General features: G+C 45.6%; 2 protein-coding genes across 2 annotated transcripts; both read right to left on the bottom strand.

The window, feature by feature from the left end:
- Nucleotides 1-10,838: 10,838 nt before the first annotated feature.
- Asrgl1 (asparaginase and isoaspartyl peptidase 1) lies at nucleotides 10,839-28,428 on the bottom strand. The gene is made up of 8 exons (XM_042675790.1): nucleotides 28,331-28,428; nucleotides 27,694-28,244; nucleotides 26,716-26,913; nucleotides 16,324-16,466; nucleotides 15,587-15,744; nucleotides 14,915-15,033; nucleotides 12,874-12,984; nucleotides 10,839-12,034 (listed from the first exon to the last, which is right to left on the bottom strand). Exons 1-8 carry the CDS (start codon nucleotides 28,426-28,428, stop codon nucleotides 11,826-11,828), a joined length of 1,587 nt encoding a protein of 528 aa, XP_042531724.1. The 3' UTR covers nucleotides 10,839-11,825.
- A 24,514-nt stretch (nucleotides 28,429-52,942) lies between these two features.
- Nucleotides 52,943-57,092, bottom strand: LOC122104843 (secretoglobin family 1D member-like). Its single transcript, XM_042675789.1, has 3 exons — nucleotides 57,013-57,092; nucleotides 53,681-53,868; nucleotides 52,943-52,972 (listed from the first exon to the last, which is right to left on the bottom strand). The coding sequence occupies exons 1-3, from the start codon at nucleotides 57,065-57,067 to the stop codon at nucleotides 52,943-52,945; spliced, it is 273 nt and encodes a 90-aa protein (XP_042531723.1). The 5' UTR covers nucleotides 57,068-57,092.
- Between the last annotated feature and the right edge of the window lie 13,591 nt (nucleotides 57,093-70,683).

Genomic DNA, 70,683 nt, shown 5'->3' with positions numbered 1-70,683 from the left:
CATAAGCAAAAAGAAAAAAGCCGGAAGTGGCACTGTGGCTCAAGTGGTAGAGTGCTAGCCTTGAGCTGAAGAGCTGAGGGACAGCGCCCAGGCCTAGAGTACAGGCCCCACGACTGACCAAAAAAAAAAAAAGTCAGAAGCAGAAGTATGGTTCGAATGATAGAGCACCAGTCTTGAGAGAGTAAAGCTCAAGGACAGCACCTAGGCCTCAGTACTGGCACAAAAACAAACAAATGAACAAACAAAATCCTCTTACTGCCTGGACCAGGAGGGCAACGAAGATCTCTGCAGAGACCAACAGACTTTGCCTTCCTGACTGTAGTAGGAATACTTTTCCTGGGGTGTGTGGGAGGGGGGAGGGTGTCTAGAAGCCAGGCTTTGTCAACAAACAGAGCCTTCCCCCCAAAGCCTGGCTTTTGAACCCCAAAATCTGGGAAGAGATTTCTCCTTCCTTCCTTTTTTTTTTTTTTGCCAGTCCTGGGGCTTAAACTCAGGGGCTAGACACTGTCCCTGAGCTTCTTTTGCTCAAGGCTGGTACTCTACCACTTGAGCCACAGCATCATTTCTGGCTTTTTCTGTGTATGAAGTAGTGAGGAATCGAACCCAGGGTTTCATGCATGCTAGGCAAGCACTCTACTACTAAGCTACCTTCCCAGCCTGTGAGTTTTCTCCTTTCTTGACCTTTTCTCACAGCCCTTTATTTCCCTGGGGGCTCTCCTTGGCTACCTGAAACCCAGGAAGAGCTAAGAGAAGAAAGGAAAACAAGAGGAAAAAAATAATAAAGGTTAATATTTCAAAAATCTCCTGCTGTCCTGGCCCGCCCAGACTGGACTTCACAGCTGCCTTTGACTCTCCCCCAATCTGAACTCTGGGGAACCCCGGAGTCTTTGATCTGGAATGGCGGCAGGAAGGGCGGTGGGGAGCATGTGACTCTCCTTCCCCAAGTGTTCTGGAAAAGGGATGAGTGTTCTGGAAAAGGGATTTGGGGCCTAAACTCTGAGCCTGGGCGCTGTCCCTCAGCTCTTCAGCTCAAGGCTAGCACTCTACCATTTGAGCCACAGCACCACTTCTGGCTTTTTCTGCTTATGTGGTGCTGAGGAATTGAACCCAGAACCTCATGAATGCAAAGCAAGCACTCTACCACTAAGCCACCTTCCCAGCCTATGGAAAAGGGATTTATCAAGAGGTTGCACCAAGAGTTCCATGCAAAGACTGGATTTGAACCTGGGTTTTAGGTTTGTGGTCCTGGAATCTTTCCAGCTAGACTGGAGAGTCTGGCTCTGACCCTGTTTCTTGCCACGAGCAAATCAGCTTAATGCATTTATGCTCAACATTTAATGGAACATTGGGGCTTTAAAAATGCAGCAAAACAGCCAGTACTGGCCTTGATTTACTTTCTTCTGAAAATCCAGGTCTTTTCCCGGATGAATTCAGATGGCCAAGAGATAGAATAACTAGAGAATGCCAATTCTTCAGGCTGGAAATAGAAATACTTTGTTCAGGCAAGGGGCAATTATAAAAGCGGTCTATACCAGATCTGTAACCTGGCTGGGGGTCGGTGCGTGAGAGGGCGGGGCTAGGATTCTCTGGGGAGGGGCTGTGTAGGGCTTATGTCCTTGATCATCTGGCTCAGTTTGCTGGGGGGGGCTCATGTTCAAAGTCAGCATTGCCCTGAATTCTGTTCTCTCCACAGCAGCTAGAGTGAATTTTTAGAATGCATATCTGGTTACAGATGCCAGTGGCTCATGCCTGTAATCCTGGTTCTTCAGGAGGCTAAGAGCTGAGGATCCTCATTTGAAGACAAATAGGGCAGAAAAATGCCCCAAATTCTTTTTTTTTGTTGTTGTTGTTGGACATGGGGCTTGAACTCTGGGCCTGAGTGCTGTCCCTCAGCTCTTCATTTCCAGGCTCTACTACTTGAGCCACAGCACCACTGCTGGTTTTCTGTTGGTTGACTGGAGATAAGAGTCTCATGGACTTTTCTCCCTGGGCTGGCTTTGAACTTTGATCCTCAGATCTCAGCCTCCTGAGTAGCTAGGATTACAGGCATGAGCCGCCGCCGGTACCTGGCTCCCCTGAATTCTTACCTGCAACTAACCAGCAAAAAGCTGGAAATAGAGGCTTGACTCAAGAGGTAGAACATCAACTTTGAGTGAAAAAGCTAAGGGACAGGACTCAGGCTTCTGAGATTATGCCCCAATACTGGTACCAAACCAAAGAAAAAAACCCTAAGAATGTATATCATGTCAGATCACTTCTCTGTGAAATCTTTCTGGCTTCCCACACCACTTGGAACATAACTCAAGACCCTGCAGAGCCTGCCCCAACCTCCTGCCTCATCTTGGGTCCTACTTGGGGCCAGGCTTGGTGCCCTGAAGCTCCACCAAGCATTTGCCCTGTTCCTGCTTTGCCTCTGCCCGGACATTCTCTTGTGGATTAGTTCCTGGTTGCACCTTGTCACCATGGGTGTGCTTCTGTGTCCTGGCTGTAATAAGATGGTCTCTGCTCTCTATGGGGCTGCCCATCCCCTCACTCAGGGTCTGGCTTGCTTTCTTTCAGTGCCTTTGTCACTGTCTGACATGGCCCTGTTTAGATGATTACTCATGGATTATCCAGAATGAAAGCTCCATACTTTCCTTCCATGCTCTAGGGCCCAGAGACACAGTGCATACTTATTATTTATGGAATGAATGAACAGAGCTCTGAGCCTGAGGGGGGGAATGTGTGTAATATACACAGCAGTGCCTGGCATAGATGAAAAACTGTCTATTCTTTTTCTCTCTCTCCCTCCCTCTCTCCCTTCCTCCCTTCCTTCCTCCTTCCCTCCCTCCCTCCCTTTTTCTTTCCATTCTTTCCTAAAGAGCCTTCCCCCCAAAGCCTGGCTTTTGAACCCCAAAAGCCCAGAAGGGATTCTCCCTTCCTTCCTTCCTTCCCCCTTCCTTCCTAATTCTCCCTTCTTTTTTTTTTTTTGCCAGTCCTGGGGCTTGGTGCTGTCCCCCCTAAGCTTCTTTTGTGCTCAAGGCTAGTGCTCTACCACTTAAGCCACAGTGCCACTTTTGGTTTTTGAGTGGTTACTCAGAGATAAGAGTTTCACAGGGACTTTTTTTTTTTTTTTTTGCATGGGCAGGCTTTGAACTGCGATCCTCAGATCTCAGCCTCCTGAATAGCTAGGATTACAGGCATGAGCCACTGGCACCCGGCTCCTTTCTTCTTCCTTTCTTTTCTTTTTGTGCCCCAGTACTGGGCCTTGAACTGGATCTTTTTTTTTTGGTCAGTCATGGGGCCAGAGCGCTGACCCGGAGCTCTTCAGCTCCAGGCTAGCGCTCTACCACTTGAGCCACAGCGCCACTTCTGGTTTTTTCTGCTTATGTGGTGATGAAGAATTGAACCCAGGGCCTCATGCATGCAAGGCAAGCACTCTACCACTGAGCCACCTTCCCAGCCCCTTGAACTGGATCTTATGCTCTAGCTAGCTTGGCTTCCCTGCCCCCCCCAAGGCAGGTACTCTACCATTTGAGCCACACCTCCACTTCTGTTTTGTTTTTTTGGTTTTTTTTTGCTAGTTACTTGGGGATAAGAGCATCAGGGATTTGCCTGCTAGGGCTGGCTTTGAATTGTGATCCCCAGATCTCAGCTTCTTGACACGGTGGAATTAGAGGTGAGCCTTTTTGTATTTCGATTACTTTCCAGGTAGAGTTTTGTACTTTTGCCTGAGTTGGCCTCAGATTAAAAAAAAAAAAAAAAGACAGGATATCACCAGGCAAGAGAACCCTTACTGTTTGTCCTGGATGTAGGGAAATTCCTCTGTAGGCAGATGTGGTCCCTGTTTTCAAGGTAGTTGTGTCCTTTTTTTGCCCAGAGCACAAGGTCTCTGGCCAGGATGGCCTAGAAGTGTAGCCCAACTCACATGCGGTAATCCCAGCTCCACCCCTTGCAAGCTTGGAGGATTCTGTTCTCCAAGCCTGGGGTTTCTCATCTGAAGAACAGCCTCTAGTTACAGGAGACTTAGGGTTAATGGCTGCATGGTTGACCTTGGACACTCCTTGTTCCCATCCCTGGAATTAAACAGCCCTGTGGCCTTGGCCCTGGCTCTGAAAGCCTGGTTTTCCTGGGCCTAGGGGCCCACCCAGGCCTTCCTCCTCAGGAGTTATTTTTGCCAGAAGCTGAGCTCATGGACCCGGCGCCTGTAGGGGCCACACATCAGCCAGCGACCCTCCCTCTCCTGGGAGCTGCTCCAGAGACCAGGTCTGGTTTTCATTGTGTGGCTCTCTCTAATGCCTTTGGCATCTGAGTTTCTTTCAGAAGGAGGAAGATACGCCTAACTGGTTGTGACCCAGCTTAGTTCTGAGGAAAAGGAAAAAGAAGCCAGGCACTGGTGACTTAAGCCTGTAATCCTAGCTACTCAGGAGGCTGAGATGTGAGGATCACGGTTCAAAGCCAGCCCAGGCAGGCAAGTCTGTGAGACTCTTCTCTCCAATGAATTAACAAAAGCTGGGAATGGAGCTGGAGTGCTAGCTTTGAGTACGAAAGCATAGAGGACAGTTCCCAGGTCATCAGTTCAAGCCTCCAAACCAGCACATACAAAAAATAAAAATAAAAAAAACTGCACTTAAGACTCTAGCAACAGCTGGGCGCCGGTGGCTCACGCTTGTAATCCTAGCTACTGAGGAGGCTGAGATCATGGTTCAAAGCCAGCCTGGGCAGAAAAGTCCATGAGACTCTTATCTCCAATTAACCACTAGAAAACCGGAAGTGGTGCTGTGGCTCAAGCGATAGAGCTCTCGCCTTGAGCTGAAGAGCTGAGGGACAGCACCAAGGCCCAGGCCCAGAGTTCAAGCCCCATGACCGACAAAAAAAAAAAAGGCTCTAGCAAGCTGGACTTGAATGAGCTCTGCTACTTCCTAGTTGTGTGAGTATCAAGAGCCTCATTTGTGACCTGTATGATGCAGAAATGATGTGTAAATGTTTTACTGGGGTTCACCTTTGTGTGGGTATCATGCAAGGAATACTGATTTTTTTTTTTTTTACTAGCTGAGTAACTGGTCTACCATTCAAAATGGTCAAGCAACTTTTTCTTTTCCTTCCTTCCTTCCTTCCTCTTCTTTCTGCTAGTGGTGGGACTTGAACTCAGCCTGGGCACTGTCCCTGAGCTTCTTTTGCTCAAGGCTAGCACTCTACCACTTGAGCCACAGCACCACTTCCGGGTTTTTTCTTTTTGCTTATGTGGTGCTGAGGAATCGAACCCAGGGCCTCATGCATGCAAGGCAAGCGCTCTACCACTGAGCCACCTTCCCAGCTCCCCAGGGTGCTCTTGAGTGACTAATTCTTTTTTTTGGGGGGGTGGGGGTGGGGTTTGGTCGTGGGGCCTGAACTCTGGGCCTGGGCGCTGTCCCTCAGCTCTTCAGCTCAAGGCTAGCACTCTACCACTTGAGCCACAGCGCCACTTCCGGCTTTTTTCTTTTTGCTTATGTGGTGCTGAGGAATTGGACCCAGGGCCTCAGGCATGCAAGGCAAGTGCTCTACCACTGAGCCACCTTCCCAGCCCATGACTTCTTGAGAGTGGCCAAGATTGGGTTCCTAAGAGGGGCACTGATGGGCTGGCTGCTGGGCTCAGAGTCCAACTTCCTCATTCCTGTCTTCTTGTTTGGGATGGGGAGGGGGAAGCTGCTACCCAAGCTGCTTCCCCAGGGAAGCTTTGTTACTCAGAAGAAGGGCTTGATGTTCAGAGATGACTTCCAAGCTTGACTGTGTGTGGTGTGGCCTGAGTCACAGCAGCCCCAATGGCTCCAAGGTTTGGTCCTGAGTGTGCTAGGCCTCGTGGCAGGCAGCCTATCTGGGCAGCCTGGACTATTCAGAGTCAGGGCTGGCGAGTGGAGAAGGAAAGTAGAGGGAAGCCATGTTGATTAGAAATAGGAAGCCAAGCCAGGCACCGGTGGCTCGCGCCATGATCCTCAGATCTCAGCCTCCTCAGTAGCTAGGATTACAGGCGTGAGCCACTGGTGCCGGGCAGTTGTGAGGCTCTTATCTTCAATTAACCACCAGAAACCCAGAAGTGGCACTGTGGCTCAAGTGGTAGAGCTCTTGCCTTGAGCTGAAGGGCTGAGGGACAGTGTCCAGGCCCAGAGTTCAAGCCCCACAACCGACCAAAAAAAAAAAAAAAAGCCAGACTGCAATAGTGTCTCTTTTTGTTTTGTCAGTTATGAGGCTTGAATGCAGGGCTTGGGCATTGTCCCTGAGCTCTGATAGCAGGAGAGTTGTACCCGGGGTCCTGGTGGTGGGTAGGGGACTTGGCACTCCAGCTGAGAATGCCCAGATGGGCTCCTAGTGGTGGGTGCCCTGCCTGGTCCCCGATGCGTCCTGATTCTGAGTAGTTGATAAATGTGTTGGGATTTTTACCAAGACCGGGACAGGGCGGGGAAGGGCTTGGGAGAAGTGACAGAATTTTTAATCATGAGACATCCAGGGTGTGATGTGTGTGTGATCTATGGCTAAGATAGCAGCCAGAGATGGACAGGAAGATTGGGGAGGCCCACGAACGACAGCCAGGCCCAGTGAGGTCAGGCGAGAGGCATGTGAGGCCCAGCAGAGCCCCACCTTGGCTGAGCGAGCCCAGGGGAGGGGTGGAGACAGGCCGAGAGAGGAAGGAAAAACTGGCCTGAGTCTTTCTTGCTTTTAAGAATAAATACATTCAGAGTCCAAGAGTTCAAGTCCCCGGGGGTCTGCTTTAGGCTGGAGAAAAGGGGCGGGAGCCTTAGCCCCCAGTAAACAAATATGGCTGGATTTGGTGCCAGTGGCCAGTTTCACCCTTGATTGGAAACACTTCTGAAAAACTGCCTCAGCACTGGGGGGGAGGGGGGGGGGGATCGGAGCTATTGTGTTGGGGCACAGGTCCTGGGAGAGGTTGAAGGGGAGGGGAGCTGGGGCAGGTGACCTGGGGTGCCCAGTCCTTTCCTGGTAGCTGCTTAGGGTGTGCAATCCCACGGACTCTCCCTCCAGCTCACCCTTTGCCAAACTCTGGGTGGAGCCCCATCTGCTTTGGCACAGCCCACATTTCCCTTTCCAAACCTACTTTTTTCTTTCCTTCTTATTTCTGTGCTGGTTCTGGGGTTTAAACTCCAGGGCTTGGAGCCTTCGCTTGGCTTTTTCACTCAAAGCTGGAGTAGTCTGTTCTATTACTTGAGCCACTTCTGTCTTTTGGCTGATTCATTGGAACTAAGAGACTCATGGATTTTCCTGCCCAGGCTGGCTTTGAACTAGGATTCACAGATTTTAGCCTCCTGAGTAGTTAGGATCACAAGGGTGAGACACAGGGTCCCTCCCCCCCCCCCCCCACTTTTTTTTTGTGTGTGCCAGTCCTGGAGCTTGAACTCAGGGCCTGAGCACTGTCCCTGAGCTTCTTTTGCACGAAGCTAGCACTTCAGCCACAGTGCCACTTCTGGCTTTTTCTGTGTATGTGGTTCTGAGGAATGGAACCCAGGGCTTATGCATGCTAGGCAAGCACTCTACCACTGAGCCACATTCCCAACCACTTATTAGTTTTTATAATGAAGCCGCTGATAAGGCCCAGACCACACTGTCTGGACTCCACCCGGGTTTTAAGTCCCTTTCCTGATCCTGTGGCCTGGCCCCCACTTCCTCTCTGGGTCTGGCCTCCCTCCTCGAGAGGGGAGAGACACCGAGCACGTCTCTCTACTGGCGGTGTTAACAGAGAGACCAAAGCCAACTGTAATGAAGATTGTGTGCAAAGATGGAGGCCTCCCACGGAGACGGCGTGGGGTGGAGTCAATGTCTCCGACCACCTTTCCCTCACCTGTCATTTCTCATGACAAGCCTGAAGCAGATCTGCTCCACATCCCTAGATAATATTTTGTGTTGGTACTGGGCCTTGAACTTGGGGACCTTAGCTTTTTGCTCAAGGCTGGTATTCTACCACTTGAGCCAAACCACCACTTCTGGCTTTTTGGTGGTCAATTGAAGATAAGGGTCTCACAGACTTTCCTGTTTGAGATGGCTTCAAACTGTGAACCTCCAGAGTAGCTAGGATTACAGGTGTGAGCTACTGGTATCCGGCTCCCTAGATGAGTTCTATCTAGAAAGGAACGAGTGAGGAAGGACAATCATGGAAAAAGGCTTTTGAGTGACAAGCTGTAATCCTGACTCCTTTCCGTAGGCAGGACTTCCCTCGAGTTCAGCAGAGGGCTGGCTCCATAGTCTCCTGCTTGGTGGGCACTTGCCTTGGGCTCTGGGCTCATTCTCCCTTTTGGGGATGGTGTCCAAGTGGTGATTGACCTATCTTCCTGGCTGGAAGCAGTAGCTGGAGGTGGGGTGTGCACCTTGACCTTGGTCACCTTGGACTCTGCCGTCCTGGAAGTGGTGTTAACTGCTGATTTTGGAGGGGTCAGTGGGCACATTGCTAATTTTTTTTATTTTATTATTTTTTGGACAAGTCTCAAACAGATTGTAGTGTTTTGATGAAAAGGAAGGTTGGGATCGGAATCTTCTGTTGGTTCCAAATGTTCAGGGCAGGCTGTTCTGATCCTGAACAAGATAAATGACCTCCCCTGGGCCTCTGAAACCTGAGGCTGTGCTGTCGTTTGCTGCCCTCTTGTGGCAGAGAGGTGATGGAGCCGATTGTCCTCTGCTCCCGGGCAGGATCTTGTTCATGTATTTGAAATGGAGAAAGCCACTGGACAATGTGGGGGCAAAAATAACAAGAACCACAGGGGCAAACACATGTTTCTTGGCTTTGACTAAGGGGCTGACCATAGGGTACCTCAATACTGCAGTTGCTCAGCCAATGAGGTCAGGTGGCCACAGCTGAGCCTCTCGCTAGCAGTCCTTAGCTGGGGTCACCTCACGTGTGAATCACACAAATGATAAGCCCAAAGTTAGACCGTTCTCGGGTTTCTCTTTCACGGCTTGGGGCCCCCTCACCTCTTCCCTTTCTTCTCAGGTACCTGGTGATAGGTATCGTCTCCAATTCCTAACTTGACTTTGTTTTGCTTCTTGTCACCTCTTAAATTCACCTCTTAATCAAAGTTCCAACCCCCCAGTTCTTCAGGGGACAGGGCCCTTAAATTAAAATGAGGAGGTTGAGTCCTTAGTCCAGTGTCTGTGTAAGAAGAGGTCTGAGCATGCTCTAAGAAAAGGCCATGCGAAGATACTTACGATGAGAAGATAGCCATCTAAGCTGAGCGTGGTGGCACGTGTCTGTAATCTCAGTACTTGGGAGACTGAGGCAGGAGGGTTGTGAGTTCAAGGGCAGCCTGAGGTACCTAGTGAGTTTGAAGAAGGAAAGAAAGAAAAAAGACAGCCATCTGTAGGGGAGAGGTACAGGAGAAAGTAGACCTGTTGACACTTTGATCTTGGACTTTTAGTCTCCAGCACTGAGAAAATATGTTTCTGTTGCTTAAAGCCACTCAGTCTGTGCGATTTTATTGTGGAAGCCTTAGCAGATTAATATAGCATCTAACCAAGTAATTCCAAACAAGTTGCTACTGTATGTTGAGGTTTTTCAATATTTACAAACACATCAGCTCCCTCCTAGGCCTGACCACAGTTTCTAGATTTGTCCATTGGAGCCTTAAGGTACAGTACTGGACAGTTTTCTTTCAGTTTCTTTTCTTCTGTTTGTGCCCAAAATTTTTCTGGGCTTGAACTCAGGGCCTAGATGTTGTCCCTAAGCTTTTTTTTTTTTTTTTGGTCCGGTCATAAGGCCTGAACTCTGGGCCTGGGCACTGTCCCTCAGCTCTTCAGCTCAAGGCTAGCGCTCTACCGCTTGAGCTGCAGCGCCACTTCCAGCTTTTTTCTTTTTGCTTATGTGGTGCTGAGGAATAGAACCCAGGGCCTCAGGCATGCAAGGCAAGCGCTCTACCACTGAGCCACCTTCCCAGCCCCTTTTTTTTTTTTTTAAACTCAAGGCTGGTGCTCTACCAGATGAGCCCTGCTCAACCCCTGGCTTTTTGGTAATTAGTTAGCAGTAAGAGTTTTACAAACTTTCTTGCCTGGGCTGCCTTTGCTGTTATTGAAGCCTGGAACTGATTCTTGCTTTCCCTCATTGGCTGGTGCTCTATGATCTGAGCCATGCCTCCAACCTCTGGGCTAGTTTTGAAGCTTCATCTTTAGATCTTTAAATCATAATCCTCAGATCTCAGCCTCTTGAGTAGCTAGGATTACACGTGTGAGCCACTGGCACCTGGCTTCAGTTATATGGAGCTTGACTTCAGGGCCTGGGTGCTGTCCCTGAGCTTCTTTTATATTCAAGGCTAGTGCTCTACCACTGAACCACAGCTCCACTTCCAGCTTTTTCTGGGTCATTTATTAGAGATAAGAGTCTCACAGACTTTCCTGCCTGGGCTGGCTTTGAACAGTGATCCTCAGATCTCAGCCTCCTGAGTAGCTAGGATTACAGGTGTGCATCACCAGTGTCTGGCTTGTTTAATCTTGAGTAGTACATAACTTTCAAATTCTTCAAAGTGAATGTACCCAGGGTCCCCCAGTGAATGGGATAAGTAGTTTTGGAGCTCAGCCCTGACTTCAGGTCTCAGAGATGGGAAACAGGATCTGTGTGAGTCAGGAGCGACCACTGGCAACCTGCAGGACTACTGAGCCTCAAGCCGTGTTGGTACTGCCAAATGGTGGGTTTGGTTTTTCCATAACCCATGCAAAAACTGAAAAAGTCCTGTTCTGAAAAATTCCTGACTGTCCTGTCTCCATGGCCTCCTCAGCTGGAAGAGACCCCTTATCTCCAACACCTGCCTGAAATGGGGGACCAGGGCGTGAGAGGTTTTGTCTCTTCTGGGTCTTTCTGTCAACAGTGACACCTAACCACGCTGTTATTCTTTCAAAATACATTTTATTTAGTGGCATGTGGAATTGGAAGTTAAGCAATTGCCTTTCAGAGAAAAGGTAAACCCTGATACACTAAAGAAAAAAAAATCTGAAACAAAACTTGAGTAGCTATGTCAAATGTCACAGCAGAAATACCATGTCCAGTGCAGTGAGACATGGACAGGAAGACACCCTGCCAAGGAAATGGCGTTGCCATGACAACCAGGCTAACCTTCCATGAATGAGGGTTCACCCCATAGCGCTGGCTGTTAGCCTGGGCCTTAGTGAGCCCAGTGTCAGTCTCTCCCTGCTTCTGGGAGAAGCCAGAGAGGTCCTCAACTCATCCCGTGGGGGAACACCGGGTGAGGGGGCTCGCCTGACTACCGGGAAGACCCTCGGTCTTCAAATTCCATCCCTTATGACCCCTCATCTCTAGATTGGGGAGCTAAGGGGTCCTCTTCAAGGATCTGGACACACATCTGTATTATTCACTCAGAGAGGAGCTGAGCTTTGTTAAGAGAAAAAGCCTTGTTAGATGAAAAGTGTCTCCCTTAAAGGTGTTGCGTTCTTTTGCCAAGTGGTCAACAACGAAGTCTTTAATCTTTTGCTATCCACCTGGGCCTGGCTCAGCAGCTCTGCCATGGTGGCTCCCGGACGCGGTCCCCGTTCCTAGGCCCTTGCCCTGCCCGCCTTCCCAGGACTGGCCTCTGTGAGCATGGGGGCGTGCCCACCCCTGAAGACCCTCCCTGCCCTGCGCCAGTTCTGTGGGGTTGCCAGTGATCGCGGGCTCTCTTTCTAGCCGTACACAATAGAGATTGCTCAGGAAAGGCCTCTTGCACTCTAGAGGCGCCCACCCCCCCAGATGCTATTGACCCAGGCAACAAAACGAGGGACAGAATACGTGAGGTTTCCATGTCTACTTCTAATTGATCAAGCTACATCTCCACACTGCGCAGCTGAGCTTCACCTCCGAGCTAGCACCTACAACCTGGTCTTCAAGAGCACATGTCTGTGATGGTGGTCTCGTTAAGGTCGATGCCGGCGTACACCTTGCCATCCTGTGCGGCTGCCCAGGGCATGGAGGTGGAGGTCCATCTGGCTGTCCATTCTCCTGTTTTGGTGATCATGATGAGGCCACCTAAGCCTTTCACTCTCGACTTCATGTACTCCAGTGACAGGTCAGCAGCCTGCTCCACTGACTTTCCTGAACAGAAAGGAAGGAGAAATAGAGCTGAGCCCTGGTGGTTCATGCCTGGGATCCTAGCTACTCAGGAGGCTGAGATCTGAGGATCAAGGTTAGAGGCCAGCCCAGGCAGGGAAGTCTGTGAGACTCTAATATCCAATAAACTACCAACAAGGCTCCAGACGTGCAGCTGTGGCTCAAGCTGTAGTGCTCTAACCTTGAGCTTTAAAAAAAGGCTCAGGGAGGGGCTGGGAAGGTGGCTTGGTGGTAGAGTGCTTCCCTAGCATGCATGAAACCCTGGGTTCAGTTCCTCAGTACCATACACACAGAAAAAGCCAGAAGTGGTGATGTGACTCATGGTAGTGGTAGAGTGCTAGCCATGAGCAAAAGAAGCTCAGAGACAGCGTCCAGGACCAGCAAGAAGAAAAAAAAAAAGGAAAGGAAAAATAATACTCAAATCTGATAGAAGCATCCTTTAGAGATGCTGATAGGCTCTATTTCTCTCTCTCCTTCTCTCTCCCTTTCTCCCTTCCTCCCTCCCCCCTCCTCCCTCTCTCTCTCTCACTATCCATCTATCCTGATTCCGAGGCTTAAACTCAGAGCCTGGGTGCTGTCTCTTAGCTTTTCTGCTCAAGGATGTGCTCTACCACTTGAGCCACTGCTCCACTTCTGACTTTTTGGTGACTCATTAGAGATAAGAGTCTCATGGACTTTCCAGTCTGGATGGCTTCAAATTACAATCCTCAGATCTCAGCCTGCTCAGTAGCTAGGATTGCAGGCATCAGACACAGGAGCATGGATGAAATTGCTTTTACAAACTCACGGTCACCATTCATGAACCTGCTCCCTGCTCTATGTACCTTGTTCTACGTGGAAGAGAGCGAGTCTTGCCAGATTCACCTTCAGGATGCTTTCTCCATGCCCCGTAGTTGAAATGGCTCCAATGTTATTGTCAGCGTAACCTCCAGATCCTGCTCAAAAGAAGAGACTGGTTCTAATAGAGCAGTAACAGCTGTTGGCACAAGCCTGAATCCTAGCTACTCAAGGAGGCTGAGATCTGAGGATCGTGGTTTGAAGTCAGCCTGGGCAAGAAAGTCTGTGAGATTCTTATCTCCAATAAGTTACAAAAAACAAAACAGCTGGACACGGAGCCGTGATTCAAATGGTAGAGGGATGATGAGGGAGCACCATGCAAAGGCACCGAACCCCTGAGGATAGCGCCTCGAGACTGAGCCTCAGGGAGGCGGGGGTCCCACCCAGGTATTCACCTCATATTTCTCAGTGGGTCACCCCCTCCTCTTCCTTGTCTGCTCCACATACCCCACACCTGAACAAGAAACCCTCTGACTGAATCATGACCAACAAGCATGCCGGGTGCCGATGTCTCACACCTGTAATCCTAGCTACTCGGGAGGCTGAGATCGGAGGATCATGGTTCAAAGCCAGCGCAGAAGGAAAGTCCATGAGACTCTTTTTTTTTTTTTTTTTTGTCGGTCGTGGGGCTTGAACTCTGGGCCTGGGCACTGTCCTTCAGCTCTTCAGCTCAAGGCGAGCGCTCTACCACTTGAGCTACAGCGCCACTTCCGGTTTTCTGGTGGTTTATTGGAGATAGGAGTCTCACGGTCTCTCCTGCCCGGGCTGGCTTTGAACCGCGATCCTCAGATCTCAGCCTCCTGAGTAGCTAGGATTACAGGCGTGAGCCACCAGCGCCCGGCTGTCCATGAGACTCTTATCTCCAATGAACCATCAGAAAACTGGAAGTGGTACTGTGGCTCAAGTGGTAGAGTGCTCCCCTTGAGCTGAAGAGCTGAGGGACAGCGCCTAGGCCCGATGACCCCCACCCCACCCACACACAGACAAAAGAAACTGGGCACCGGTGGCTCACGCCTGTCATCCTAGCTACTCAGGAGGCTGAGATCTGAGGATCATGGTTCAAAGCCAGCCCTGGCAGGAAAGTCTGTGAGACTCTTATCTCCAATAAACCACTAGAAAATCAGAAGTGGCGCTGTGGCTCAAGCGGTAGAGCGCTTGCCTTGAGCTGAAGAGTGCAGGGACAGCGCCCAGGCCCAGAGCTCAAGCCCCACGACCAACAACAACAACAAAATTCTTCCTTACTTTATTCTTGGACTAAGAAATTTTAAGGCCTTTTTCTCCATCATTTCTGTGTGTGCTCATGCACAGAACACATCAGACTCCTGAAGCCTTTCCCTAGTTGAAATGGAAGCATTGTATTAACATTTGCCTTAATGAATGAATGAATTTTTATGCTAGTCCTAGGGCTTGAACTGAGGGCCTGGGCACTGTCCTTGAGCTTTTCTGTTCAAGGTTATCAGTATGCCACTAGAGTCACAGCTACATTTCTGGCTTTTTGGGGTACGTAATCTGAGACAAGAACCTCATGGACTTTCCTGCCTGTGCTGGCTTTAAACCGTGATCTTCAGATCTCAGCCTCTTGTGTAGCTAGGATGACAGGCGTGAGCCACCGGCGCTCAGCCTCTTACACTGTTACTGTGAGCCCAGGCCTGGGAAGCCGCGTCATGTACGTGACCCTCTGTGCGTGAGTGCACATCCAGAATCCGGAGTAAAAGAGAAGGCAGCAGCCACACGGCAGCCTGGGACAACTTTAGCATTCTCTGCCCCTGAATCCTTCCCCAAGACATGCCCAAATTTAATATAGAAGAAGGGTGACTACTGGATGCGGACACCTTGCTCACAGAGGGGCACCAAGAACCCCTGCCCACCCAAACACCATTCCTCAAAATTCTGAAAGCTGTCACCGAGGAGAAAGGAAATGGGAAATGATGTAAGCACAGCACTGTGTGACGGGGGGGGGGGGGGGGGGGGGGGGGGGGGGGGGGCGGGTTGGTTGATGAAGAGGAGCGGGGCCTCCCTCAGTCCTACCTATACATGGAGAGTCTCCAACTCGGCCAACCATTTTATTAACGATGCCCCCAGTAGAGGTTGCATAGGCCAAGTTTCCTCTGCAGTCCATGGCAACAGCACCCACAGTTCCCAGGTGTCTGTGAGAAATAAACAAAAAGAATGACAGCCAGAAGATGACACTCCACAGGAAACAGCATAGCTTCACACCACCTTTTAGCTTCCTGTAGTGTACTGTAACATGCATGGACGGAAAACACTTTGAGCCAAACATTCTAGGTTCAAAGAAACCTTTACTTATTATTATTCTGCACAGGAAAGTCCACGAGACTCTAATTAACCAGCAAAAGGCCAGAAGTGGAGGTGTCACTTAGTGATAGAGCACCAGCCCTGAGTGGAAAAAGCTAATAAAGAGCACAAGGCCCTAGGTTCAAGCCCTAGTTTCCCCTCCTCAGCCCCAGAGCATCTAGATAAATGACATGGCCACGCCCCTCAATCTTCTCTCAAATCATGTCAACTTACTGGAGTTACGGTCCTACTACTCATGTGAGTCGGGTAAGAAAATGGATGAAATGGAAGAACCAAAAAGAGCAGCTTTTCCATTATTTAGTTTAAAAGACATATGCAATGTAGGAAGGAGGAATCTTCCCAACTTTCCCACATGCCAAGCTGGCAGGATGGTGGGAGACTTACTTTGCACAGTCTGCTTTCTGGGCACCGAGCTCTTCCTTCTCTCTTTCCAGGTGCTTTTTGTTTCTTGTGGTTATAAGTTCTTCTACGGGGATTTGCTGGACTCCCATGTCCTGTGCGAATTTTGCAGCCCCTTGGTCAGTCAGAAAGCAATGAGGTGTCTGTACCAGGAGCAAAAGGGAAAACAGGTTTGTGGAAAAAAAAAGTGTTTTGTACTGGCTTGAACTCAGAGCTGGGTGCTGTCCCTTAGTTGTTTTTTTTTTTACTCAAACTAGCACTCAACCACTTGAACCACAGTTTCACTTCTGGCTTTTTTGGTAGGTTAGTGGAGATAAGGGTCTCACAGAGGGCGAGGAAGGTGGCTCAGTGGTAGAGCATTTGCCTAGCAGGCATGAAGCCCTGATTCCAATCCTCAGTACCACATACACAGAAAAAGCCAAAAGGGGCTTTGTGGTTCAAGTGGTAGTGTGCTAGCCTTGAGCAAAAGAAGCTCAGGGACAGTGCCCAGGCTCTGAGTTCAAGGACCAGCCAAAAAAAAGAAAAGAGCCTCACAGATTTTCCTGCCCAGGCTGGCTTTGAACCACAATCCTCCTGAGTAGTTGAGATTACAGGCGTGAGCCCCTGGTGCCCAGCTTCTTCTATGCAGTTTTCTGACAGTGATCTCAAGGGCAGGCTCCTTTCACCACCAAAGCACAATGGTTAACGGTGAGCCAGGCCAGAGTGGCTTTAGTCCCACATACCTTGTCCATAACCAGCCGTGCGAGCTTCACAGGGTTGGCAATACAGCGCACGGCCGACACTGCTCCTGAAGACAGATCCTTCCCGTCCATGATACTGGCATCCATCTCAATGTCTCCATTTATGTTCAGCACAGACCCACAACCTACAATAGGGATGAAGGGAGAGAACTAAAAAGGGAGGGAAGGACTAAAGGTGCGGCTCAGTGGCAGAACACCAGCCTAGCAAGCACGAGGCCCTGAGTTTAAATCCCAGTACCACCAAAACAAACAAGAAAGCATTAGAAAAAACCACCTGTTTGATCTCACTTCCATCCTTCTTTTATTCTGTTACCAGATCTGACTGGGCACTGGTGTGGGTATGGTTTGTTCCTCAACAGTTCAGGTATGGAAGGAAGCCTGGTGGAGTATTGAAGAGGTAATTAGGTGGAAGAGGATCAATGCTGATCTGGTGGAGTGTGGGAGGGTTTTGTAGGGGTGGATCAGGTCCACAACATGGCAGTAGCTTTTTTGTATGTGTGTGCTGGTCATGGGGCTTGAACTCAGGGCCTGGGTGCTTGTCCCTGACCTTTTTGCTCGAAGCGAGCACTCTACCACTTGAGACCCAGCTGCACTTCTGGCTCTTTTTGTAGTTTAGTGGAGATAAGAGTCTTACAGGCTTTTCTGCTGGTGCTCCTCAGACTTCAAACTGTGATCCTCGTATCTCAGTCTCCTGTGCAGCGAGGATTGTGGGTGTGAGCCCTGGCACCCGGCGTGACAGTGGGAGGGCAGGACCGGCCTCGCCGGTCTCTTACTTCATCGCAGTCACGGATGCGTCTGTCACCAGACGGAGCAGATGGTGGTGCTATGCTCTTGAACCTCCAGAACTGGGAGCTAAATAAACTTCTTTTTAATTGTTTGTGTGTTTGTTTGGTGAGACCCAGGGTCTCACCTATACTAGGTAAGTGCTCCACTACTGAGTTGCACTCAGCTCTTTTTTTCTTTATAAAGTATCCTGGTCAGGATACTTTATTGTTACAGCAAGACTATGAAGACTGAGACAGTACTCTGTGACCTACTGAAGCAAAAGTAGTAGCCCTTCTTGATCTGGTCTCTCTCCAGGTGCCTGCACCTCAAAACACGGGGCTTCTCCAAGCTACTCTGTGCCTTTGCCAGGCTGCCTACCACAAATGCTTTTCTCTAATTTCCTCTGCTTTGATGCTGCTTAAAAGTCTAGCTATCTCTGAGTATCTATTTTCGTCTATAAAATGGGTAAGAATGGGCTGAGAATGTGGCTTAGTGGTAGAGTGTTTGCCTAGCATTCGATTCCTCAGTACCACATACCCAGAAAAAGCCAGATGTGGCACTGTGGCTCAAGTGGTAGAGCACTAGCCTTGAGCAAAAAGAAGCTCAGGGACAGTGCCCAGGCCCTGAGTTCAGGCCCCAGGACTGGAACAAAACGGTAAGAACATCTGCTTAATTCTCATAGCCACCCATGAGGCAGATGGATGGTAAACACCTGGAGCAGTGCCTGGCTCACAAAGACACCAGTAAGTGTTGGTTGCTTTGACTGTGAGCCAGTTGAACAGGTGGTAAACCCCCCCCCCCCCCCCCGCACTCCCAATGATCAACCATCTGTCAGGCCAAGTGTAATGGCCTGTCACTGTCTGTGACAGCCATTTCTCTCTGCAAAGGTAGTCACAGACATTGATGCTTTTGTGAGGTGTCAAGCGAAACCCAATGTTGCAGAAGCAATTATTTTATGGATAGGAGAGAGATCATTCAACTGGGAGATTTTAAGAGACTGATAATATAAACAAGATTAGTTTCTTAAAAATATTTTCATGAATCTGAAGAAGCCTAAAAGCAATGTAAACTGCTACTTGGTAGAGACTGGGCTATTCTGGTACTTGGGCATATCACCAGCTTCGCTAGGGTAGAGCAAGTGACTAAGGAAACTGACCCCCAGAACTTCATTTGGGTTATGGAAATGTTCTTTGTTGCTAAATGATTGTTAAATAAATTATTAGAAAGGAAGCAAGTGAAGCAGAATTATGTTTCCCTCCCTCCCTTCTCCCTTTCCTCTCCAACCCTCCTTTTCTTCCTTTCCTTTTACCTTCAACTCTTCCCTCCTCCCCTCCCCTCCCTCCATCCTACTTTCCTTTCTTTTTTTGCAGTGCTGGGATGGAACACAGGACCTTTGCACATGCTAAGCAAGTGCCCCACAATCACAGAGTCCTAGACTAATCATTGTACACACTGTCTGAGGCATACTAGAAGACATTGGGGGAAGAAGCACTAGGAAGTATTCCATAGGCCATGATAAACTTCATGAGGAAGGATTAAATAAAAAGCTTCTGGGGCTGGGAAGGTGGCTCAGTGGTAGAGTGCTTGCCTTGCATGACTGAGGCCCTGGGTTCGATTCCCCAGCACCACATAAGCAAAAAGAAAAAAGCCGGAAGTGGCGCTGTGGCTCAAGTGGTAGAGCACTAGCTTTGAGCTGAAGAGCTGAGGGACAGCGCCCAGGCCCATAGTTCAGGCCCCACAACCGGACCCCCCCCCAAAAAAAAAAGTAAAATGAAAAGCTTCTGACCTAACATCTAGCAAGATGGGAACCTATTATTGCTCAGATAGTAGTCTGGATGACGATCTTTGTGAAAGGAGAAACAAAAAGCAGTGCTCTGCAAGTGCTTCTGTGTTCAGCTTGGATGTTTCCAGTGGAGCAGGAGCCCAAAGAAAAGCCACATTTCTCCTGAGCTGAGGAGTTGAGGGTAGAGAATCCAGGAAGCCAGAGGGGCTGGAATTTGTGAGGTAGGGTACTTGAGAGGAACATGTCACAGAGAGATGAGAGAGAGAGAGAAAGTCGGGGCGGGGAGCAAATATACTGACCATGCATGTAAGATGTGTTGGCCAGTTTTCTGTGAGAATCGTAGACTGGGTAAAAGTGAAAAGTGGTTTATTTAGATCACAGTTCTGGAGGGTTGGGGCATTACACCAACGTATTGGAGCCAGTAAAGGGCTCGAGGTGGATGGCATCACAAGGCAGGGGGTGTATGAAGAGGGAGTGACTGCCTGGCAAGTCAGAAAACCAGAGAACTACGGGACCAGCAGAAGTGCCATGAGAACCGGGTCAATCCCTTCCAAGGGCACCACAATGACCTCTGCTAGTCCTGCTCAGGGCCTCAGGCTTGCCACTTGAGCCATATCCCCAGAACTCCCAGACCCTCTTCTACTTTCCTTCCTTCTTTCCTTCTCTCTCTTCTCCTCCTACTTCCCCTTCCTTTCTTCCTCCTCTTCCTCCTCCTCCTCTTCCTCCTCCTTCTCTTTGACCTCCTTCTCCTCTTCCATCTCCTCCTCCTCCTCCTTCTTTGTGCTGGTCCTGGGGCTTGAACTCAGGACCTGGGCAATGAGCTTTTTATTTAAGGCTAGTTTGAGCCACACCTCCACTTCTGGCTCTTTGGTGGTTAAATGGAGATAAGTGTTTTACAGACTTTCCTGCCTGGGCTGGCTCCAAACTATGATCCTCAGATTTCAGCCTCCTAAGTATCTACACTTATAGGCATGAGTCACTGGTGCCCAGCAGGGGTCTTGCCTCTTAAAAGTCCTCATGTCTTTTGACATTGCCACACTGAGGGCCAACACTTGAGGCAAGAAGAGGAAGAGCCACATAAAGGATGTTGTGAAACCATTTCTGGAGCCCACATGGCTAGGAATGCCTCCAGTTCCTACAGGCTGAAGTACAAGAACTTCACAACTAAATATAGAACTTCTTAATGTGTTTTCTTATTAGTAGGGAGTGGCAGTGGGGCAAAATCAACCCAAGGCTGTTTTAGTCCCATCTAAGAAAGCTTAGAGGTAAGCTTCAACTAGATCAAACTGTTTTCTACAAATCTTACTGCTTCCCAGAACAAAGCTCAAGAATAAAGGAATACCAAAATATTCAACACTTAACAGGGAAAAACTCACAGTGTCCCATATCCAATAAGAAATGACGATATAAATTGGATGCCGGTGGCTTACATCTGTAATCTTAGGTACTCAGAAGGTTGAGATCGTAGGATTGCAGTTTGAAGCTAGCCTGGGCAGGAAAGTCTATGAAATTTATCTCCAATTAACCACCTAAAAGCCAGTAGAGCTGTGGCTCGAGTGGTAGAACTCTAGTCTTGAGCATAAAACCTCAGGGATAGGTGGCCAGGTCCTGAGTTGAAGTCCCAAGACTGGCAGACACATGAAAGAAAGAAAGAAGGGAAGGAAGGAAGGAAGAAAGGAAGGGGGAAAGGAAGAGGGAAAGAAAAAGAGAGAGAGGAAGGAAGGAAGAAAGGAAGGAAGGGAGGGAGGGAGGGAGGGAGGGAAGAAAAAAAATCAACCACATAAAGAAATAGGAAAAACATGATCTAAAATGAGGAGGAAAAAACAAAAATCAATCAATACTAACAGACTCAGAAATGAGAGAAATGACAGAACAGAAAGATGTTGAGACTTTCATTACTATATTTTATATATACCAAAACATACAGTGAAATATCAAAAGGACCCAACTAGAACTAACTAGAACTACAATTTAAAAAAAAGTCTGCCATGAAAAACCTAGTGGATGGGATTAATATTAGATTAGGTGTTTCAGCACAAAATATTAATGAATTTGAAGAGATACAGGAACAGAACCTACCCTGGCTCAAAACTCCACAAACAAACAAAAAAATACAAAAAAAAAAAAAAAAGGATGAAGACATTAGATTCTCGGGCATGGCGATACAGTCCTATAATCTCAGCATTTGGGAGGGTGAGGATGGAGGATAGTAAGTTTGAGGCTAGTCTAGGCCACACACTGAAATTCTGTCACACAAAAATTTAGAGAATCATTGAGATCAAGGACAATTTCAAGAAGCCAAATATTTATAACTGATCTTTTCAAGAGGAGAGATAAGACAGGAGGATGAAAAAAATAAGGAAATAAATTCAAATAATGAATTTGATAAAAATTATGAACTCACAGATCTGAGAAGCTCCATGAACTTCGAGCTAAACAAACATGAAGAAAACTTCACTGAGGTACAAGATTAAACAACTTACAGAGAAGAGAATCTTAAAATCAGACAGAGGAAAAGGACACAGGAAGAAAAGGAAAATGGTTAGAATGACAGATGTTTTACCAGAGCAATGAAAGGCCAAAGAGAGTGGAACAATGTTTGAAATTTCCCTTAAGGACAAAACCCTGCCATGTTGGAATTTTTCAACAAGTAAAGAAATGAACATCAAGAATTGGGCACTGGTGGCTCACTCCTGTAATCTTAGCTACTCAGGAGGCTGGGAATCATGGTTTGAAGCTAGTCTGGGCAGAAAAGTCTCTGAGACTTTTATCTTTAAAAAACCAGTAAAAAGCTAAAACTGGAGGTGTGCTGAAGTGGTAGAATGCCAGCTTTGAGTGAAAAAGCTGAGTGTCAGAGGCCCTGATTTTAGGTCTCAGTACTAGGCATGCGCGCACACACACACACAATGAAAAATGTACAAAGCAAGAAATGCTAAAAGAAGGCCTTCAGGTAAATCAACCTTAGTAGATAATGAACAGGATTTACTTAAAGGAATAAAGTGCATTGAAATAGAAATTATCTAAATAAACACATTTCTCTTTTTATAGTATATTTAAAACTGAACTTTCAAAAATAAAAAGTGACAGCATATTATATAATTTATAACATACACAGAATGAAATCCATGGCAATAACAGCATAAAGGAAGAACAAGTGGCAGAGAAGTAGCTGCTATAAGGTACTTACGTCATACCTGAGGGCAGACTGTGACCAGTTGGAGGTGTATACTACAAACCCTCAATCAGTGAAAAAAAACCCACACAAGCTAGTTGGCCAGCAAAGAAAATGAGATAGAACCACACACAGTGCTCAGTTATTCCAAAGAAGGCAGAAAAAGACTGAGAAAGGAATAGGCATGGCGCAGGAAGCAGAGTGCCTGTTTGGCAAGCAAGGGGCTCTAAGTTCAAATCACAGTACTGCTAACACACACACACACACACACACAAATACACTGAGAGAGAGAGAGAGAGAACAGGCTATCAGAAAAAAGGAGAGAGCAGACAGAAAATAAATGGCAAGATAATGGATTTATACACAAATTTATCAACATTTACATTCTATGTAAATATTCTAAACACCTGAACTCAAAAGCAGAAATTGTCAATTAGTACACACACTATATTCTGTCCATAAGAAATTTACTTTAAAACACAAATAGGTTAAATATGAAAGAATAGAAAAAAGATATATCAAGATATATCAGTGAAAGTTGAAAGTGTCTATATTAATATTAGATGACAACGCATACTTCAGCACGAGAAATATGGAATAAGAAGGACATTAAATAAAAATAAAGGGTTGATTCACATACAACTATCTATTCATCAGACATCAGAGTCTCAAGTCAAAGGAAGCAGAAACAGAACTGAAATGAGAAATAGACAAATTCACACTTACCTTTTTGTGTTCCAGGCCTGGGGCCTGAATTAAGGGCCTAAGTACTATCCCTGAGCTTTTTTGCTCAAGGCTAGTGCCCTACCACTTGAGCCACAGCACCATTACAGGTAGGAGACACTGGCATGTGGCTTTCACAATTATTTTTAAAGACTTCAATACTTCTCTTTAGAAATAGACAGGCTGGGTCTTGTAGTGAGCCACCAGCACCCAGCAAAAGAATATATACAGCCGGGTGCTGGTGGCTCACGCCTGTAATCCTAGCTACTCAGGAGGCTGAGATCTGAGGATTGAGGTTCAAAGCCAGCCCGGGCAGGAGAGACCGTGAGACTCCGATCTCCAATAAACCACCAGAAAACCAGAAGTGGCGCTGTAGCTCAAGTGGTAGAGTGCTCGCCTTGAGCTGAAGAGCTGAGGGACAGCGCCCAGGCTCAGAGTTCAAGCCCCACGACCGACAAAAAAAAAAAAAAAAAAGAATATATACATATTTTTTTGTTAGTCATAGGGCTTGAACTCTAGGCCTGGGCGCTGTCCTTAAGCTCTTCAGCTCAAGCCTAGCGCTCTACCACTGAGCCACAATGCCACTTCTGGCTTTTTCTGTTTACATGGGCCTCATGCATGTGGGGCAAGCACTGTCCCGCTGAGCCACCTTCCCAGCCCCAAGAATAAAATTTTTAAGAATAAAATTTTGCAAATAACTCTAGGCTTATTAATTAAACCAATTACATGAAACGGCAACACTGCTGGAACATACAACTGGACAACGCTCACTCAAAGGAGAAACAGATGGCCTGAATTGTTCATAACTAACAGAAAAATTAACTTAGTACTTAGAAACTTTCCATCAAACAAACAAATGAATGCCCTTCAAACTCAGATGCCTTCCCTAGCAAATTCTATGTAACACTTTGAAGAAATACGGCAGTTCCACAGAAGCTCATGAAAAACAGCTGAGTACACACTTTCCATGCCTTCACATGGAGGAAATTCTCTATAAATATGGCTTAGCTCCAGTGAATGCAAAGGGCTATTATTTGGTTGCCAATCTGAGAAAGTCTTTAAAGACTACTTCTAGGCTGGGCACAGTATCAGACCCCGGTACTCCCAGAGTCTTAGGAGGCTGAGAGAGGAAAACTACTTGTGCCCACGAGTTTGACACCAGTCTCAAGAATCAAGGAGATAGCATTAAGGGGAAAAAAGAAAGTCTAGTGCTAAAATCTGAAAGTTCTATTTTTGTCTACCAAGCTAGTTTTTAATTAACTAAGTATTATGCAACAAACAGCAGAAATCAAACGTTAATCCACATTAAAACATGACTAGAAACAGGGACACTGCTTTCTGGAACACTCAGATCAGGTGTCATAAATACTAATTACTAATTGCCCTGGAATTTGGTAACTACTTGGAGTCAGCATTTGGTATAGAGTTCCTACATAGCTTTTCTAGAGATTACAGCAGAGGCCCCTGGGAATAATACTGTTTGCTCATACTGACTTTAGCTGGAAAAAGCCAAGGAAAAAACAGAGCCAAGGTAGAGAGTATGCTGTGGTTGAGTTCTGGCCATTTCTGTCTCTAAATCCTCCTTTTCAGTGTTACTTCATCTCCCTTAGACAGCTGCAAACCAGAGGGCACACACTCAGAAAGCAGGCTTTGAGGAACAGAGCAAAAGAAATGAGAACTGGCGAGTGGTGAAATTCCCCAACCTGTACCTGTTCAGTTCCTATGGAGGAGGGACCTGTTAAGTCTATGGAATGAGAGCCCAGGCAAAGTGGGGCTGTTAGTCAAGAGATTCCACAGACACAGCAGGCTGCTCCCCCTGCTGGCTACTTGGGTTCTCATCTGGGAAATTTGGTCTCCCGCGCAATAGCCACCTTAGGGCACTGTTAGGTCTCATCCTGTGGCCAGGCAGCCTGTGTGACTTAGGAAGCTTTTCTGAGTGCTGAGAGGAGTCAAGGAGACAGAACCAAATCTTCAGGAAAGATCTGATGCTTCATTGGTTAAAATTTCCTGAAATTCTTTTCCCTGACAGATGTTGAGTGGGAGGTTATAATTCCAAGAAGTCTTTTAATCCTGAGATCTTATCTTTTCTATTTGAAAATAAAGAGGAAATCAATGTCTTTCAGCAGGTTGGGTGGTCTTTTGGTTCCTTAGTGTTTTCATCTGAGAAATAAGCATGATAAGTGCACTTAATTCACAGATTATAGTACAGATGTTCAATGCATTAATCAGGCATAATTCTTAAATCACTGCCTGGTATACAGTAAGTAGCCATATGATGATGATTCTAAAAAGAATGGGTGGATTGAAACACAAAGAATACACACCATGACTTCATTAGTAGGAAATTCTAGAGTGCAAACTAATTGATTGTGCCAGGTGAACATCAGCAGATGCCTTGTGCTGAGAGAGAAGGAACTTTGGTGAATTCCTCATACTCCAAACTGTTTTTACTTCTGATCCAATGTGTGTAGGTTCTCTCTCCAATCCCCACCAGCAGATCCCAACAGAGTGCCCATCATCCACCGAGCGTTAGATACTGGAAATTAGGGGTTCGTCCCCCAAAATTGCCCCTGCAGAGCCAGGCGCCAGAGGTTGTAATCCTAGTTACTCAGGAGGCTGAGATCTGAGGATGGCAGTTCAAAGCCACCCAGGATAGGAAGGTCTATAAAACTTTTATCTCCAATAAACTACTCAGAGAAAGCTGGAAGTGGAGCTGTGGTTCGAAAAGTAGAACACTTGTCTTCAGGAAAAGCAGCTCAGCCCAGGGTTTCAAGCCCCAGGACAGGGGGAAAAAAAGCAAAGAAAGAAAAGCCTCTCTTGCTTTCTAGGCCAATCACAAGCTTCTGCTACACACTGGAGGTTTCCTAGCCTCCTCCTTGGCTTAATTTTTTTTTTTTTTGTCACTCCTGGGTCTTGAACTCAGCCTGGATGCTGTCCCTGAGCTCTTCAGCTCAAGAAAAGTGCTCTACCACTTGAGCCACAGCACCACTTATGGTTTTCTGGTGGTTAATTGGAGATAAGAGTCTCACACACTGGCTTTAAATGGTCATCCTCAGAGCTCAGCCTCCTGAGTAGCTAGGATTATAGGTGTCAGTCACTGGAACCGGGCTACTTAGATTAATTTCTTAGATCACCTCAGGGAAACAAGTTGATCTGTCTATTATGCAAAGGATAGGCTAAATGATGCAGATGAATAGCCTGCAAGATATATAGGGTAGTCAGGGGACAATGGCTCATGCCTGTAATCTCAGGTACTCAGGAGGATCTCAGCCAGTTTGAAGCCAACCCTGGCAGAGAAGTCTGTGAGACTCCATCTCCAATCAGCCCGCAAAATATGGGACTGGAGGTAAGGCTCAAGTGGTAAAGTACCACTTGAGAGAGTACCATCCATGAACAAGAAATGGAATTGAGTGCAGGAGGCCCTGAACTGCAGCCCCAGTATTTGAGCATGTGCGTGTGTGTATGTGCGCACGTGCACACACACACACACACACACACACACTCATTTTTTCTCTCTCTCTTCTCTCTCTCAAAACAATTTGAGTTGGGTGCTGGTGGCTCACAACTATAATTCTAACTAACTGGGAGGCTGAGATCTGAAAATCATGGTGAAAAACCAACAGGGGCAGGAAAGTCTGAGGCTCTGATCTCCCATTAAGCACTACAAAACCGGAAGTGGAGCTGTGGCTCCAAGTGGTAGAGCTCAGGTGGGTTCAAGACCCATGACCAACAAAAACAAGAGCAACAACAAACAAACAAACACAGAACCTGATCAGCTTAGAAAGAGAAACAAAACTCGCGTCCACCCCCATTCCTCCCCCCCTCCCGCCCCCAGCATATTTAGTTTGACATCAAAGCCAGACTTGGAGGCACCGTCCGGCCAGGAGTCCCTCCGGGAGCGCTGGGCGCCCGGCGGCGGCAGGAGCCTTACCTGCGTTGAACTCGGGGTCGTTTTCCAGGATGGCCACGGCGCATTCCACGGCGTCCACGGCGCTGCCCCCGTCCCTGAGGATCTTGTAGCCCATCTTGGCGGCGCGGATGATGCCCTGGCGCACGCGCTCCTTGCGCTCCGAGGAGAAGTTGCTGGCTCCGCCACCGTGGACCACGACCACAGGTTTCCTGACCGTGCCTGGGCATGGAGGGGAGGCGTCAAGACCCTTCAGCCCTGACCGGGAGGCGGGAGCGGGAGGGCCCAGGGGGTCCCCGAGGGTCACGGGTCACGGGATGGGGGTACAGGGTGCGGGGCCGGGGGGGGAAGGGGTCAGGGGGATAGGAGGTGCAGGGGGCCGGGTTAGGGGGTGCAGGGGGCCGGGGTTAGGAGGACAGGGTTCAGGGGGTGCAGGAGTTGCAGGGGTGCAGGCCTCAGCGAGCTGGCTCGGCGTGCACGACTGGATTTAGTTTCAGGCCTTTTCTGGAGGCCGGTGGGGAGGGACCGGCGGGGTTCCAGCTCTGTGCACGCACGCGATCCGGGGCCTCCAGCTCCCCTCCAGGCTCCCCGCCGCCCTCCCTCTCTCCCGTCCCCTAGCCTGGGCGCCTGCCAGCCCTCGTGCACACACACGAGTGTGTGTGTGTGTGTGTGTGTGTGTCTTTGGGGGGGGAGGTTGTGGGACTCGGCATCCTCGATCCCCCTCGCAAGGCTGCACGGCCGCCTCAGTTTCCCCGGAGAAGCGCGGGCCTGGTGGGGGATGGCGCCCCCGGCTCCAAGTCGAGCCTCAGTTTCTCCAAAGAGGAGGCGTGCTTCCCGATCGCCGAGGGCCGGACGTCCCCGCGGCTCCTCCCCCCTCTCCCCGCCTCGACCCCCGCGGCCCCGAGGCCGTGGCTCCCACCCTCGGTCAGAAGGTCCTAGCTCTGTCCTTGCTCATTTCGTTCACGCCCCGGGCACCGCGGACGGCTGCTGCTCAGGACTTACGGGGGACCCCGGCGGGAGGTGAGCACCGGGCGTCTGTGGCCAAGGCGGGAGGTGAGCACCGGGCGTCTGTGGCCAAGGCGGGAGGTGAGCACCGGGTGTCTGTGGCCAAGGCGGGAGGTGAGCACCGGGTGTCTGTGGCCACGGCGGGAGGTGAACAGCGGATGTCAGTGGCCCCGGACCGAAGTGAAAACCGGGTGTCCACGGCGCCGAATGGAGGTGAATACCGGACGTCAGTGGCCCCGGCGGGAACTGAGTACCGGGTGTCCGTGGCGCCGGCGGGAGGTGAATACCGGGTGTCCGTGGCGCCGGACCGAAGTGAGCACCGGGTATCCGTGGTGCCGGCGGGAGATGAACACCGGGTGTCCGTGGCGGCGGCGGGAGATGAACACCGGGTGTCCGTGGTGCCGGTGGGAGATGAACAGCGGGTGTCAGTGGCCCCGGCGGGAGGGGCACACCGGGTGTCCGTGCTGCCAAGCCGACCAGCCAGCTTGGAAGCCGCCGCGTCCAGCCTGCAGCGAGGCCGGCTCCACAAACCGCTGGGCCAGCGACCGCTGGGGGCACAACGGTTCCGCGCCTGCGCACGAGGGCGGGGCTGCGCCGCCGCTGAGGTCCGCACAAACCCCGTCCCCGGGCCCACCCGCCTGCTCCCCCGCCCGCGCTGACGGCCACGCCCCCTCGCGTCTGGCCTCGCCCCCAGAACGGCCCGGTCTCCTGCTCAGGCTTCCGTCCAGTCATAGGCCCCGCCCACGCTGGGAGCCGGCTCCGCCCCTCGGCCCGGCCCTGCCCCTGCTCGTATCCAACCTGGGCTCCTCCCAGAACCCGGATGACTCTGGCCTTCCACCCAGTCCAGCACCTCAGCAGCAGCGGGGAGGTTTGGAGGATGGTGGGGAAAGCACTCAGTGGTTTTGTAATTGCACCTCGAAATGCAACGCAGCACTCCCTTGGGGATTGCGAGCTACTCTGCATTAAAAAGCTCTCCCCTTTACTCCTCCTCCCTTACCCTTCATCTTTTGCATATAACAGAATGATGAACTGTAAAACCATCTGTAATTGCCACACCTGTAATCCTACAACTCAGGATGTTGAGATCTGAGGATTTCAGTTTGAAGCCAGCCCAGGCAGGAAGCCCTTTGAGATTCTTGAAGTGGAGCCGTGCTCAAGTGGTAGAACGCTAGCCTAAAGCTCATGAACATGGCCTTCATGGTGCACACACCAATCTGAAATTGGCCTGATTCTGTGTGTGGGGCTGATAATCCCAGCTTACTTCTACCTCTGAGCTGCAGGATCTAAATCCCTACACTCTTAAGCTTCTGTACTTCAGATGACATTCCCCCCCCTCCCCCCCCCCCCCCCCCCCCCCCGGTGTTCCTTAAAGACTTGACAACAGAGGAACACAGTCTCGGAAACCAATGCATATTATTTGTTCACTGGAGCTGTCTTAGTAGGCAAAGGGAATGGCTCTTTACATTTCTGCTCAGTAAGATAGCTAAGATACTGGGTTAGCAATGTGGACTGAAGGATGCCTTACTCCAAAAAGTACTTTTTTGAGACACAAATTTATTTTTTCATAGCTTTTAGTTTTTTTTTTTTTTTGGTGATTTGTGGGGCTTGAACTCTGGGCCTGGGCGCTGTCCCTCAGCTCTTCAGCTCAAGGCTAGCTCTCTACCACTTGAGCCACAGCACCACTTGTGGTTTTCTGGTGGTTTATTGGAGATCAGAGTCTCTCAATCTCCAGAGCAAGTAGGATTACAGGCATGAGCTACCAGCGACTGGTTCTTCTCTCTCTCTCTCTCTTTTTTTTTTTTTTTAATGTATGGTTATTGCTAAGGTGATGTCTAGAGGGGCTACATGTCAGGTAATGAGTATATTTCTTCTTTTTGATGAGTACATATAATTCAGTCCATGCTCCTAGGCAAGGAGGACATACCAACCATGTCTGGTCAATCATAGCATTCTATATAATTGGCGATAATAATTGGTTAGAAAGCTGGGGATGTGACCCACGCATGGCCTATGTGATAACTCCTTTAGAAATGAAGTTTGGACAATAGAAGAAATAAGTTTTGTCCACTACAACTGAGGCTATTTGGGACTGTTGATGGTCATCTTTTGTACCCTGTGCAGAGAACATTTGAAGAATGAAATTATATGGTTAAAAAAAGTTAACTTTCTCCAAAGTAATATCTGGCCTTTATCCTTGGCTCCTTGAAGATAGTGCCTAAACCCTTGGGAAGTTTATTAAAAAGGACCATGCCAGGGGTTGGGAATGTGGCTTTGTGGTAGACTGCTTGTCTAGCATGCATGAAGCCCTGGGTTCACTTTCTCAGTACCACATAAACAGAAAAATCCAGAAGTGGCGCTGTGGCTCAAGTGGTAGAGTGCCAACCCTGAGCAAAGAAGCTCATGGACAATGCCCCAGGACAGGCAAAAAAAGGGACCATGCCAGATGGTCTAACAACAGGATTGTAAAAAGAAAGACCTTTGAGCAGACACAGAGGTAGGATCTCTGTGACAGTCTCTGGAGGTAGAGATTGAAGAGATTCCTTTACAAGCCAAGAAAGCCAAAATTGCAACACCTAGGGGAAGCTCAATAGAACCAAAGAAGGGTCTTCTGCTAGAGCTGTCGAGAAAGAACAGTCCTAATGATACCCTGATTTGGACTTCCAGCCTCCAGAACTGGGGAGCTGGGGGAAGGGCAGAGGGTGGGTGGGAATCTTTTACTTCTTATGTAACTCTTTGGCCAAATCAAAGAACTCAATTAATACAAGTGCTGATTAGCAATAGAAAACCATAAAGTTTTACTCAATGAGCAAGAGAGTGAAGCTTGAAGGCATGAATAATCAAAGCATGCTGCTTTCATATTTTAGACAAACAGGAGTAAGCCACAGGAAAAATGGATGTCTTATCTGAACCTGTGTACTAAATTCTGGGGAGGTTACTCTGCAGGTGGCTTATTTAGGTTCTTTGCAAGTCCCAATTACCAGTGCCTGATGATCAATACAACTTTCCAGCCTTGGTATTGAAACTAGCTAAAAGCCTGGGCATGTAGCCAGCTCTTAAACTCCTTAATGTTACCGAATAAATGGCAGGCATGGTTTCTGTGCCTACAACTATAGCCATGGACTGAGAACTTAAATCTGAGATGGTATCTGGTAGCTATTTGTGGACCAGGGGTTACGCAGGTACTTTGTGTTCTTGGAAGAACGGTAAACTGAACTTGGCAGCTCAAGCCTGTTGGTGTTCCTGTCAAACAGCCAAGATAAGAAAGTTCCCGGAAGTCTCACTTTACCGTCCAGATCTGACCAATGAATGGTGACCTGAAGTAAAATCTGAATAGTCTGGGCTAAGTTCTTCCTGAGGCTTACATCCCTCATTTGCATAACAGAGCAGAGTGGATGCTGGGAAGAAAAGTATTTACTGTAGAAGCCAGCTTATTGCTTCATTCCTTCTCAGAATACTTTTGTTTTCTACCAAAGGCTGCCTCTCCTGGGTTTGCCAAGTAGTTGTTGAAATAAAGACTCTCTTTTTGTATTGATTTTTTCCTTTTTGTTGTTGTTGACAGATTTAGTGTTCTTCTTTCCAAATTTTTATTATAAAGTGAAAATTACTTACGTTGGACCTTTTTCCTTCTGCTCTCTGGTTATGCTGCTGGTGGCTTAGGAAATTAATCCCAGGACCAGTCTTTCTACTTTTGGCTAGCACCGGTAACAGCTTACCAAACCCTTTATGTATTTATATATTTGTGTGTGCCATTACTGGGGCTTGAATTAGGGCCTGAGCACTGTCCCTGAGCATTGTTTTGCTCAAATCTGGTGCTCTATCATTAGAGCTACAGCTTCACTTCAGGCTTTTTTGGTGGATAATTGGAGGTAAGAGTCTCATGGATTTTCCTGGCTTCTAACCTCTCTCCTTAGATTTCAGCCTCTTGAGGAGCTAAGAGAGTGCCTGTAAGGTCCGCTCCTGGATGGCTAGCAGACTCCACCCTCCTCGCAGCAAAGTCTCCATCCATTACCTGCGTTACCTAGGCAACTGGGACACCTGGAAGAGGTCACATCTGCATCCACTGAGGTCACATCTGAATTTGATGTGGCCACACCTTTCCCGGCCCATACCGTACATAAGGCCTAGCCCAGGCCCAGAAGCTCTCTTGCTGCTCTTTTCTTGCTCTCTCTGTTCTATTCTAGCTCTCTCTCTGTTCATTTTTCTAACTCTCTATCCCTCTTGCTCTTCTTTTCTAGCTCTCTCTGCTCTCTCTCTGCTCTAGCTCTTTCCTCTCTCTTTCCCAGCCACGTGGAGTGCCAACCTTGCCTGTTCCCAGCAGGTCCACTGAATAAACCTACCCCTTACCTGAATACCACGTGAGTGCTGCAGTTCTTACTCAGCTACCTCTTTTTAAAAAACCTAACAGTGCCCAGCTCCAAACCTTTGTATTTGAGACTTTTTTTTTTTTACATTTTGTCTTACCACAGTTAGCATTAGATCTGTCCTAGAAAATGGTGCCTCTCCTCCCCAGCCCTGGCCCTCATCTCTCTGCCATACACAACAGATCTGTGGCCTGATCTAGTGGGTCTCAGACTTTTTGTAGGATCAGAATCAGCTGGAGTTAAAAGTCTAGCTTTGTGGCTCCTAGTCACAGACTTTTCCATTCATCAGGTAGTTGTGAACACATTCAATCTGAGATTGGCACTACCTTCTTCCTGGGAACCAGAGTAGCTGGGTAGGAGGTTGGGAAACTTGTTTACTTTTAGTTCTCTTGCAAGTGTCTGATGAATGATAAAGAGCTTTTTGTTTTGTTTTTTGTTCCTTCAGTGCTGGGTGTTGGCATGCTTAATTCTGCTTCTCTCTGGGGACAAGCTAAGCAGTCTAGGAATGATTAAATTAATCCCCAGAAGTAATTTTGTAGCAGTGAGGGGAGTTCTCAAGGTAGAGGGATCTATCCCAAAGCTGTAAAGCTATCTCAGCTGTACAACTACCACCCATGCTTCTCTTGTTTCATAACATTGCCTGTAATTTTTTTTTTTCTTTCTCAAAGAGATCTCCCCTAGCAAGATGACAGCTGTTTGGGGGCTTGTCAATTTTCAAGTTCTTGGTCATTTTTCTTGGTACCATAAGGCTCAACACAAGGTCTGACTCTCAGAAGAGTTTCATGATGTTAAAAAACCCCAAAAAGCAATTTCCCAGAAGTTCCTGGTCACCATTATTAGGAGGAATGAACAGGAGATAATTTGAATATTTATAAGCTGGCCAGTAAGCATGGCTTCTTGCTATGACAGGAAATCAACAATGGTTTTCAATAGAGGAGCCTGGAACTCATGCTCCTGGCAGTGTTCTGGACAGTTTCTGTTTAGAAGGGGCTATAGAGGTAGTAACAGCTTCATGGGATGCTCTGTGCTGGGCACAGAGGTTAGAGCATACGAGCTACCTAAAGAGTCTGTAGAATCAATAATAAAGCTAAGTTCCTACAGGAAGGCCTCAGCAATTATACAAGGCCTGGACCAAAACAGCGTGCTCTATGTACTAATGGATAGCAATAATGATTTTTTCCTTAACAATATTATGTATTTACTATATTTACTAATGAAACAAATATCAAAATATTAATCAATATTATGAGCAAAACCAAATTATTAATGAAAATAAAAATGAAAGAAATTAATTAAATTATTAATACAATACTATTTATTTATTTTTGCTATTTTATTATCTTGAAGCAGTTGTTCAAAGCAGTTTTTTTTGGGGGGGGGGTCCAGTCACGGAGCCTGACTCTGGGCCTGGGCGCTGTCCCTCAGCTCTTCAGCTCAAGGCTAGCACTCTACCACTTGAGCCACAGCGCCACTCCCGGCTTTTTTTCTTTTTTTTTTTTTTTTTTTTTTTTTTATTGTAAAGCTACTATACAGAGGGTCACAGTTACATGAGTGAGGTTATGAGTACACTTCCTCTTGAACATTGTTACCCCCCTCCATTGTTTTCCCCCTGCCATCCCCTCCCTCCCTCCCTTCCCCGAGGTTCTTTTTTTTTTTGATTGTGATTAAATGATTACATAATTTCAAAGTCACAAGTTCATTCTAACTTCCCTGGAGCAAATTGTCTACCACAGTCTGTAATATATAACAGTGTTCACATGTTATATACCATATTTGTGATCAGCAGCATAAGGATATTTAGTAGTGGTTCAACCAGATGAGCGGGAGTTCTTTGTTTCTTAAGTCCTGTTAGTTTTGTCGTATCACTAACCTTTTGGATTTAGCATCCACTTATGAGGGAGACCATGTACCGTTTGTCTCTTCGTTCTTGGCTTACCTCGCTCAACATGATTCCTTCTAGCTCCATCCATTTCCCTGCAAATGCCATTATTTTGTCATTTCTAATGGCTGCATAATATTCCATTGTGTATAGATACCACAATTTTTGGATCCATTCATCTGTGGTGGGGCACCTAGGTTGTTTCCATATCCTAGCTATTGCGAACAGTGCTGCAATAAACATGGAGGTGCACGTGTCCTTGTATATTGGTTCCTGTTGTTCAGGGTAGATGCCTAGAAGTGGTATGACTGGGTCGTAAGGGAGGTCAATCTTTAGCTTTCTAAGGACCCTCCAGACTGCTTTCCAAAGTGGTTGTATAAGTGTACATTCCCACCAGCAGTGTAATAGGGTTCCTCTTTCTCCACATCCCCTCCAGCATTTGTCGTTGGCTGATTTGTGGATGTGGGACATTCTGACTGGGGTAAGGTGGTATCTCAGGGTTGTCTTTATTTGCATTTCCTTCACCACCAGGGATGATGAACATTTCCTCATGTGTTTCTTTGCCATTTTTATTTCTTCATTTGAGAAGTCCCTCTTTAGTTCCCTTGCCCATTTAGTAATTGGTTTGTTAGGTTTGGGAGGGATTAGTTTCTTGAGTTCCCTGTATATACAGGATGTTAACCCCTTGTCTGATATATTGCTGGTAAATATTTTTTCCCAATTAGTTGGTTGTCTTTCTAGCTTAGTTGCGATAGATTTAGCTGTGCAGAAGCTTTTTATTTTAAGGTAGTCCCATTTGTCGAGTCTCTCTCCAACTTGTTGTGACCCTGGGACTCTGTTCAGGAAGTTCCTTCCTGTGCCTATTAGTTCAAGTGTCTCTCCTACTCTGTCCTGCAGTAGTTTCAGAGATTCAGGTTTAATGTTAAGGTCTTTAATCCATTTTGAGTTGATGTTGGTGCATGGTGATAGGCTGGGGTCCACTTTTAGTTTTCTGCATGTGGCTGCCCAGTTTTCCCAGCACCAGCGGTTGAAGAGGCTGTGTTTCTTCCATTGTATGTCTTTGGCTCCTTTGTCGAATATCAGCTGGCTGTAGGCCTGTGGATTTATATCTGGATCTTCTATTCTGTTCCATTGGTCTTCGGGTCTGTTTTTGTGCCAGTACCATGCTGTCTTTGTGATTATAGCTCTGTAGTAGAGTTTGAAGTTCGGCATGGATAGCCCTCCCATATTGTCTTTATCCCCTAGAATTGTTTTGGCTATTCTAGGTCTTTTGTTGTTCCATATAAATTTTTGGACTGTTTTCTGTATTTCAGTGATGTACGTCATTGGGATTTTAATAGGAATTGCATTGAATTTGTATATTAATTTTGGAAGTATCACCATCTTTACTATATTAAGTCGGCCTATCCAGGAGCATGGGAGGTCTTTCCATTTCCTAGTGTCTTCTGCAATTTCTTTCTTTAACTTTTTATAGTTCTCATTAAATAGTTCTTTTACATCTTTGGTTAGGTTAATTCCTAAATATTTTATTTTTTGGGAGGTTATTGTGAATGGGGTTGCTCCCTTTATTTCCCTCTCTTCCTGTGCGTTATCAGTGTATAGGAAGGCAACTGATTTTTGTGGGTTTATTTTGTATCCTGCTATTTTGCCGAAGTGACTTATGATTTCTAAAAGTTTGGGGATGGAGTTTTTGGGATCGTGGAGGTATAGTATCATGTCGTCTGCAAAAAGGGATAGTTTCACTTCTTCTTTCCCTATGCGGATCCCTTTAATGTCTTTTTCTTGCCTTATTGCCCTGGCTAAGGGTTCTAGGACTATGTTGAAGAGGAGTGGAGACAGTGGACATCCTTGCCTTGTTCCTGTTTTTAGGAGGATTGGTTGTAGCTTTTCCCCATTAAGTATAATATTGGCTATTGGTCTGTCATAAATGGCTTTTATTGTTTTTAGAAATGTTCCTTCTATTCCTATTTTCTCCAGAGCTTTTAGCATGAATGAATGTTGAATTTTATCAAAGGCCTTTTCTGCATCTGTGGCGATAATCATGTGATTCTTGACCTTGGCTCTGTTGATATGCTGGATTACATTTATTGACTTACGTATGTTAAACCATCCCTGTGTCTCTGGGATGAAGCCTACCTGATCATAGTGTATTATTTTTTTTATGTGTTTCTGGATTCTGTTAGCTAGAATCTTGTTAAGGATCTTTGCATCTGTGTTCATCAAGGAGATTGGCCTGTAATTCTCCTTTTTGGTTGGGTCTTTGCCTGGTTTGGGGATGAGTGTGATATTGGCTTCGTAGAATGAGTTTGGGATAGCTCCCTCCTTCTCTGTTTCTCTGAAGAGCTTGAGGAGTATGGGTATTAGTTCTTCTTTAAAGGTCTTATAGAATTCTGCTGTGAATCCATCTGGTCCTGGGCTTTTTTTTGTTGGAAGACTTTTGATAGTTTCCTGTATCTCATTATAGGATATTGGCTTATTTAATTGGTTAACTTCTTCTTTGCTCAGTTTGGGTAACTTGTATTTCTCTAAAAATGCATCCATTTCCGCCAGATTTTCTTCCTTTAGAGAGTATAGCTTTTGAAAGTAGTCTGTTAGAATTGTTTGGATATCTTGGGTACGTGTTGTGATGTTTCCCGTGGCATCCCTAATCCTATTAATATGGGTTTCCTCTCTTCTTTTTTTAATTAATCTTGCCAACGGGCCATCAATTTTGTTTATTTTTTCAAAGAACCAGCTTTTTGTTTGGTTTATTTTGGTTATGGTTTTCTGATTTTCTAATTGGTTAATCTCTGCTCTCAATTTGGTTATCTGGCTTCGTCTAGTAGCTTTAGGTCCCATTTTTTCTTGTTTTTCTAGCTGTTTTAGTTGCAACATGAGATTATTTACTTGGTCTGTCTCCATTCTCTTGATGTGGGCACTGAGGGCAATAAATTTGCCCCTCAGGACTGCTTTTGCTGTGTCCCACAAGTTTCTTTGTGAGGTGTTTTCATTTTCATTGAGTTCTAGGAAATGCTTTATTTCTTCTCTGATCTCTTCTGTTACCCAGGCCTTGTTAAGGAGTGTGCTGTTCAATTTCCATGTATTAGAGAAATTTCTGCGGTATGCTTTGTTATTGAGAGCTAGCTTGATTCCACTGTGGTCAGATAGGATACAGGGGATTATGTCGATCCCTTTGTATTTGCTTAAGTTCCTTGAATGAACTATGATATGGTCTATTTTGGAGAAAGTTCCATGAGCTGCTGAGAAGAATGTGTACTGTGTTGTTTTAGGGTGAAATACTCGGTAGATGTCAGTTAATTCCGCTTGAAGTATGGCCTCACTTAATTCGGTAGCTTCTTTGCCAATCCTCTGGTTGGTAGACCTGTCCTTTGGTGAGAGTGGCGTGTTAAAGTCTCCTAGTATTATCGTATTGGGATCTATTTTATTCTGTAAGTTTGAGAGCATTTGTTTAACATATCTGGGTGCACCGATATTTGGGGCATATAAGTTGATGATGGTTATATCCTCCTCTTGGATTGTTCCCTTTATTAATATGTAATGTCCGTCCTTGTCTTTCTGTACTGATTTTAATGAAAAGTTTATTTTGTCAGATATCAGGATAGCTACACCTGCTTTCTTATTGGGGGAATTTGATTGGTAGATCCTTTTCCACCCCTTCACTCTGAGTTTGTTTGTATGTTTGGCTGAGAGGTGGGTCTCCTGAAGGCAACAGATGGATGGGTCTTGTTTTCTGATCCAGTCCTCAGTTCGTTTTCTTTTAATTGGCGAATTCAGCCCATTTATATTAAGAGAAAGTATAGAGAGATGCATTGTTGTCCCTGCCATTCCGTTTTCCTAAGTTTTTCTTCTTTCCTTTCCTCCTGTGCTTGCTCAGTTAGACTTTGAGTAATGCCTGTTTGGGGCAGGTCCCAGTTCCTGGTTGCTTTCTTCAGGTTGTGTCCCCCCTCTTAGAATTCTTTGTAATGCTGGCTTAATGTTTATGTATTCATTTAGTTTTTCTTTGCTATTAAAAGTTTTCAGTTCTCCATCGAATGTGAATGCTAGCTTTGCCGGGTATATCAGTCTGGGTTGGCAGTTATTGGCTCTCAGGGCTCGTATGGTGCTTTCCCAGGCTTTTCTTGCATTCATTGTTTGTGTGGAGAGATCTGCAGTGATTCTAATTTTTTTCCCGTTGTAGTATAGCTCCTTCTTCATTTTTGCTGCATGCAGGATTGTTTCCTTATTATTCAGATCCATCATTGTTACTATTATGTGCCTAGAAGTGTTTCTCCTGGGATCTTGCTTGTTGGGTGTTCGATAAGCTTTTGTGATGTAGTTAAGATGGTCGTTTTTGAGGTGGGGAAAATTTTCATTGACTATCTTGTTAAATAGGTGTTGCATTCCCTTGCTCTGGAATTCCTCACCTTCGTCCACTCCGATTATGCGAAGGTTAAATTTTTTAGCATTATCTGCTTGCTCTTGAATTTCCCTTTGGTTTAATTTGAGTGATTTTTCCATATCTGTCACTTTTTGGTCCAGTTGGTGTATTCTGTCTTCTGTATCTGACACTCTACCTTCCATTTCATTCACTCTGTTGACCGTGGCTTCTATTGTGGTTTGCATGATGGAAATGGATCCCTTTATGGATTCAATGTTGGTTCTCAGAGTACTGATCTCACCTCTCAATGAGGTGATATCAGTATGCATTACCTCTAATTTGGCGTTTATCTCACTTCTTACTGAGGTTTGTGCAGCTTCTATTTTTGCATCCAATTTTTGTTTGATATCCTGTATATCTTTTGATAGTTCATCCTTGTGCTCTTTCAATTTCTGATCCATTTCTCGCTTTATTTCTTGAGTCATTGCCTCCAGCAACCCTTGGATGTAGTTTTTGTCTTCCATTCCTGCTTTGCTCCCACTGGGGCTCTCCCCTGCGTGGCTGCTGGCTTTTGAGGTGAGCTTGCTGTCCTGGGTAGTGGTAAACCTTGTGATTTTTCTCTGTGATTTTCGCATGGGGGTTCAGGAGACTGCTCTTCAATCTTGTTTTGGTGTGTCTGTCTTTGCTTGGTTGCTGATTCTCTATTGGTAGAGAGAGTCTGTGTCTGATCTGGATTCTGTTGGGAGCCTATTTCCAGCTGCTATTCACTTAGGATTCTCAGCTCTCTGCTGTAGCATTTCCCGCCTTTGGAAGGGTTGAGCAGCCTAGACTGCTTGTGTTTGCTCCTGCGGGTGCTCTTGGGAAGATCAGATGCTCTGGATGCACTCTCCCAAATACTGGAGTCTGCTATGGGCTCCTGATGTGTTTTTGTTTGTTTTGGGCTGGTTGTGGGCTTGAACTCTAGGTTTGGGTGCTGTCCCTCAGCTCTTCAGCTCAGGGCTGGCACCCTACCATTTGAGCCACAGCCCCACTTCTGACCCTTTTTGCTTTGTTCAGGCGCCGGTCCCCTGGCCTGGTTCCGGCCCCAGCCTGGAGCGCGCTCGTTAGGCCTGTGCTAATGTGTATACCACCTTGGTTATGCAGCCTGGAGGACACAGTTCAAATTTCTTCTACTGTTGGTAGTCTTGACCCAGGGGCACTGTTCCTGGCTTGAGCATTTAAGCTCCCTTCCCGGGGCGCTCTTGCTCTGGCCTGGCCAGCAGAGTGTGCTCCACCGGCTGGTGGGGCTCTCGAACAGTTCCCAGTTTTAGTGGGTCCTGTGGTCCGGGTGTTGGGGTAGGGAGTCTAGGTCAGGGTCTGGGGATTCCCTCCAGCTCTGGTCTCCCTTGATGGATTCCCTGTCCCCTGATGGGTACTCACCCTGTAGGTCGTCAGTTGTTGTTGCAGTCCGTCAGTTGTTGTTGCAGTCCGAGTTCAGTTGGGGTGGTTGCGGGCTGGGTTGGGCGGCCCCCCGCCGGGTCGTTGCGATCGCGACAGGTCCCTTTGTGGCGCTGCTGGTGCCGGGCGGCTTTGGCGGGATGGAGCCTCTCCGCTCCGGTGGAGAGTGATGGGTGGGGTGGGATCCTCCTGGAGACTCCCGGCTGGTAGGTTTCTCTGTTCCTGGCGATCCGCTGTTCTGCAATCCGGTACCTGGTGATCTGCAAGCAGCCCCCTGTGTCTCTGTGGCTCCGGCAGCCCCTGCCGGGCCGGCTGGCCGGTGGCTTGGCGCACTGCCGCGCGGCCAGTAAAGGTTGGGGGAGGGGTCTTCGCTCTTCTCTGTTCTGAAATTCTTCTTTTCCTCTCTTTCTTTTTTTGTTATTTTCCACCTCTGGTTTTTCTCTGAGTGTTCGTCTTTTTGTTGTTGTCGGTCTCTTGGGGAGATTAAAGGTTGGAACTCGAACTCTCTTTTTGGTTGGAGAGAGCTGTGGCGTTTCCCTACTGCCCCGTCGCCATCTTGAGAACTCTCTCCCTTTTTTTCTTTTTGCTTATGTGGTGCTGGGGAATCGAACCCAGGGCCTCAGGCATGCAAGGCAAGTGCTCTACCATGAGCCACCTTCCCAGCCCCTCAAAGGAGTTTTTATTCAACATGTCAGTTTGTGAGTACAATGCATCTCAATCGATGTCACAGCTCTGATAGCACTGGGTATTGAACTCAAAACCTCCCATTTAGTAGGCAGATGCTCTGACACTTGAGCCTGGAGTTAGGGACATTTCTGTTAGTGCCATTTCTGTGAGGAAGCATAGTGGACATGAGATGATCCAAGTATGATTTTTGGAATCATAGGGTTGAGTGCCACACAGACAGAATGTTTTTAAAGATGGGGAGATGAAAGGTAACAATTCTTCCGGGGAACATGATGAGAATCCATCTTGCTCTCATAATCCAATGGCTGCCTTCCTGGCCCACTGACCCCCACCCCTCTGGAGCCAGTTCTCAGAAAGACCTCAGCCTTGACCCTTTCTAAAAGTACCTGTTGCCCCTGGTGAAGACTGTCTGCAGGAGCGGTCCCATTTTACAACTAATAACTTCCTCATTTTGCTATACTTAGACCCTCTGTGCTCCTCTTATCTCTGACGGCTTGATGGAACTTGGCTCCCTTCTGCAGCGATGGTCTGGTCTGTTGTGGTCCCTGTCTTCTCACTTTCCTTTCCTAACAGAGAACATCCCATGGACAAGGCATATTAAGAACAGAGCAGATGAATTACAAAATTATTAAAGTCCAATTGCTTAGCGAGGATGGAATTAGGTCTCTGTGGGAAGTAAAATCAGAGTAAAGTTCTTATTTATTCATTTTTAGGCATATACTTTTTGGGGGGGCTGGTGGTGTGACTCAGTGGTATAGCACCTGTATAGAAAGCAGGAAGCCCTGAGTGCAAACCCTAGTACTGCAAACCAGTGCCTGGCTCTCCCCCGCAACTCTCTCTCTCTCTGTCTGTCCCTGTCTCTGTCTTTTTCCAGGCCTGAGCACTGTCCCTGAGCTTCTTTTGCTCAAGGCTAGCACTCTACAACTTGAGCAGCAGTGCCACTTCCAGCTTTTTCAGTTTATGTGGTACTGAGGAATTGAACCTAGGGCTTCATGAATGCTAGGCAAGCACTCTACCACTAAGCCAAACCTTCCTAACCCTTGTTTTGCTCTTAATGACTTCTGTGTCTAGATGGCACACTATTTTGGTAATTAATTGGCTCTTATGAATGTGTGCTGTATTTTTCTTGATGTCTTCCTCCACAAAAACCAGAATAGAAAACATATTTTTGCTGGGCACTGGTGGCTCATGCCTGAAATCCTAAGCTCTGATCTGAGGATCATGGTTAAAAGCCTGCCTGGGCAGAAAGTCCATGAGACTCTTATCTCCAATTAGTCACTAGAAAACCATAAGTGGCATTGTGGCTCAAAGTGGTAAAGGGTTAGCCTTGAGTGAAAGAGTTCAGGGACAGTAAGGTGCAGACTCTAAGCTCTAAAAGCTTCTTGTACCAGGATAGGCTTCTCTTTTTCAAGATTTGGGAAGTTTTCTTCTAGTATTCTGTTGAAAATATTTCCTATACCTTTAGAGCTTCTGCTCTTCCCTTTCCAATACCTCTCAGCCACGAATTTGGTCTTTTAATTGATGTCTATACTTCTTGCAGACTCCGTTCTTGCTTCTTGGCTTGTTTGTTTGTTTCGTCTGTTTACTTTCTTTCTCTAGTGCATCTAAATCTTCAAGTATCTGTCTTCCTTGTCATCTGTTCTGCTGCAGAAGCTTTGTACTTTATAATTTTTATTTCTCTGCCCTGGTTTACCATTTTTTAGTATTTTGATCTCTTTATATAAACCACCTAAGCAGATTTAAAAAAGTAGTGAAATTGAAATGGCAGTGCAGTACCTCCCGACAAAGAAAAGTCCAGATCCTGATGGCTTCACAGCTGAATCTTGTATTTATTTATTTTTTGGTCGGTCATGGGGCTTGAACTCTGGGCCTAAGTGCTCTTTCAGCAATTCAGCTCAAGGCTAGCACTCTACCACTTGAGCCACAGTGCCACTTCTGGTATTCTGGTGGTTTATTGGAGATAAGAGTCTCCCAGACTTCCCAGGCTGGCTTTGAACTGCAATCCTCAGATTTTAGCCTCTTGAGTAGCTAGGATTACAAGCATGAGCCACTGGCACCCAGCACAGCTGAATCTTATAAGGCCTTTGAAGCTGATGCTTCTCAAAAGTATTTCATGAAATGCAAAAGAAAGGATCACTACCAAATTCAATCTATGAAGCTAGCATTAGAGTTATCCTCAAACCAGACAGAAAGTCAACTAAAGAAGAGAACTAACTATAGACCTATCTCTTTGATAAGCATAGTTGTAAAACTTTTTAATAAAATACTGGGCAACCTAGACAAATAACTAATAAAAATCATACACTATAATCAAGTGATTTTCTTCTTATAGATGAGCCAATGTGTAAATCAATAATGTAATATCAACAGATCCCAAGACAAGAATCACACAATCATCTCAATACAGCAGAAAAAAATCCTCTAACAAGATCCAATATCCTCTTATGAGAAAAGCTCTCAAAAAAAAAATAAATACAATTTTGAAGAAAGACATTGAAGATGACAGTAAGGAGTGGAAAGACCCTGTACTCCTGGACTGGTAGACTTAATATCATGAAAATGGCAACACTGTCCAAAACGATTTGCAAATTCAATGCAATACCTATCAAAATCCCAATATTCCAACATTATTCTTCACTGAGATAGAGAAAACAATCCAAAAATTCACATAAAATCGTAAGAGGCCCTGAATCGCACAAACCATCCTGGGCAGAAAAAGTAGCATTGGAAGTATAACAGCTCTGGACTTCCAACTCTACTACATAGGTGCAGTGATGAAAACAACTTGCTACTGGCATGAAAACAGGCTCAAGGACCAGGGAAACAATAGAAAATACAGAAATAAACCCACAGATGCACAGCCATCTAATATTTGATAAGGGTACCAAAAACATAGGATGGAAAAACAAGACAGCTTCTTCAACAAATGATGTTAGAAAAACAATATCCACATGTAGAGAATGGAAACTAGATCCCTATCTGTCACCTAGCTCTGGTATTTACATATATTTATGGTCATGGGGAAAACCCAAATCAGTCCTCTGCAGTCATATTGAGCAGGATTGGGGTGGGATAGAGGGTGTGGGAATCTAGGTTGGGGCTAGATGAGTCACTGATGTGGGGGGCGGTGGGGATGAATAAGAAAGTTCTGGGCAGGTGCTGGTGGCTTATGCTGATGAGGCCTGGGTAACTCCATCTTGAGCTAGCGGTCATCTTCTGAGGTATGAGTTATGCAGCTGACCATGAGCCTGACCTGGGAATGAACAGAAGAAGCGACTAGGAACAGGAACAATCCTTGGGAAAACCTCAGGCAGGTGCTGGAGGGCATGGTGACCCCCGCAGTCAGGCTGTAGGTGGTGTTTGTTTAAGAAAGGAACCCTGCAGTTTAGCATGTGCCTCCTTGAGACTCCCCTGTGGTGCAAGCCAACCAGTTTAAAGTACGTCAGCCATAACAACCTGTTTCTTTCTGGTCCTTTCCCTGTTTTGTAGCACACCAATTATGTTAAAGTCCCTGTCCTCCCTAAAAAGTGTATAAAAAGTGCTGTAACCCTGGGCTCGGGGCCTCTCAGCGTCATTGGGCTGCTGCCCTGTACGCGGGGGACCAAGTTCGAGCTTGCAATAAAGACTCCTTTGCTTTTACATTGGTGACGTTCTTGGTTTTACAATGCCTGTGATCCTAGCTACTCAGGAGGCTGAGATCTGAAGATCATGGTTTGAAGCCAGCCTGGCAGGACAGTTTGTGAAACCTTTATCTCCATGTAATCACCAAAAAGCTGGAAGTGGAGCTGTCACTCAAGTGTAGAGAGTAAGCCTCGAGCAAAAAACAAAATCAGGGAGAAGCCTTAGTACCAGCATAAAAAGAAGGAAGGAAAGGAAAAGAAAATACTACTCAAGGTAAAGGCTAGAACAAAGTCTTCCTGTAGTAGCAATAGAGATAACTGACAAAGCAAATGAAACCTCATTAGAAGAGACAAAGAAGAATACTTCATATTGATAAGGAGAACTGTCTATCAGGAAGACATAACAGTTCTTGGCATCTAGGTACCAAATGCTGGTGCTCCCAACTTCACCCAACAAACATTAGCTGACCTAAAAACACACATAGATCCAAACACATAGATCACTGGAGATTTAAACACACCATGTCAACAGTAGCTAGATCATCCATGCAAAATCTCAGCAGAGGCCTCAGAGTTTTCATAACGGTATTGACCAACTGTACCTAGCAGACATCTACAGAATATTCCACCCAGCAGTGTCTGAATATACATTTTTCTCAGCAACCCATGGTACACTTTCTTAAGTCTCCCTCATTTTCTCATCTAACTTCAAAACTGTTCAAGTTCATAACCTGTGTAACTTTCTTCCTGGTAAAATCAAATGGCTATGCTGCTTGCAGTACTGAAAACATGCTCTGGGGGCAGAATTTGCTTTTGGGTAAACATCTATTTGAGATAGTCACCAAGCTTAGAAAGAAGTCATTATGTTGAGGTGTTTTGCTTTCTTTTTTAATTGTTCCTTTTCTCTTCTCTTTTTTCTCTCCTTTTCTTTCATCTCTCCCTCCCTCCCTCCCTCCCTTCCCTCCCTCCCTCCCTCCCTTCCTTCCTTCCTTCCTCCTCTCCTTTCCTTCTTCCTCTCTTTTTTTCTTTTTTCCCTTCTTCTCCCCACCTTTCTTCCCTCCCTCCCTCCCTCCCTCCCTCCTTCTTTCTTTCTTTCTTTCCTTCCTTCCTTCCTACTTTCCTACCTTTCTTCCTTCCTTCTCTCTCTCTCTTTCTTTCTTTCTTTTTTTTTTTGGGTCCGGTCATGGGGCCTGAACTCTGGGCCTGGGCGCTGTCCCTCAGCTCTTCAGCTCAAGGCTAGTGCTCTACCACTTGAGCCACAGCGCCACTTCTGGCTTTTTTCTTTTTGCTTATGTGGTGCTGAGGAATCGAACCCAGGGCCTCATGCATGCAAGGCAAGCACTCTACCACTGAGCCACCTTCCCAGTCTGACACTTTACCTTTTGAGCCATGTCTCTGATATGATGTTTTACTGATTAATCAGTGATGGAGATTTATAGACTTTTTGCCCAGGCTGGCTTCAGACTGCAAACTTCCAGGTCTCATTTTCTGGAGTAGCTAAGATTACAGGCACGAGTGCCCAGCTTGTTTCCTACTTTTCTATGGGTGGCCTTTTTGTTTTATGTGCTTTCCAGTTGCCTTTAAAAATGTTTCATTATTCCCGATGGTCTGACAGGTTTGTCTGTTCTTTCTCACCCAGACTCCACTCAGTCACAGAATCACATGGAGGAGGCTTGAAATCTGCCCTTCAATGGAGAAGTCCCTTGGAAGTCTAGTTAGCCTTGCGACCAATGCTGGGTTTTGTCTCCAGCCTATGAAGCTTTTCATAGGGTCATAAACTAGAGTGAAGGGGCAAGGTATTGAAAGCAGAACTCAAGGAGATTGACAGGCTGTCCATGGTACAATACCAAGACTTGACCTCACACAGTGTCTAGGGTAATGTCAGTCATTTATATCAGTCTCCCATCCTTTTCACTTCTGACTACAGAAATGGGAAACTGATGTGCAATGTACAGTGATGGGGGGGGGGCACAGGTCTATCTTGTGGTGCTCAATCTTCAGGCTTGCCATTGATAATAGTATTCCCGCAGAAGTGATTTTTTTAATCTGTTGTGGGGCTTGAACTCTGGGCCTGCGTGCTGTCCCTCAGCTCCTCAGCTCAAGGCTAGTGCTCTACCACTTGAGCCACAGCGCCGCTTCCCTGAGTGGTTTATTGAACATAAGAGTCTATGGACTTTTCCTGCCCAGGCTGGCTTTGAACTGCAATCCTCAGATCTCAGCCTCCCGAGTAGCTAGGATTACAGGCATGAGCCACCAGCGCCCGGCAGAAGTGATTTTTTAAAGAGTGATTTCACTTTAATTCTTCTGCAAATTGCCACAGAAAGATGGTGTTTTAAAAATTATTTTAAAAACTGAGAGAGTATGAGGGAAGGAGTGTGTCGAGAGCCCTGCAGGGAGTCTCTCTGCATGATAAGCTTGACTATCTCGCTGGAACATCTCTCAAGGCTATTTACAGAATCTGGTCTTTGCATCCTGCCCCAAACAAAGACCAGGTAGCTGCTATTGACCACCTTTTCACATTGCCCTAAGCAAGCATCCTGCAGCTGCTACGCCCAATGAAAAAGCTTCCTTATTCTAAGCATATAAATACCCCTGTGTGAAAAATAAAATTTGGCAGCTTGATCAGAATCCTTGTCTTGCTGTCCTTCTTCGTGTCTCTTGTCCCTTCATTCCTTCTCGGTTAGGTTCACTGCCCTGGTTGAAGTCCTGCGGGTCGGGACAACTGGCGCCCAACGTGGGGCACGAGCCTCTGACTGAGGAAGGAACGCCGTCCTCCGGGAAAACTTGGCCAAGTACAGTCCGAGATCGCGAGATCGCCTCGACAGACCCCGCCGAGAGACAGATCCAGGAGGAGAGTGGGGACGGCGCATGGTGAGTGACCCACTATGGGACAAGCAATATCATCACATGATCTATTTCTGTCAGACCTCAGGGAGGCCTTCAAGACACGAGGAACGCGGGTTAAGAAAAAGGATTTAGAATTATTTTTCTCATTCATAGAGGACTTGTAGGAATCATAGATGCAAAAAGATGGCAAAGAGTAGGAGATTATTTAACAGATTATGAAACCTTTGGTTCAGAAAAGGTTCCTGCTACGGCCTTTTCCTATTGGAATTTGATTAATGAAGTTTTAAAAGGTTCTCTATTTGATAGTGGAATTTTAAAACTTGTAAAAACAGGAGAGGAGGTTCTCCAACATGCCTCTAGGCCCCCCTCGGCTTGCCCATCAGTTGTATTAGATATGACTGCTGGTCAATTTACTGAAAATCCCTTCCTTTTGTGGCCCAGCCCTTCAAGGGCCCACTACCCCTCCAGATCCAGATGTTTTTTCTCCCTCCCCTTTACCTAACCTGGCACCTTTACACGAGACTCTTCAACATAGGCGAGAACACCTTCAACTTTTAAAAGAACTGCGGTCCCTTGATTATGAACTCCGCATACTGGCCTTGGCCGATACTCCAAAAACGCCTGATAAAATTAAGGTTAGATCAGGCCATCAATCAGTTCTCGCCTTTCCAGTAACTCGGAGCCAGACAGATAGGACCTCAGAGGGTGAGGAGGATGAATCAGAAGAGGAGGAAAAGGAGGATGAAGAGCAGGATACTGGGGATGAAGAGGAACAACCCACCCAGGGAAAAGGCCAACAAGAGTATAAGAGGCTTACCCTCCGGTTTGTTGAAAAGCTTAAAAAATGCATGTGCCCAATATGGCCCGACTGCCCCTTATACGTTAGCCTTGTTAGAAAACCAAAGTGCGCGCTGGCTCACCCCTAATGATTGGAAGTTCCTGGCCCGCACCACCCTTAGTGGGGGTGATTTTGTTTTATGGAATGCGGACTTTAAGGAACAATGCAGAGAGACTCCCTGCAGGGCTCTCGACAGGAGTGAGATTGTCCAAAAAGAAATGTACTCTTTACCTGACTTATATAACTGTAAATCCTCTGTACATCACTTCTATAATAATAAACAATTAAAAAATACATGCTCATTGTCTATAAGTAGTTGTGTAAAGGAGTTTGCATTCAACAAAACAGGATATGAATACAATGCATCTTGATCAACGTCACGCTTTTATCATTCTTCCACCTCCTTCCCTAGTTCTCCCTTTCCCTCAATTTTCTTAATTTTGCTAGATAAGCATTGAATTTAGTTTTTTTTTGGTCATTCATGGGCTTGAACTCTGGACCTGGGCACTATCCCTGAGCTCCTCAGCTCAAGGCGAGTACTATACCACTTGAGCCATAGCAACACTTCCAGATTTTAGGTGGTTAATTGGAGATAAGAGTCTCATGGACTTTTCCTGCTCAGGCTGGTTTGAACTGCAATCCTCAGTTCTCAGCCTCCTGAATAGCTAGAATTAGAAGCGTGAGCCACCTGTACCTGGCCCTCAGTTATTTTTCTCTAATATCTCATACATGTGGAATTTGCTTTCCTCTCCAGTCAGAGACCAAAGGCCAAGGCCTGGGCAGGGATAAGGAAGAGTTGGAAAGCAATGCTTTGTGAAGTTTCCCAGCCAGGGAAATAGGCAGCCAACCTAATGCTGCCATTACGGTGCTCTGACCTACTCTAGCCCACTTTCCCCACTGGTTCCCACTCTCAACTCTTTTTTTTTTTTTTTTTTGGGTCCGGTCGTGGGGCCTGAACTCTGGGCCTGGGCGCTGTCCCTCAGCCCTTCAGCTCAAGGCTAACGCTCTACCACTTGAGCTACAGCGCCACTTCCGGCTTTTTCTTATGTGGTGCTGAGGAATCGAACCCAGGGCCTCAAGCATGCAAGGCAAGTGCTCTACCACTGAGCCACCTTCCCAGCCCCACTCTCAACTCTTTCTGTGAACTGCCATGATGTTTACAATCCCCTTCTTGTTGTAGAGCTCAACCTCAGAAATGCTCCAAGCTAAGAGAAAAAAGGGCCTGGCTTAGAAACTTTCCTCTTTGAGCCGGGTGCTGGTGGCTCAGGCCCATAGTCTGAGCTACTCAGCAGGCTGAGATCTGAGCATCACAGTTCAAAGCTAGCCTGGGCAGGAAACCACATGAGATTCTTATCTCCAATAAAACCACCAGAAACCCAGACATGGTGCTGTGGCTCAAATGGTAGAGTGCTTGCCTTGAGCTGAAGATTTCAGGGACATTGCCCAGGCCCCCACAACTGACAAGAAAAAAAAAGAAACTTTCCTTCTGCAGACATAGTTCTCCTTGGAAATATCCCATCCAGGAAATTGTTCCTAGAAAAAGTGCTACACATGATGCAGTGTGCAGATGGATTTAATTTGGCATCTGTTCTATCAGCTTCCTCCCTGTGGCCATGTATTAGCTTCCTAACCAGAAATTCAGGTGCCCTTCACCTGGGTGCCCCATAGATATCCAGTCAACCTCATTCCTGCCTAGCTAAATGACTAGAAACCTCCCTGCGTTGAGAAAGAAATCACCATCATTTCTACAAATAGGTGTCTGTTTCCAAGAGGTAGGGTATCTATGCATCCTTTCACTTGTAGTTTTGCTGCAACAGCTTCCGGTGGTATATCCTATTTGCCAAGTTGCTCCTGCAAGTTTTCCTAAGTAGCCTATAAATTTAAGCTACTTGGTACTAGCAATATCTGGACAGGCAGTGGCACTGGCTGTGCACAAGAATAGAATGAAAAGTTAGTTTAGGGAAAAGTCTATATTTGCCCCTTTAACAAGACTTGACACAAGAGAACACACAAGACTCCCAGGATTTATGTGGCCAGCCCCAGACCCTCCGGCTCATGAGTTCTTGAAGATCACACAGTTAAGGCAGACTTGCTTTTCCCTGTCTTATAAAGGGAATTGAAAAAGGTGATTTTCTTTGACAATGACATCTAGATCTCTAGTGAGGGTAAGAGGAAGAGGAAGAATCTGGAAGTCCTGGAAGAATCCATTTTTACGATTTATATGCCAAATCTTCCACAGTTTTTGGTGTTCTTTTTTAAATCCATACTTGTCCTACCATGTTATTTAGGCTGTCCTTGAACTAAGATTTTTCTTGCCTCAGTAACGTCGATAGATGGAACTACAGGTCTCAACTGCTATGAGCCACTGACTCTTCCCTTTCTTCCTTAAGATTTTGGCACTCGCTAAGATGTTATCTAGCAACCAATCTTGGGAGCCTGGGACAAACAGCATCACACTGTGGGAATATTGAAGAAGTTATGGAGATTCAACAAGGAAAAACAAGAGGAGATTCAGAACATAAAGGAAGAAAAATGCCATGGTACGTTTCATTCCAGGGCAGGGACTATACACAGTGTTTTGTAAAGTTGGAAGAATAGCTAGGATTACTTCTGCAAAAACTAGTAGTGGGCACTGATGGCTCAGGCCTATAAATCCTACACACACACACACCACAGACACACACACACACAGACACACAGCACAGACACACATAGACACACACAGACACAGACAGACAGACAGACAGACAGACAGACAGACACACACACACACACACACACACACACACACACACAGAAATCTTTGTGTTGATGATTACATTAGTTCTATTACCATTACTGGCTGGATGCCCAGAAAGCTGACCTTCCTCACTCAAGGCTATACTTATTCGCAGAGCCTGTTTGAAGGTTTGTGATTCAGAATATTGGCTCTGCAGGACTGGATTGTCCAGTCACCACCCCAGCTGGAACTCTTAATGTGTTTAAATGGAAGATTTGGAAGCTGTGGCTGAGTTAAATCTCTTCAGCCTCTGATGTGCACAAATCCACGGTCATGAATTTAGTGAGCTGCTGATGGTCTTAACCTGGCTCCTTTCTTCTACTTCCTCTTGCTAAAAGCTCCAAGCACCAGTGTTACCAAGAAGCTCAGAGCATTTACACATTTTGCTTAACATTGAAGGAATGGAAAGTGGTGAGCTCATTTCCCCATTGTGCCAGGTGTTTCCTGGTATAAACCTAGCTACTCAGAAAGCTTGGAGCAGAATAGCTTTTCCCAAACAACATATTATAGTCTGTTGGTTGCCCGTAGCTTATGCCTGTAATCCTAGGCACTCAGGAGGCTGAGATCTGAGGATCAAGGTTCAAAGCCAGCCAGGGCAGGACAGTCCTTGAGACTCTTATTTCCAATTAACCAGCAGGAAACTGGAAGTGGTGCTGTGGATCAAGTGGTAGAGTGCTTGCCTTGAGCTGAAGAGCTGAGGGACAGCGCCCAGGCCCAGAGTCCAAAACCCATGACCAACCACCACCACCACCACCACCAAAAACCCCAAAACATATTATAGTCAAAGTGTTAAGTATGGAAAGGAAAGAAAGAACATAGAAATGTGAAACTGGCATTGTAATGCAGAATGATTTTAGGCCAGTATCCTGTCTTGTAGTTCCCAATGCCCAGGCTTGCCTTGGTTATAGGACTTGTCTGCAAAGGTGATTCTCACCAACACAATGGGTCATTCCTTGATCAAAATCTCCTCCACCCAACACCCAATACTGTGGAATAATAACAAACTGACACAAATGTGCAATGCAAGGGATTTATTGGAGCAAGACATTGAAACCTCTACATTTTGTGGGGTGAAGATTGGTGGATCCATGAAAGACAGTAAACACCAGGATGAAATCCTACGGCTCTAAAAGATTACAGCTGATCACAATTTTTGTCTGAAATTGAAAGAGAGCAAAGTTAAAATAAGTCATACTATCTGCAGATGAGATGTTAACAGGACTTAATTATTTGTGAGTGTTGTCAAGAAGAATATTTTACAAGTTATAAAGAGAACACATATGTATGCATGCATGCACATGCACACGCATGCGTGCGCACACTCACACAAATATGTTTTTAAAACCAAGTGACGAGCCAGGCGCTGGTGGCTCATGCCTGTGATCATAGCTACTCAGCAGGCTGAGAGCTGAGGTTTGCATTTCAAAGCCAGCCCAGGCAGGAAAGCCCAGTGAGCTTATTCTACCCAATCAACCACCAAACACACAGAAGTAGAGCTGTGGTTCAGAGTGGTAGAGAACTAACCTTGAAGCTTAGCCACAGTGCCCAAGCCCTGAGCTTAAGCCCCATGATCGATTAAAAAAAAAAGAAAAAATAAACAACACAAAAACCCCCAAAACTCTGCCCCCCACCTCCAACCCAAACCATTAAATTGGATGCCATTACAAAAAGTTATTGTTTATGTACACAAGTCAATATCTCTATTAGCATCAGGTAAATACACTCTGAGATGACTCAGGCTCATGTAACGGCGAGAGGCCCCATCAGGATAGAGCAGTTCAGTCTCGATTCCCTCTGCTAAGTCATAAAAGTAGAATTTCCCTTCTTCTCTATGGCAGGACTCAGGTCTGAGAGTTGGACAGGAATGAGAGGAGCTTTGGAAAAGCCTTGTTTTGAGGAGTTTATCTCAGCCCATGAGGTGGGCAGAAAGATCCAATCCCAGCTTTACTGGGACAGAGCCCTAGTCTAGCTCTCTCTTTCCCATCTGTCCCCACCCATGCACATCTTTTCAACTCTGGCAAACACGACAACGGCTGTGATCCCCTAGTCTGACAGAACTCAACCTCAGCAAAACTCCCAAGTTCAAAACCACAGGGCTGAGCTCCGGTGGTTCACTCCTGTAATCCTAGCTACTCAGGAGGCTGAGATCTGAGAATCAAGGTTCAAAGCCAGCCTGGGCAGGAAAGTCCATGAAACTCTTATCTCCAATAAACTACTAGAAAACCAGAAGTGGCTTTGTAGCCCAAGTGATAGAGTGCTAGCCTTGAGCTGAAGAGCTGAGGGACAGTGCTCAGGCCCAGAATTCAGGCCCACGATCGACAAAAAAAAAAAAAAAAAAAGAGGTGATGGACACATGAGTAGCTATAAGATGAACTTCCCAAGGAAAGACCAGGTATTTGGAAACCTTCCCATCTATGTTTCCTGTAGTTGGCAGACCAACCTCATTCTTTACTATCTGACTGAGCAGACACCTTTACGCAAAAAGGAGAAAGAAATGACCAGCACTGGTACAGGAATGGAGGGAGGAAGGGTGAGGTCATGCAGACATTGTATTCAATATACATTATATAAAAAATGAAGTATTTAACTTCTGGGTAAGGATGGGAGAGAGAAAATGTGGAGAGGGGCTGATGAAGAGGTGCCAATATCCAAGAAGCATTGTACTTATCACCTGACTGATGGAAGTGTAACTCCTTTGTACAAACTCCTTAATAATAGCAATAAAAGGCTGGGAATGTGGCTTAGTGGTAGAATGCTAGCATGCATGAAGCCCTGGGTTCGATTCCTCAGTAGCACATACACAGAAAAAGCCAGAAGTGGCTCTGTGGCTCAAGTGGTAGAGAGCTAGGCTTGAGCAAAGAAGCTCAGGGACCGTGTCCAGGACCCGAGTTCAGCCCCTAATAACACAACAGCAAGAACAATAATATTAATAGCACGGGGCTGGGAAGGTGGCTGAGTGGTAGAGCGCTTACCTTGCATGCCTGAGGCCCTGAGTTCGATTCCTCAGCACCACATAAGCAAAAAGAAAAAAGCTGGGAGTGGCGCTGTGGCTCAAGTGGTAGAGCGCTAGTCTTGAGCTGAAGAGCTGAGGGACAGCGCCCAGGCCCAGAGTTCAAGCCCCACGACCAGACCCCCCCCCCCAAAAAAAATAATATTAATAGCAATGAAAAAGAAATTACCATTACTTCTTCAATATATTTTTTTTTCACAAAGCTTATATCATCTATGCATTTCTTCACTTCCATTTTTGCTTCCACAGCTTCTTTAGGTGCATTGTATGACTCAAGCTGAAGCCTTAATGCAAGACTGGGGCCTGTTATAAAGGTGTAACTTTCAAAAACAAGACTTGGGCAGACCAGGGCATTTGCTGTGGAATGAGAGTAAAAAGAAATTTAGTTTTGGGAACTGTTTCATTTCTCCCTTTACCAAGCCTTGGGACTATTGACTAGATGGGTTCCTCAGTGTTTTTGATCTTCTTCCCCTGATATTCTAAGACTTTGGTGGCATCATGCCACGCCGACTCCAGTGGAGTCTGCTTAGCATGGGAAACCATCTATCAGACCAAGATAGGGGCTTCAGAGACCTATCTCTGAGTTTTGGGACTTCACCGAAGTCTACCTCAGAGAATGGGGCTTTACAGAAACCTATCTCCAAGTTTTGGGACTTCACCGAAGTCTACCTTGGAGAATAGGGCTTCTAAGAGGCCTACTCCTGGAAAAAGGCTGGCAAACCCCTGGGAAAGATGTGTTTCTGCCTTTCTTTTCCTCACTATATAAGAGTGCCTATTAATCTTTTACTGTTTCTGCTGTTCATTGTACTTACTCATTGTCAACGTTCCCTTATTCAAAGTTCTTTCTTAAGAGTGTTGACAACTCCAATATCTGATGAGTGTCTTAAAAATATGACTAACTCACCAGAGTTAAGTGCTAACCTAAAACCCCTCTTATGGAGGCTAGTAGACAAGTCATAAGTAAATATTGGGGGTTTCACAAAGTCACTTCAGCAGAAGGAATTGTTTGTAAGAGATTTGCAAGAAGCTATAGGTGCAGCTAGAACAGAAGGAATGTATGGCAATTGCTGAGATAACTACTTAGGAGAAAGAACTTCCTGTTACTCTCTTTCATTTACTAAGAGACTTGCTAGATCTAGGCCTCCGTGACCTTGCTATTAAAGAAGGAACAGGAAAGATCTTATGGGACAGTTAAGGCCTCTATAGAAATAAGATAATGGTTAGTTGATGACAAAACATCGAAACCCATTATATTTCTTAGAAATAAGCCGGAATCAAGTGCCTTTCAGGTGACCAACTGGTGACCGCCCAAGAATGAAGCCCTGCAGCAAGAGTATGTAACCTTTTGCCCTTTCTTATGGAGACTTTTGCTATAAAAGTTTGTTATCCTCTGCATTAAATCGCACTCAGCACTCAGCACTCAGCACTCAGCACTCAGCACTCAGCATCCACTCCTAATGTGTGTGAGTTGTCTGTTTGCCATCTCCCCATCCTATTCCAGGTTCCTCCCCTAGGTATCCTCCGTTGTCCCGACAAAACCCGGTCCGCGGCAGCATCATGAAGCTTAAACAGCCAGAAGGTAGAGCTAGGACTTTTTTTTTATTGTAAAAGTACCATATAGAGGGGTTACAGTTACATGAGTAAGCTTGTTGCTTGAACTCAGAACCTGGGTGCTATCCCTGAGTTTGTTTGTTTGCTTTTTCTTCTCAAGGCTGTACCATCTGAGTGCTCTACCACTTGAGCCTCAGCTCCACTTCTGGCTTTTTTGTTAGTTGGAGACAAGAGTCCCACAGACTTTCCTGCTTGGGGTGGCTTTGAACTGTGATCTCAGATCTCAGCCTCTTGAGTAGTTAGGATTCCTGGCATGGGCTACCATCTGGCGGATTTCCTACTTCTTATATAGTTGATAAAGAAATTTGTAGTAGGTGTTATTCATTCACAATGCTGCCTAGACATGTAGAGAGGGTGAAAAGCAGGACTCCCTACTTATCTACCCTGGAATTCTGAACAGTATGAATCAATATTGTTAGCTCATAGAGGAAATTTCCACAAACAAGGTTTTTTTTAAATTTATATTTGTTATATTGTTATCTAGGATGGCCTTGAACTCACATACTTCTGCTTTGGCCATCTGAGTGGCTGGTATGATAGATTTGCAGAACCATGCAGAGATACCTTGCTACTCTCAGGGTTAGGCAACCTTGTACCCAAATAGTAACCTATTAGTCTCTGTTGGAATATCTTGTTAAATAGCAACACTCACAGAAGTATTTGAGAGGTTGTAAAGGGACAATGTGGAGAAATAATGTAAGATTCAGAAAGCCAAGGAAGAACAATAGTCAAAGACACTGGTGTTGGTAGCTCAAGCCTGTTAATTCCACACTCAGATTTGAGGATCATGGTTCAAAGCCAACCAAGGCAAGAAAATCTGTGAAACGACCGGAAAGTTATCTACCAGAAAGTTAGGCCTGGAGGTGTGGCTCACGTGGTAGAGTGCCAGCCTTGAGCAGAAAAGCGGTAAGCAAGAGTGAATGTCCCAAATGAAGTCTCGGTTCTGATAGAAACATTAGAAAAAATCAATGCCACAAGTGTGTTGATAGGGAATGGAATACACACATGCATGGTTTAAATGACAGCAGGAATGAGTTCTGGAAAAGTAGAAATCATCATGTTGGTGATTCATTTGTTCTGTTAGCATGACGGGCAGGACGTCCTGAAAGCTGACCCTACTCACCAAGGGGGGTTTGCTCAGTCTCAGAGACTGCTTGGTTTTGATTCCAAAGATTTCTTGCTCAGCATCTTAGCTCTGGGATACTGACTTCTCTAGTCATCCCACAAGCCACACAGCTCCAGTGAGCTTTTTTTCTTTTTTTTTTTTAATTTTTATCAGGGGTCTTGAATTTGGGGCGTGGGCGCTGTCCCTCAGCTCTTCAATTCAAGGCACTCACTCTAACACTTGAGCCACAGCGCCACTTCAGTTTTCTGATGGCTAATTGGACATAAGAATCTCACAGACTTTCCTGCTGGGGCTGGCTTTAAGCTTTAATCCTCAGATCTCAGACTCCTGAGTAGCTAGGATTATAGGCGTGAGCTACCAACACTCGACTCCAGTGAGCTTTTTGAGACTGTTAACAACACATCTCTATTTACACCTGGTCCAAGCTACAAGCATCAGTGCTACAAAAATTATAATTAAAAAAAGAAATCTCAGCACATTTGCCCATTTGGCTCCAGAGATGATTGATGGGAAGTATCCAAGTTCCAACAATCAGAGTCAGAGAAGAAGCTGCAAGGAAAAACCATTTCTAAAATCGGCCAGCTGTGACAGACTCCTCAACATCTGAAATGTAAGGGTTTTAATGAAATGAGCTGCAGTCTTTTAGTGATTTACAATTCTGGTTGCTTGCTTAGCCCAGCCCCATGGGGAAACAGTTTTATCAAGTGTTCTAAGAAGAGAGCTTACCAAGGTGCTTTGCTAGAGCGCTCACAAATAATACTCACCTTCGTAGAAGCAGAGGCCAAGAAGGACCAGCACAAGAGGTACGAGCCCTTTCATGATTCGCTGTGAGTGTCTACCTTCAGCAAATAGTGAGCAATTTGGAGATCTCACTAGCTTGGAACGGTGATGGGGCCCAGGGCTATATGTACCTAGCTATGGCGACTGGTCCTGCCCACACAGGCATGTGCCAGGTCACAAGGCCTGGCTGCCAGCCTTTTCCCTCCCTCTGTCTGTTTGGGTCCTCACCTGCTCCATCCCAATGGGCTTGCATCCAGGACAGCAGCCTTAGACGAACTCTGTCCTTCTCTCCAGGTTTCCCATGCACGGATTCCAGAGACTTCAGTTTACTTCTGAGGCCTTGATGACTATCTGCGCTCTCCATCTCAGGTCCTGAGTACAGGTTGGCTCTGACAGGAGGAGAACAGACCTTGCTCACTTTAGTTATGGGGGAGCAGATGCCTAAGAGCACCTACTTAGTACTCCTCCACTGGGGTGAACAACAGCAGGCCAGGGGCATTCTCGTGTGGTACATGCAATAAAGACAAGCAGCATCTTCCTTCCTTCTTTCCTTCCTCTCTCCTTCCTTCCTTCCTTCCTTCCTTCCTTCCTTGCTTCCTTGCTTTCTTGCTTGCTTCCTTGCTTGCTTCCTTGCTTGCTTGCTTGCTTGCTTTCGTTGGTCATTGAACTTTGGGCTTGAACTTTGGGCCTGAGAGCTGTCCCTGAGCTCTTCAGCTCAAGGCTACTACTCTACCACTTTGAGCCACAGTGTCACGTCCGGTCTTCTGGTGGATTATTTGAGATAAGATTCTCACAGGCTTTCTTGCCTGGGCTGGTTTTGAACTTCGATCCTCAGATCTCAGCCTCCTGAGTAGCTAGGATGACAGGCGTGAGCCACTGGCGCCTGGCAACGCCTCCTTTCAATTGTTTCCCATTCTGTCACCTTATGGTTATCTTAAACTTTTGTTTAAGAAGAAAACCTTAGAGAATTTGCTTTGGATGGTGCAACTACTCCACCTGATTTGGTTGGCCTCAACCCCAAAACAGCTCTGTGCCTCCAGAGTGATGGTGGACGCTCTTCCACTTCCACCGCCATAAACACAAAGATGCAAGATCTCGAGACACATTCCCTTTGTACGGAAGCAGAATCTATGTGGAGACACTTCTCTTCCAAGAGGATGTAAAATCAGATTCATGAGGCAAAGAGAAAAGTTCGGTGCACTTTTGTGCTAGAGATTTGAATTGATAGAGTGTCCTAGAGCAGGAAGGAAGTCAAGCTTTCATGCTCCCTGAGGAAAATAAAAGCCAGTTACCTAATCAATGCCATGACTCTTTTGTTGGGGGCCAGTTCAGAGGCCGTCTCTGTGGTTTTACTTGCCCCTTACTGCATGAGCCACAGCCCCACTTCTGGTATTTTTGGTACTTCATTGGAGATAAGTGTCTCATGGATTTTCTTGCCCCAGCTGGCTTCGAATCACAATCCTCAAATATCAGCTTTCTGAGTAGCTAGTGTTACAGGCCGTGAGCCACCAGTGCCAGGCAAAGCCTCGATTCTGTAAAAATGGAATTATGTGTATTATCTAGTCCAGTCATATCATAGCTGAGTGCATTTTAAAGATCCAATATATGTGCTCTGTAAAAGCCTATTATTCTCCTAGTTGCCAAAACATGTAAACTATCAAAATGTTCAGTAGGTTAGTTGACAAACTATTGTTCACTCAGACAATGGAATTTTACTTTTATTGAAAAGAATACCTAACAAGTACCCAGAACCACATGAAAGTTATAGTATGAAGTTAAAGAAGAACGATAAAAAGGCTGTTACAATCTAACTGTGTCATTCGAAGGACACAATGGGAAACAATGGAGGCAGGGAAGAAATGACGGTAGATGGATGGATCCGGGCACAGAAGATGTGAGGCTGGTGCTGAGATCCTGTGTGAGACATGAGAGGAGGGAGAATTCACTTTTTTACACACTTATCTGAACTCACAAATCCTACAAGATCAAGTGAACACTGTGGACTGTTTCTGTATGGACATAGCACTGCATATGCATTGCTTGTACAAAATGCCAGTGGGTTACAGAGTTCACTGTGTAGAAGGTTCTCATGAACAGGGCTGAGACAAATGGGAAATCTCTGTATTTCCTGTTCAACGTGGCTGGCCATCTTGTAATAGCCTCCAAGTGGAAAAATCTACATGGAGGCACTTTAGAGGTGACAAAGGAGTTTTATTAGTCAGTCTGCAACCCTGTCCTGGGTTACCTCAGAACTAGGAGTAGCTGCAACCTCTAAGGGGACAAGTTTTTTTTTTTCCTTTTTCCTCCTTCCCATAGGCCTCTCAGCTCTCTGCGGGCCTCTCCAGATCTCCGATCTCCACAGGCCTTTCAGTTCTCTGCAGGCCTCTCCACCTCCCCATCTCCACAGGCCTCTCTGCAGGCCTCTCTACCTCCCCGATCTCCACAGGCCTCTCTGCAGGCCTCTCTGACCCCTGCAGACCTCTCCCTGATGGCCTCTCTGCTGGCCTCTCCACCCTGCACAGGCCTTTCCCCTTTGTGTGTCCCGGGGCCTGTCCACCTGCATGGGCCTCTCTTCTGGTCTGGGTCTCCCCTCAGGCCGGCCCATGCCTCCCCTCAGGCCAGCCTGGGTCCTCTCCCTCTCCCACTATGGTTCTTCCCAGCCCCCTGGCCATCCCCAGGCCTCTCTGCTGGCCCAGGCTTCCAGGCTCTCCTCAAGATTGAGGAGACCCGGGCACTGCTCCACTCTGGGAGAAGTGTGTCTTGCAGTGTCCTTTTCCGATCTCCCCCTCCTTGGAACCTGCTCCTCCCTATATCCAGTGGCCTGCCCCCCAAGCTGCCCTTTGATGCCCAGCCTCCCAGCCACCTGGCATTCTTGGTGATGAAGTCAGCATGGGGCGGGAATTCCCTCCCACCCCAGGTTCTCACAGTTTAAAACGTGCATTTAAAGGTCTGAAAGTTGCCTTTAAAAATGTTTCTGTTCCAAGTGAACTTCATACCCAAATGAAAGAAAATAAGAATTTTATACCCAAAACCATGTCAAAAGAATTGATCAAACATGCACATTGACTAAGAAGAGATATCAACTTTACCAATGCAAATTAATCTCACAAAGCCAGTGTTCTCCTCCCACTTCTATTTTTTTAAATTGATTGTGGGGTTTGATCTCTGGGCCTGGGCACCATCCCACCCACCGTCCCTGAGTTCTTTTGCTCAAGGCTAGTTGTACTACTTGAGACACAGTGCCACTTTCGGCTTTTTCTGAGTTGTTTATTGGAGATAAGACTTTCCTGCAAGGGCTGGCTTTGAACTGTGATCCTCAGATCTCAGCCTCCTGAGTGGCTTGAATTATAGGCGTGAGCCATTGGCACTTGGTACCAATGTCCTTCTTAAAACCAACAAGAAACTTTACAGAGAATAATGGAAAAAAAATACCTTTCATAACAGTAACAGTAACACTGTCAAAAAGATATCAAAGTTTATCACTGGGAAAATAAAGAAAGCTATATAATATGAATCTTTCAACTTAGACAAGGGGCCCTAATGTGCCAAATGCCTTGTTCTTTTTTTTTAACTTTTTTTTTTATTGTGAAAATACTGTACAGAGGGGTTACATTTACATGAGCAAGATAATGAGTACATTTCTTATCAAGCATTGTGGCCTCCTCCTTTGTTTCCCCTTCCCATCCCTTCCCATCCTCCCCCCGCCCCCCACCAAAGTTGTAAAGTTCGTTTTCGACATAACGACTTGTACATCTCATGCCTTGTTCTTGGTGAAAACATTAGAACATGGTAAAGGCCAGCTTTCCTTAAAGTGTCCGCTGATTTCAGCCCTTTGTGAGCTCCCATAGATTAGTTGTATGCTTTATTTTGAATCTGACCTTCTACTTTTTGCGATTTCTTGTGTACTATCTGGGAGCTGCCTGCTTTGGGGCTTAGATTATCTGGTTTCCTGCTCAACCACAGCATTTTCTACTACCTGGATCCTCAGAAAGCATTTCAACCCCCGGCTACAGACTCAGTTTCCCCTTCTGTGATCATAATGCTGTCTGTCTTATTGACTTGTGAAAGAAATAACAGAGTTCGCAGAAGAAAAACACTGGGTACAATGCCTGGCAGTAAATATCAGCAGTTACAATGATGGAAAGAAAAGATACAATAGAAAAAAGTCATGCAGAAGGAATCATTTTTTTCTCAAACAAAAGATCAGGTTGAATCACATCTGTCAATAAGGAAGTGTGTGTTTATCCTGTTAGCTTCAGAGTTTGGCTCAGCTATTAGTGGGTTTTCTGTGCAAAGCTCAGTAAAATTTGAGTATCTTAGTTATTGTTTAATACGTTTTCTTTTCCCTTATTCATTCATTCATTCATTCTGCTTTTCTTTTCTTACCTTTTCTTTCCTTCATTCCTTTTCTTTCTCTCTTTCTGCCTGCTACCTTCCTTTCTTCCTTCCTTCCTTCCTTCTTTCCTTCCTTCCTTCCTTCCTTCCTTCTTTCCTTCCTTCCTTCCTTCCTTCCTTCCTTCCTTCCTTCCTTCCTTCCTTCCTTCCTTCCTTTCTTCCTTCCTTCCCTCCTTCTCTCTTGCTGTCTTTCTCTTTCTTTCTGTGGAAATACTGCAATTTAAACACAGTGCCTTTTCTTGCAAGCCCACAGACATTTTTTGCTTTGGTTATATTTAGTAGATCCTTCCATTTTTATCAGGGACAGCTTGGGTCAGGATTCTCCTATGTAAAGCATTCTGCATAGCTGCAAATGTGGAAGTGTGACATCACACCCACATTATTTGTTGAGCTGGCTTTTGTTAACTAACTTTGTACACCTGCTACTCTCCATCCATGATCCTCCCGACCTTGGCTCCCACTTAGCTAGGTTACAGGTGAGAGTAGCTGCACTTAGCCTCTCTTCGGGTTTTCATATGAATTTTGGAACTAAGGTAATATGTGGTTGTTGGGTTGGGAATAGATATTATTTGTCCCCAAGGCCCCCAGAATCTCTCGATTCCTGCCGTCAGCAGGACATATTAGTCACATGGGTCATTTTGATTTGGGGGAGAAACCAGGGGTCTTCTGGGATTGGTCTTCACATTTCCGGGACTAGTAAACACGATCCTGGTGTGCAAATACTGTGGAAGATGATCCCAAAGTCCTAGTGTGCACACAGAGACTCCAAACATGTATGGTTCCCATGTAGGCCTGATTCTCATTTCTCTCTCCCCTTTCACCATATTTCTTACTCTAACTTGCTGGAGATAAAGTGCATTCCTCTATTTTCAAGTGAACGTTAATTTACAACATTGATTTCAAACGTAGAAATCTTAGCCAGTTGCCGGTGGCTCATGCCTGAACTCCTAGCTACTCAGGAGGCTGAAATCTGAGGATCACAGTTCAAAGCCAGCCTGGGCAAGAAAGCCCGTGAGACTCTTATCCCCAATTAACCACCAGAAAACCAGAAGTGACTCTGTGGCTCAAGTGGTAAAGTGCTTGCCTTGAGCTGAAAAGTTCAGGGACAGCGTCCAGGCCTAGAGTTTAAGCCCCACAACCCACAAAAAACAATTAAAAAGGGGCTGGGCTAGGAAGGTGGCTCAGAGGTAGAGTGCTTGCCTTGCATGCATGAGGCCCTGGGTTCCATTCCTCAGCACCACATAAGCAAAAAGAAAAAAGCCGGAAGTGGTGCTGTGGCTCACGTGGTAGAGCACTAGCCTTGAGCTGAAGAGCTGAGGGACAGCGCCCAGGCCCAGAGTTCAGGCCCCACGACCAGACCCCCCCAAAATTTTCTTAAAAAAAGTTCAGAGCACTCTGAATAAAATGGATGCTGTCACACATAAACTCATGGATCACTTGTTCCAACCCCAGCACACCTAACATGTTCTCACCCCATGCTGCCAGTTCTAAGAAAGGTCATTAGACATTTGAACTCGTTTCCTGTACATTGTGTATCAAGTCTTGGCATAGGCATGTGGTCCAGGGATTTAAAAATCTTTGTTTTGTGCCATATCCCAGGAGGAACCAGTCCCTGAGCATTTGTTATACAACCTAAGATTGGGGAGCACTTATACATGTTAATGAGTTTAAGTATCATCTGCCATTGGGCTGATCTTGCTTTGATCTGGCTATAATATACATTTTCTCTTGTTGGCTTGAACCATGCAGGTAAGAAATCATTTCTTCATGACCCATTTTGATTCAAGGAAGGGAATTCTTAGGTTTGTCACTAGAATGAATTGTAAAACTCCAAGAAATGTATGAGTTGCATATGGTTCCATTCCAGCATTTCAGTATGTTAATATGTATGGGAAATTAAAAAAATAAAGTGTACATTAGAATACCTGTGAAATTCTCTAAATCCTTTGCGAGGTCATGAGCACGTTTCAGACTGTATTCGCAGCTGCGACTTCATCTACACACACAATTAGCATGCAGTCAGGACATCCTCTCCATGGCCCTGTGGTTTAGCTCCTCTCTGTAGGAAGTACTTCATTACTGAGTATCCACTTTCCATCCTCTGCTCCTTCTCCTCAGGAAGCATGGCTGACGGAGCAGCGTGGAGCTCCCCCCAGTGGATCTGGTTTACTTGGGAAGTTCTGCTATGTAGCCGGATTCCCAAGGATAAAGAGCCTTTCACCTCTGCAATCAGCTCCACCTGGCCATCCAAGAGCAGTAGTAGTTTGCTAGATATTGTTTGAGGTCCTGCAGCTTATTGTTAGACTGACCACACTGTGAAGCAGACACTTAAGGATAAAAAGTCCCTCAGCTCAAGAGAACCTTCCAAAAAGGAAGATTGTGGAGGTTTGACAAATAATGGGCTCTATAAAGAATCGTGAAAATACAGCTTCTTTTTTTTTCTTTTCTTTTCTTACCATCCTGGGGCTTGACCTCAGGATCTGGGCACTGTCTTTGAGCTTCTTTTGCTCAAGGCTACCACTCTACCACTTGAGCTACAGCGCCACTTTCACGTTTTTCTGTTTATATGGAACTGAGGAATTGAACCCAAGGCTTCATGCATGCTGGGTAAGCACTCTACCAGTAAGCCACATTCCCAGATGATGATGATGATGATGATGATTTTGTATTATCTGGGGAGGAAAGGATGCCTCCAATAGGCTTAAAGTAATTATGAATGAGTTCTGGAAGAGTATCATGGAGAAGGAGAACAAATAAGGTCAAGATGTTTGAACTGCACCAGGAAGTTCAGGAGCTGAGAATCACTAATAATCTTTGGCACTGTTTACCTTCCGTAATTTTATTGTTTGTAGCCAGGAAGGACTTAGTTCTTCATCTGCCCATGTATAGAAGCATGTGGCCCATGACTATTGGTCTTTACTTTTTTTTTCCTTCCCAGTCTTTCCTTTAAAATTTTTTTTATTGTTATTGTAGAGGTGATGTACAGAAGGGCTACAATTCCACAGGTGAGGTAAAGAGTACATTTATTTTTGGACAATGTCATTCCTTCCCTCACTTCCACTCTACTGGCCTTTATTAGTACTCATAACTAATAATTCTTATAAGTACACATATCTTATTACTTTTCTCCTACTTTTTATGATGTAGGTATGCTCATGCAATATATTAGTGTACAAGGCATGAGTCCTTCCAATTTTCCCTTCTTTACTGCATGGTTATCTCATAATAAAGATGTATAGTACTTTGGGGTTCTGTTTGTTTTATTTTAAGTAGCTACACAAAAAGGTTTCAATTCAACAAGGCAGATTCTAAGTACAAGGCATCTTGATCAATGTCACCCCTTCCAGCATTCTCCTCATTTCCACCAATCCCTTGCCCTCAAATTATGTAGTTCTACTTTTTCCACAATGTTTCCATCCTTCATCTCTCCTTTTGTCGGACCTCTTCTGGCTCTTGCCTCCTGACAAAACATGTATTAAACCAGCTATAATATTGTTTTGCTTTGCAGGAAACAAAAATGCCAGATATTAACATTTCTACATAGCAGACAAATAGTTGCTAAATGACTGAAAGATACACCAAGGGTTACATAGACCACAGTTACTCTGAGCCACAGCGAGCCTGTAGGTTCTTTTATTTTTGATTAAAATTATTCCTAAACTAAAGGCCTGTGAATTTTCAATCCAATACTCTCTTTCCAATCCAACATGCTCTTTTTGGAAGACAGGAAGACAGGACAAGTTTAGAATCAGAGTTTTCTCTGCATCTATAGAGCTTTTAGTGGTGGTGGTGAACAGAACTCTGGAATAGCTATGGTATGTCTCTGGGTATCTCCATGGGCTCCTGCATTTCTGTTCAGCCAGCTCCCTTTCCAGAAGATTGGCTTCATCTGCATCTACCATCATGGGCTCTGAGCAACAGATCAGTCTGTCTTCCAGCTGTTGGAATGATACATTTGTCTTTCAAGGTCTTATCAATGAGTATTCATTGCCCCTCATTTGCTTTGAAATACTTTAAGTAACATCTTTTTAATTCTTGTGGGAAAATCTATGCTCAAAATATCCAATATGCTTCCTGGATTCTTTACTGGACACTAAAACCAACAGAAAAAGTACAAATACTTTAAGTATATTATGATCACTTGAGTAGATTTTGAAATATCACTCACTCTGTGCTGTTTCTTCTTTTTTTCCTCTTCTGATATTGGGCCTAAGTCAGGGCCTCATGCGCTCACTCAACACTTTCACTCTCTGGCTTGTGCTTTACCACTTGAGCCATGTCTCTATCTACCTCCAGCCTTTTGCTACTTCATTGGGGGTAAGATTCTCTGGAGTTTGTCTGCCTGCCCTGACTTTGAATCTTGATCCTCGGGTCTCAAGCTCATGAGTAGCTGGGAGTACAGGTGTGAGCTCCTGACATTTGGGCGATCCTTTCTATTGTTGATGCAACTTCAGTTAATTTTCATTGTGGCCATGTGCTTCTCAAGACAGATTTTCATGACAACTATGAACCTGTGATGGCCAAGAGTTGTTTTATTTGGTTTTGAAGCAAATATCACTGCCTGTAAATCTTGCTCCCATAAGGAGAAAAATGTCGGATCTCACTTCTCAGTAGTGGTGACAGAGGAGTACATTCTTTCGGGGAAAGGAATTTAACAACAGCAGGAATGATGTTGCGAGACCACACATAGGATAAGCAAGGCCAGTTTTCATGGGCCAGACCAGCATGGCGCTTCTGGTGGACACTACTGACGAACTAAGTGCCCCGTGCCTGCTACCAGCCACAGGAACAAGAAGGGAGGCCATTGCAGAAATCCAAGGAATTGAGGTCTGGACAAAATCTCCCCTCTGTGAACTACAAGATTTGTTAGATTAGTAGTGCCATTTACTCTTTCTAACCATTCAGAACTGAAGAATACAAGCAGGCTAAAGGGATCGGTGTTCTTTATGTTATTATTTAGCATGTGGAATCATCATAGATGGTGATTACAAAGCAGTTGTGCAATAATTTTCTGGGGTAGAGTTCAATGTGTTGCCAAGGTATGGATACTTCCCCCCCCCCCACTTTTGGTCCAAACAGTATTTTTTTTATTGTGAAAATACCGTATAGAGGGGTTACAATTACATGGGCATCAAACAGTATTTTTAGAGTAGCAAAATATGAAAAATTTTGTAAGTGGAAAGTAGACAAGCACAAAACATCCTGTGGTGAGTTTCTACCTGTCCATTTACATGATCTCAAACTTGTATTTAAGCACAATACTAACTTTAGACAAAGAAAACATTTTAAAAATACCATATAAGAAGGCACTAAGTTAATTTCTTCTTTTTCTTACTGGCCCTGTTCAGAAAGCAGTGCTTGCTCAAATAATCCTTGGTAAAGGCAGGGGACATCCAATCTAATCTAAATATCTGTATGCCTGGGGCACTAACAATCCCTTACACTTTCTTGTATGGAGGGTTTGGAATCAGGAAGGAAGGAGGAAGTAACATTGGCTATGACACAGTGAACTCAGCTGTATCTAATGACCAAAGATCGGAAGGTAGAATTGGAAGCAGAGCCCAGGGCAGATGCCAGACTCTGGCTAATTCTTCTTGGCAATTTTTCTAAATCCATGATCTCCTTACGTGGCATTTGCAGGTATCTCTGGTCAAGCACTTAATTAATTGAGCACTTACAACAATATCTCCTCCAGTGAGTTAGGACTATTCTTTTTTTTTTTTTGGGGGGTCCGGTCGTGGGGCCTGAACTCTGGACCTGGGTGCTGTCCCTCAGCTCTTCAGCTCAAGGCTAGCACTCTACCACTTGAGCCACAGTGCCACTTCCGGCTTTTTTCTTTTTGCTTATGTGGTGCTGAGGAATGGAACCCAGGGCCTCATGCATACAAGGCAAGCGCTCTACCACTGAGCCACCTTCCCAGCCCAGTTAGGACTATTCTTGCACTTCGATTACTAGCTTTCTTTTTTTTGGGGGGTGTCTGGTCGTGGGCCTGAACTCTGGGCCTGGGTGCTGCCCCTCAGCTCTTCAGCTCAAGACTAGCACTCTACCATTTGAGCCACAGTGCCACTTCCAGCTTTTTTTCTGCTTATGTGGTGCTGAGGAATCGAACCCAGGGCCTCATGCATGCAAGGCAAGCACTCTACCACTGAGCCACCTTCCCAGCCCTATTCTTGCACTTCAATTGCTACCTTTTCCTGTGAACCACAAGCATCTCACAGTTGTGAGTCTTTGTTCTTAGGCAGATGGAAAAGGGAGCTGGTACCAAGTCTTTCAACTGCAAGAGCAGTGAGTCTCAGCAAAGACAAATTTACTCTCTACTCCTCCCATTCCAGTTGTCACAACTGGATGATAACAATCATGCTACAGACAATTAAATGACAAGATGCCTATGCTCAGGGAACTATGTAATATTGTTGGACAGTCTTTGTGTGTATGTGTGTATGGGGGGCCTCTGGTACTGAGGCTTGAACTCAGGGCCTGGATGTTGTCCCTGGAGCTTACAGCTGGTATTCTGCCACGTGAACCACAGCTCCAACTCTTTTTGGGCAGTCTTGACACAAAGATTTCAAAACTTGCCTATCCAAGTCTTACAGGATTTACAATTAAATTAAGAAATCTTGTTACAATATGTGCATGACTTCTTTGTGGCCATTGCTAACACTGAACACCACCATATCAACTCCATGGCACTGCTGATTATCTTGCCTGATGTGGCTATAAGATGTTATCCAAAATGACCTAGACTTGTAGCAAATGGGTAACCGAGCTAGGTCTTCTTCAGAATGCATAAGGGAATCAAATCTCATGCCTGACTGCAAACATACTGTTTTAAACTTACATATCCCGAGACAAGAGACAGCAGCAAGGGTCTTTAAAATGATTGGGTCTTTGCCATTTGCCAATTCCTACTACTGGGCTAATAACAAAGCTTTTGTGTGAGGCCCTAAAAGGAACTGACATTAAACCATTGATTTGGACAGGGATGGCAGAAGGACTTTAAAATTTATGGAAAGCGGAAGTGGCACTGTAGCATAAGTGGTAGGGCGCTGGCCTTGAGCTGAAGAGCTGAGGGACAGCGCCTAGGCACAGAGTTCAAGCCCCATGACCACCCAAAATATAAATAAATAAATAAATAGTCTTCTATCAGTGCTTTAAAATGGAAAGCATTTAAATGGAAAGCATTTAAATTAAATACATGGCTCTCAGTCTCTTTCTATAAATTGATTAACCAGTAAGATGATTTCATTGAGTTAATGAAGATACATGTAATATATACACACATGCTATATAGTATATCTATTATGTATAGTATATATAGCATCTATTATGTATGTACATGTTATATAGCATGATATAGCATACAGTATGTATATACCTACACTATATGTATACTATATAAACATAGTGTATATGTAATAATATATATACAACAGTTACATATATATATATATGTTTCATACACATACAATAGGACAGTTTAATACAGATTTTTCACAATTAGTCGAGGAGAGAAGGGGCACTCAGGCTGACAGAAATTGACGATGACTTCCAGAAGACCTTGTGTAGACATTCAGAAAAATGAAAAAAAAAGATGATTGAAATGGATCAAGAGTCTTTTAGTTGACATTGCCTTAGATTTTTGACATTGTGTACCACCTTTGATTTTATATCTTGTTTCCAGGAAGGAATTTTCTTTTTGAATTGTCCTTTCATTTAAGGGGCTAATCAAATCCATTGTAATCATTAGCTTTTATGAATCGCCACACCATCTAATATCATAGGTAGACTTAGCGGTTTTGCTGTAAACTGCCTAATTGTAGAACTGCCTCTGTGTTAAACTGTGGCTCCAGGCCTGGGCACTTCTCTTCCCACTCTCTTTTAGTACATGGGATTTTCAGTAGAAATCCTAGTTCTTTAGGAGTTTGAGATACAGAGGATCATATTTTAGGCCAACCTGGACATAAAGATACTGGAAACTCCATCTCCAGGCAGCCAGCAAAAGGCTGGACTGGAGAAGTGGCACCAGGCCATGTGCTAACAAGTCAAGAGAGAAAATGAAAGTTCATATTCGTATTGAACTCCCTGAGTTCAAGCTCCAGTAGAGGTAGAGTGTGTGTGTACACCCCCAGCCCCACCACAAACCCACAAAGAATAAGTGAAGTCTAACAGTCAAGCATTTAGAATGAGTGACAAAAAAAATCACCATTTACACTAGATCAGGTGGTAACTATATTGAAATAAGTGACCAAAAAATAATAATATTATAAAAGTATAAATTATAAAGAGTATAAAATACAAAAATATAGCAAAAGATAAAACCTTACTTAACATAAGTGAATACAAAATCAGTCCAATAAAATCAATGGTTTTCTAATCACCAATTAATACTATTACATAGTACATAGAGAGCAGCATTGACAATAACAATGGCAGCACCACAAGTATGTCAAAATTGACCTCCGAGGATAAATGCATCTACTTTAAGTTAGAAAAATGGCTGGGAATGTGGCTTAGTGGTAGAGTGCTTGCCTAGCATGCATGAAGCCCTGGGTTCAATTCCTCAGTACCACATAAACAGAAAAAGCCAGAAGTGGCCCTGTTGCTCAAGTGGTAGAGTTAGTAGCTTTGAGCACAGAGAGGCTGAGGGACAGATCCCAGACCCGGAGTTCAAGCCCAGAACTGGCCAAAAAAAAAAAGGAACTTTCCATCTGGACATGACCGAGCATCATGGAGACACATATCTTGTTCCTCATGGAACCTTAAGAACGATTTTAAAAGTCAGATACTCTCAAAACCTGTCCTCAAATTCTGTGTTCCATGCTGAGTTTTGAATTCTCAACCACAGGTTAGATCTTTCTGAATCGCAACATAGCCATAAAATAAAGACATTGTGGGCAGGCAACCTGGGTTCAAACTCAGCTCTGGTGTTGTGTATTGACAGGATCCTCAGAGGGCTAGCCCACCTCACAGACTCCCACCTCATCTCTATAATAAAAACAGTCATCACACAGCTGCCTCTTAGGGCTCACAAAAGGGCTTAACGACTTAATTCTGTTTGGTAGTAAATGATGTCAGTGGCTGCAATTATGTAACAAAGATGAAAGGATCATTAGAAATAAATCAAGCGTCATGAATCACCTCTTGCCTAAAGCAAATAAACGGAATCTCATCTGCCAAGAAGGAGTGTTTACATATCCTAAATGTTAGTGAAATGTGCTTCAGAATTTGGCACTGGCTTCCATGGAACTTTTGGGTCAAGC

Source organism: Dipodomys spectabilis, unplaced genomic scaffold, assembly GCF_019054845.1.
Source record: "Dipodomys spectabilis isolate Male_0828 unplaced genomic scaffold, ASM1905484v1 ptg000030l, whole genome shotgun sequence".
Lineage (NCBI taxonomy): Eukaryota > Metazoa > Chordata > Mammalia > Rodentia > Heteromyidae > Dipodomys > Dipodomys spectabilis.
This window is presented reverse-complemented; position numbering and strand designations above follow the sequence as displayed.

Coding starts and splice junctions, on each gene's coding strand:
- Asrgl1 (XM_042675790.1), bottom strand. CDS start 28,428: ATGACTGGACGGAAGCCTGAGCAGGAGACCGGGCCGTTCTGGGGGCGA. Junction 16,467..26,715: donor CGACCCCGAGTTCAACGCAG/GTAAGGCTCCTG, acceptor TCCCTATTGTAG/GTTGTGGGTCTGTGCTGAAC. Junction 12,035..12,873: donor TCTCTTCCACGTAGAACAAG/GTACATAGAGCA, acceptor CTTTCTGTTCAG/GAAAGTCAGTGGAGCAGGCT.
- LOC122104843 (XM_042675789.1), bottom strand. CDS start 57,067: ATGAAAGGGCTCGTACCTCTTGTGCTGGTCCTTCTTGGCCTCTGCTTC. Junction 53,869..57,012: donor TGGCCTCTGCTTCTACGAAG/GTGAGTATTATT, acceptor CTCATTCCACAG/CAAATGCCCTGGTCTGCCCA. Junction 52,973..53,680: donor AATATATTGAAGAAGTAATG/GTAATTTCTTTT, acceptor TTTTGCGTAAAG/GTGTCTGCTCAGTCAGATAG.